Here is a 66,572-nt window from a genome sequence, read left to right as displayed (position 1 = left end):
TACATAATACATTTGAAACATTTTTGCTAAAATAATATAAAGAAATAAAATACGAAAATAATATATTTAAAAAATAAGATACTGAAAAAATACGAAGAAAGTGTCAAAATCAGGGTTATTTATTGAAAAATATAAATAATACTTAAATAATACATTTAAAACATTATGTACTAAAATAATATGAAGAAATAAAATACGAAAATAATATATTTTAAAAATAAGATAAGAAAGAAATACGAAGAAAGTGTCAAAATCAAGGTTATTTATTAAATTAATATAAAAAACACTTACATAATACATTTGAAACATTTTTGCTAAAATAATATAAAAAATAAAATACTGAAAATAATATATTTTAAAATAATATAAGAAAAAATACTGAATAAAGTGCTTGGGTGCCGTCTGTGGGACCGACACAACTGGTGCCGCCTCTGCCAGAGGCAACACTGGTGCCGCCTCTGGCACCCACATGACCCTTTTTTATTATTTTTTTTTTCGTTTTTAGTTTTTTTTTTGTTTTCAGTGTTCTTTTTTTTTACTGTTGATGGTCATGTCAGGTTGGTGCCGCCTATCAGAGTGACGTGACCACCCTGACTATACCATTTCCGTAATTAATTTTTTCGGTGTCTTATTTTGAAATTTTTAAATTTTTTTTATACTAATTTAGTAAAAAACCCCTGCAAGTGGCTTGGTGAAATGTGAGATGCGCAGATGACTGGTCACTAACTTAGTGATTAGACAAGTGATTTGAGGTGGAGCACCATTTGAAGGTTCTTCTCAGGGAATCTCTTGTGGTGTCATGTGTCTAAGTTAGATAGGGGTATAACATGAATTATTACTATTTTTATGAGATATAATTATTTTGACTATGATTATAATTAAAGGTCAATTTAATTGAGAAATGGTTAAAAGTTTATTGTTTTTATAAATTAACAAATTTTAAGATGATATTCTTGTATTTTTAAATTTTTAAATATTTTTATAAAATATTATTTTCGTGATATTTAAATTTTAAAATATTATGAACTATTTGGATGAAGAATTTTAAAATTTTTAAATTTCTAAAATACTAGTATTTTAGTATCCATCGATTCAAAATGCTACCAATTGTTATTGCTTTGTTTGGATAAATAATTGATTTAGAAAAATTAGAAAATTTAAATTTTAAAATTTAAAAGAATTATAAAATTAATATAAAGATATTCAATATCAATATCATTATATTTGTAAAACTTTATAAATAGTTTTAATAAAATAAAATTTAAAAAGTATATATTGTAATTAAAAAATTATTGTTGAAGGTTAAGTTTTTTTTTCTTATAGTGGGACAACGTGTAACAAATCAAATAATTAAGAGGAATTTTGTAAAATGATATATTTAAATGGAATTTAAAAATGAAATCAAGTTATTAAAATTCCGTTTCAAAATTATTCACAAATTTTAAAATTCTTCAATATATTTATCTAAACAAATAAAAAATTTAAAACTTCTCTACAAATAAAATATTTATTACAAATTTCTCTCCTAAAATTTTATCTTTAGCCTTTTATATAATGAATATATCATTATCAGTAAAATGAGAAAAATGATGAGTTGCAAGAGGGAATGCAAATAACACCGGACAGCCTCCGAAATCAGCCATTCCTAGGGGACTTAACCGCCTCTGGTGCACGCACATTTCATGCAGTGGCTTAAAATATTAAAATATGAAGTGCTTGATTTAGACCCTAAAATAAAATATTACTATTTTTATTTTTATTTTAATTTTAAACGCATTGCGGTCTGTATTTCTTCCAATTACGTTTTATCTCACATTTGACGTTTTCTCATAAGATTTCGATGAATACACAGCATAGAATGCGTGGTTGCATAAACCGGATCCTCTCAATGGAATTCTCATCCTATACAACATTTACTTTTTAACACTCGTCAATGGAATATTATTATCGGAAATTTATTTTACAATATTTGATATACATTTAGAATATTGGTTAAAATCTCAATAATATTACATTATCATGTTTAGTTTATTAGGAATATGATAATAATTTATAAATTTATTCTTATTAAATAAAATATAATAGTTTAATACAGACCACAATTAACTTGAATATTCATAAATACTATAATAAAATTAAATTTTCAACTTAATACAAAAGAAAAGAGAAAAATAATAATAATAAATATATTATGTAAATAATATACCATATAGATGATTAAATATGCATATAAAAATTAAAATCAAGGAAAAAAATTGCTTACGAAGAATAAGTTGAAATAATAGATAAAATCAAGTAGTAGGAAGGAGGGAGACAATAGTGTTTTTTAAATTGACAAATGCCTTAAACCAATATAAAATAGGGTTCATTTTGTCTTATTATCTTTTTAACTTTTCAACCTAGGTGAGAAAATAACTTTCCCACTTTATTATGGGAATTACATTAACATGTTTATGGAAAAGTAATACTTAAAAAGAAGTTAGATTCCAAAGAAAGTAGATAAAATTTGACATATTAAACGTTGAAATCACTTTCCAACTAATTAAATTCCTAGGAAAATGACTATTTTCTATCATACCAAACACTACCTTAAATTTGAGCTTCCGAAGGAGCCAGTGGTAAACCTTTATTTAGACATATCCCTTTGGACGTAGTTTGTGTGGTGGGGGTTATGTCTCCACTAGGTGTGTGTGAGTTCTAATCCTCTAATTCTATAGTACCAAAAAAAATCTTATTACAAATATAAAAATAATTAGTTCATTGCACTAGATATCTCTCAAACTATGATCTTCATTTTAAATTGATTCTCAAACTTCAAAATGTTCTAATTACATCCCCAAACTATCGATGTTATATCAATCAAGTCCTATTATTAAAATCATTAAATAGCATGCCAAATCTTATGTGGTATAATTTAAAATGAAAATATTAAAGAAAAGAGTGAGTGAATAATAAAGCTTTTGTAAAAAACTTTGAAACCAAGATTTTTACAACAAGTGATTTCTACAATTTTTTCTTAATTTTTTTTATTTTAGACTATACCACATAAGATTTGACATGTCATTTAATGGTTAAATTAATGATTTTAATAATAGAAGGACTTTATCGATATAAACTTAAAAGTTTGAGGCTATAATTAGAATGCTTTAAAGTTTACGGCCACTTTAGAATGAAGGTTATAGTTTGAGGATGAATGGTGAAATTAACTAAAAAATATTTTTAAGTTGATGCCACAAGTCAATAGATACCGACTTAGTTTAAAAACTACTAAAAACCATTATTTTTATAAAATATATTATTATGAGGGTTATTTTTATCTTTTAAGATATTCTATATAAAATTAATAAAAACTATAAATTATGAGATTTAAATCTAAGACATCTTGATTTTAAACATATAATCTTACCATTTTAATTAAAACTTATAATGAATATACTTCTTACATTTTTCCACTCATATTGTGATTGTATTATAATCTAATATATTTTAAAGATATAAATACATGATTTCTAATATTCATTAATAACTATCGAAATTTCAAATTCATCATTATATATTAAACCCACTAATTTCTTTTTGAGAGGATTGAAATTACAAGTACACTACAAGTATCAATGTATGTCTAACCAACTATAATTTAGAATTAACTCAATACAAAATATAATTAACAAAGAATCGGAAACAACCTAATCAAATAAAAACCAAAAGTACCCACACATGACACATGTGCAAGGTAAATATAAATGCTATATTTATATGTATTCAACTTTTTAATCAATATTTTCTTTGAAATTGCAAACAATCAAATCTCAATTTAAAATATAATAAATAGTTAATTGAGTCTTAACTCGACTGGTATTGATATTGTTGCTAGTGTAGGAGGACATGGATTCGAGTGCGTTAAAACACATTATCCTCCTATTTAAGGATTGAGAAGGGGTTATTTATAGTTCTAAGCATTATATAAAAAAAAACAGATATGATAGAAACCTAAAATGAGATTAATGCTAAAAAAAATAATAAATACTAGGAAAGCTTTGATATTCTACTTGTATTCAATCAAACAAAGAATGAAATTCAAAAAACCCAAATCACGTTTAAGAAAAAACAGAAACGAAACTTTGAAATTTTGTCTTAAAATACAAATAGGACATGAATATTAATCTGATTTATTTTTTTTTATAAAATTCTTACAATTATTCTTAACCTTCTCAACCCTTAAATAAGAGGATAAATGTGTTTTAGCGCGTCGAACACATGTCCTCCTTTTTCTTTAATGGGAAAATTGATTCATTCATTCCATGAATGGACTATACAATTTGGGGGGGGGGGACAACAAACACTGACAATCAACGGTGAAGGACAAGTTTCACCAACACGATAAAGGCTTCAATCTTAGCATCAATAGAACATTATAGCACATTGGCAACTGGCTTTGTCACAACTCAAGTATGACATATCTGGAGTGATTATAAGCACCTATCACCATAAGGAAACCGACCACTGGATGGTCCAAAATGGCAAACAAAATCAACAAAAGAACCGAGCATCTACCAAACTGGAGAGGATGGCGACGAAACTATCCTTAAAATCACTTGCAAAAGCAAGACAACGTGCATAAGCAATACTAAAAAACTTATATAAGACAAGACAAAAACTTCTAAAATGGAAGGCTTATTAAACAATAGAAAACAAGACATATAAAACTTAAGACAATACGAGTCTAAACCGACTTATAAAATAATTTATTATTCTGAAATACTCTCAGAGCAAAAATAGATTAAGAAGTTGACAAATAGCCACCATTCGAGTATCTACAACAATCCACTTTCCAAGAGAAACTGTTAGTGACCAGTGAAGATTCAATAACGTCAGGCACCGTCGTTTGTCCATCACCAATTGTAAATACAATGAATATACCTACAAACTAAATTTACGAGCTGAAAAAAGAGAAAGCACATAGAATAAAAGAAGAGAAACAAATAAAAAAAATGATTAATAGGAGGGAAGAAAAGGCGGATAGTAATCTGATCGAAAGCTAACATCTCAATTTGTAAAACAAAGGAAAAGCAACTGCAAGAAAAGTTTTTAGATTATCGTTAGATTTACTTTTTTTTTAATAATTAAAAATACAGAGTAGACTTAAACGTAAAATACTTTTGAACTATATTTTTACATGTGAATTTTTATTAGGGTTAACTAAGCAAAAAATAAAATATTTAAATACAAAATCTGTATGTGATAGTACTCTTCTTGCATAGTCATATTAGGTTCTTCAATTTGATATTAAACTAAATTAATTTTGAGTATAGTATACTCACATTCTAAAATAAAGACTATTCTATTTGGTCATCTCAAAATTTTTGTAAAAAATCTTTAAATTTTAGCAAAAGGATAACAAAAAATATTACATGTCAAATATTTAATGGATTAATTATTATATCAGTAATCTATTAAAAAATAAAATTTTAACAACAATAATTAATTCACTAATTATTGTATCAATAATCTATTAAAAAACAAAAATTTTAACAACGATAAATAATTCGTATAATCATTTTATTTAAAGTAACTAGATTGAGATATTTATTTTTAAACAAACAATAAGCAGCTTCAAAATAATATTTCACATGAAGTTTGGAAATGAGGGAGAGCCAACGAAGGAGGGGAGGAGAGTGTCAGTGGGGGGCTCGCAGTCCAACCAAAAACAATGACCTCATTCATACTCAGTGATTCACTCAGTGAGTCTGGCAGCAGTTGTCAAAGGAGACGACAGGAGTTAGCAGATAAAAAAGTAAGGAAAAGCACAGGGTTGTCGGGTGGGTGGGGTTTAAAGGCAGCTAAGCTAACCTAAAAGTCAGAGCTGAGAGTTGGATATTTTCAGGGTTCACACCTTCACATTCACTTTCAAAGATTCGTCAACCATTTACCGTACCATTTCATCTTTTGCTTCTTTGGCCCGCGTCCCCACACTCACTGTACCCACATTATGTATCACGCGTTATTTACGTTATTCTAAAGTTTTGCGTAGCTATGTTAGTAATTTAAAATTCATAAATATAGCCCAAGTGAATAATATTACTGTTTAAAATATAATTATATATATTATGTAAATATGTGATTACTTAATGAATATGAAAATAATTATATACTTTGTTACACCCAACTGTTGGGACCGAGCGGTAAGCTCACAAACAGTAAGAATAGATTTTTTAATAGAACTTTTTGTAGAAACTTTCTGAGTCAATAGTTGAGCAGATCCCATTCATTAATGGTTACATTGGGATTTTATTATCATGTCATATCTAAAATGATATGATATACATTATAGTACCACTCTATTTAAATTTATATTGTAATACCCTAAAATCCGATCTAGAAGGACCACCAAAAGTAGCCGAAATAAAAATTTTAATTTATTCAAGAAAATTTTTTTGTTTATTATGTTTGAAATAATATTAAATCAACATCAAACATTCAGAAATAAATCCACAGTTTTTAAAGTTTAGTCCACAGTTTATATAATCGTCTTACAAACCGATTTAAAGTTTACCGTATAAAACTTATGAGATTTTGCTTAAACCGAATCAAACCATATCTGTCTGAGTTCTCCGGTATGCCAAGTCCAACTCTAAACCACGGAAAGTACCTGAAAGGAAAGACACTACAGATATGAGCTACGCAAGCTCAATGTGAATCCGAAACATGAACAGATCGCAAAAGACAGAGTGACACAATAAATACTTCAGACAAGCATAGGTATAAAAATGTCACTTACGAAAATCTCAATCAATATGTCAAATACATTATCAAATCACAGAAATGATGATCCAGTCATACACAATAATCAGAACATATCACATGACATTAACTATATTTTTCATAACCAAAAGATTACATAAACAGATAGAATGTTCTGACAAATAGACGCATATTAAGATGCGAACGGATGCACAATTCAAAATTCCACCCCACCAACCAAACACCACTTCGTCCATCTAACACACCACTTAAGGGCTATGGTAGGCCCGTCTACCATGCACACCATATAGAACCATAATAACTTCATCCACCCTACACACCACAACGTGAAACTATGCCACTTGAGTAATCAGATACAGATTGAGTCGATATATATAGGATAGTCAGTGAAACCGTCAGATACAAAAGTATCGCAGTTAAAACTGCTAAGTCCGTCTTCCTTCTCTTCATAACCAGATCCCAAAATTTTTGTGCTATGCAACAATGCACACATTACGCAGACAACATACAGAAAAGGACATTAACATTTCTAGTTGAACAAATTAAGATTTGATTACACTTGTATTCTAATATTTAGTTATGACAACAATAATGAACTCATACTTATTCATCTCATAAACAAGCAATAAAATTAAAACCCATAAACGCACATATATACACGAACCAAACTAAATCGAGTCCCAAACACACTTACCGATGCTTGACTGAGGGTCGGATTACACAAAGACATAAACCAGATAGTTTATGACTCAAAACAAAAATTCTATGAAATAGGGCTACCTAGCCGTGTGGCTCGGCCATGTGGGGGTCTACACGCCCATGTGAAGGCTACACACGCCAGTGTGGAGGAGACACACGCCCGTGTAAGCAGCTCATGTAACTCACTATCCAAAAATGCCAAAAATAAAGAGTAAAGGAGACACGACCGTGTGGAGATCTCAGACGCCCGTATTGGTACACATGCTCGTGTGAGTAAAATAAAATGTCATCAATAAATACAGCAACAAATCAATCTAGGTACGGTCTGAAAATCCGGTTCATTAAGTCAATAAAGATAGCAGGTGCATTTGTTAATCCGAAGGGCATAACAAGAAATTCGTAGTGTCCTTACCTCGTTCTAAAAGTAGTCTTTGGTACATCAAAGTCTTTAACTCACAACTAGTAAGAACCTGATATCAAATCGATTTTTGAAAACACTGTTTCCCTTTTTAATTGATCAAATAGATCATCAACTCGCGGTAGAGGGTATTTGTTCTTGATTTTCACTTTGTTAAGCTGACGGTAGTCTATACACATTCTCATTGTGGCATATTTCTTTTTCACAAACAACACAGGAGCACCCCAGAGAGAAAAACTCGGTCTAGCAAATCTTCTATCTGTCAATTCTTGCAACTGGGCTTTCAATTCTTTAAACTCTGTTAGTGTCATTCTATACGGAGCTATCGATATTGGCGTAGTACTCGCTACTAACTCAATGCCAAACTCAACCTCTCGGATCGGTGGTAAACTCGGTAATCCTTCAAGAAACACATCTGAATACTCACACACAACTGACACTATTTCGATCTTCTTTTCAGTCACTTTTGCATCAAACACATAAGAAAAATATGCTTCGCAACCTTTTCTCACATATTTTTGAGCTAACATCGATGAAATCACTACTGGTAAACCTTACAAATCATCTGACTCAACCCGGATAATCTTATTATTCTGACATCTCAAAACAACCATTTTTCGTTTATAATTGATTATAGCATCATGTAGCATTAGCCAATCCATACCCAGAATTATATCAAATTCATCAAATGGTAACAACCTTAGATCAGTCAGAAAATAGAAATCCCGAATCATCAATGGACAATTTTGTACACTTTATCAACCAAGACACACTTGCCTAAGGGGTTCAATACTCTAATTACAAATTCAGTAGACTCTACAGGCAAAGTCTTACTGGATACTAAATTCACACATACATATGAATGAGTTGATCCTGGATTGATCAATGCAATCACCATAGTATCATAAAGAGTAAAAGTATCAGTAATAACATTTGGAGATGATGCTTCTTCCTAAGCGCGAATAGCGTAGGCTCGTGCAGGTGCTCTAGCCTCTAACCTCACAATAGAATCTTTAGTCACTCTGTGGCTACCACTCATATTTCCCTTGTTTTTGGAGGGTCTACCTCTAACTGCAGTGTTACTCTGCCTCATGTTTTGTACTGTATCTTGTTCAACCAACTCAGGTCAGTTACGAATAAAATGATCTAATGATCCACATTTAAAATAGGCCCGATCATTCAATCTACAATCACTGATATGTCGTTTTCCACACTGTCTACATTCAGGTCGATTTGGTTTTACACTCCCAACAGTAGCTATTGAGATAGCTGGAGCTTTAAAGCGAGAATGTTGTCTTTCACGATCTCTGTTTGAATGTCCCATAGATACATTTAAACGATTAAATGAGTCTTCAAGTTTCTTTGATGCAGACTGATAAGATTTACTAGTTGATCTCTTTCTTAAATCTCTTGCTTTCAGATTTCCTCTTTTCTTTACTAAGATCTTCAGCTTTACAAGCTCGTTCAACTAAAATGAAAAATTCTTTCAATTCAAGAATCCCAACTAATAGTTTTATATCCTTGTTTAGTCCATCAACAAATCGTTTACACATGATCTCCTCAGTAGACACATATTCTCGAGCATACTTGCTTAAACGTACGAATTCTCTTTCGTATTTAGTGACAGTCGTCTGTCCTTGTTTCAATTCTAAAAACTCTTTATACTTCTGATCTAGAAATCTCTGACTTATGTACTTCTTTCAAAATTCAGATTGAAAAAACTCCAAGTAACTAGTTTTCTTGGAACCATAGATATCAACGTTTTCCACCAATGGTACGCATTATCTATTAGTAAGGATACAACACACTTGATACACTCATCAGGAGTACAAGACAATTCATCAAATACTCGGATCGTTTTCTCGAGCCAGAACTCAGATCTCTCAGCATCATCATCAACATCAACAGTAGCCCAAAACTCCTCAGCCCAATGTTCACGTATCTTATCCACCTGTGACTTGTTCAACTATGTCAAATCTATAACTTAAGGAACACCAGGGGTTTATTGAGGAACATGTGGGGGTAGAGGTTTGAGTAGCTGGATTCGTTCGAAGGAACTCTGTAAACCACTCACTCATCATTTGGAAAAGGGCTTGTTTAGCCTTTCGCTCGTGGCTACTCGAAATTGGCCTAGAATCAGCCGGCACTACCCCTTAAGCGGAAGCGGACGCATTACTTTCCATATCATCAACTAAAGTTCATTCGAGATCCATTTGCTATATGAAAACACACTTTAAACTGTAAAAAATCATCACACTATCGCAGTTTATATATATGGCATGTATAGCTAAACTTTCACACGCTGCGTTAGTCCTAGAATCAAATAAACTGTAGCTCTGATACCAATAAATGTAACAGCACTAACCTGTACCGTCGCCGGAATAGGGCTACGATGCATTACCGATCAAATACAGCATACGACATACATTTCTCATACATGAATCCATTATGACATAAACATTAATCAAACATAATCATAATGTCCCTTGTAAGACTCTACGAGACCGTAAAACATACTTGAAGAGGTTCGGGACAAAACTGATAATAGTTGTCAACTTTAGAAAACTTAGAAAATTTTCAAGCATAAAGGGATCACACGCTCGTGTGAACAGGCCGGGTGCCTCACATGACCACCAGACACGCCCATGTGAAAACAGAGCATACATACTGACTTGCAACACACGGCCTGAGACACGCCCGTGTGCTATGACTGTGGGAAAACTGAAAGGTATACTGACTTGGGTCACACGGTCAACCACACGCCCATGTCCCAGCCCGTGTGTCACACACAGCCAGTAGACACGCCCGTATGTCTAAGCTGTGTAACTCTCTAACTTGTTTTAACTAGGATTCAAGGGTTATACAGTCAAGTCACACACCCATGTGCTCATTTGTGTGGCACAAAAATAGGCTTGATTTAAGCCATTTTCCCCACCTATCTTTCATGTACCTAAAAGCACTCATTTGGCATCATTTTCACATACAATAGACAACCAAAATTAACCATTTCATGCACATTTCATACCATTTTACATCTATTCTTTAATTACTCATTTAATGACCATAAACTAGCTCAAAAATATACCAACTTCACATGATTCATTATTCACTACTTACCTACTAAATCATACACCAATTCATCAATCTTTGCCAAACAAATGACATCCAAACATCAAGCATTTAGCCAACTAAAAACATCATTTCCAATCATGCTATTATGCACCATCAATAACTAGAAATTTGTGCATCTCAAAACCATACCAAGATTACTAAATTCACAAGGCAGACATATATACATCTCATACCATATTGCAATTCATACTATAAACCAAATACCATTCCATCATCAACATTATTTTCAAGTCAACTCATATGGCTAGATCCACAACTCAAAATATACCATAATGACACTAGCCTATACATGTCATATACCATATTTACAAAAATTCAAAAGTACCTATTAATTGATCGATAGTGTGATGACGTTTCTCGACAATCCCTGAGTCCGAGCTAGCTTCAATTATTTATAAAACAGGGAAAGAACACACAAAGTAAGCTTTAAAAGCTTAGTAAGCCATATACAAATAAAACCATTTCATGAATCAACATCATTTCTATCAATTAAACAAATTATGAATAAGCAAATATAAGCTTACAAACTTTCCCAAATGTATACATATTCAATTTCATAACTAAATTTATCAAATACTTCCCTTTTCAATACTCGTATGAATATCATACGTACCTGAGTCGCTTAACTCATTTACACATTCTTTCTAGACTTGACTTTTCCCATTGAACCTTTCAGAATGTTAAGGATACTCGGTAATCACATATAACTTATACAATTTCATATGCCAGATATGGTCTTACATGTTATCACATGTCGATGCCAATATCCCAAACATGGTCTTATATACGAAATCATATAACGATGCCAATATCTCAAACATAGTTTTACATGTAATCATCATACAATATCAATGTCTCAGACATGATCTTACATGTAATCACATCTCGGCAGTCCTAATGTAATGACATTCGTATCTTATACTATTCTCAGGGTTTGTATGGGACTTTCAGTTAACATTTACTTTGTCGATACTTACTTGTATTTACTCGTTCAACATTCATAACAATTCAATGAAAAATAAATATTTAAAGACATTTATTTGCATATGAACTTACCTCGTAGACAAAATAGAGGAACTGGATCGACTATTCAATAATCTTTGATATTCCCTGATCTAAATTTCTTTCGTTCTTAATCTATATACATTAAAAATTAACTCATTTATTCATCAAATCACTCAATTTAGTCCACAAACACATATTTGGGAATTTTTATGCTTTATCCCTTAAAGTTTCACATTTTTATAATTTAGTCCCTATTTCACAAATACACAAAATTCACACAATTCTACAAGACCCATGCTTGGCCGAATTACCATAGTGCCCCTAGTAGCCCATATTTTTTATTTATTTCATATTTCAACCCCTCAATTTACAATGTTCACAATTAATCCCTAAAATGCATTTTTAGCTAAAATCATTTAATAAAACTTTATAATCTATCATCTAGCTTTCATGTTTTATCATCAATCATTCAAAAGCTCAAGCATTCATCAATGGCACTTTACAAAATCATTAACAACTTCAAAAATTAAGGCATGGGCTAGCTAGAATACAAAGCAACGATTTCAAAAACGTAAAAATCATCAAAAACCGAGCTCAAAACACTTACCAATCAAACTTCCAATTGATCGAACCCTAAAATGAACTAAATGTTTTCTTATTCCATAATATCGATCAAAGAAAGATGAAATAAAGCTTAAATTTTGTTTTGTTTTATTAATAATAACCTTATTAACCAAATTACTAAATTAACTTTATTATAAAACATTTAATATCATTCATTTAATGCCCATTTATGTAAAATTCCACTATAAATGGTCTAATAACATCATAAATACCTTTCATTTAATAAAACATAGCAATTAAGCACTTTAAACAAGTAGAATGAAACTTTTACATTTTACATGATTTAGTCCTTTTTCTCAAATCGAGCTATTAAACGATAAAATTAATTCACGAAATTTTCACACATACATTCAATCATGCCTTAAACACCTAAAATAATAATATTAAAATAATTTTTTGACCTCAAATTTGTGGTCTCGAAACCACTATTTTGATTTAAGCTAAAACCAAGTTGTTACACTATCAGCATATGCAATGTGATTTATAAAATCTAGGTAAAAGCTATTGCAAATCAGCTCAGAGGAGTAATTGAGAAATGTATTGATTTAGCATAAAGTGCTTTTGTACCAAGAAGACTGATTTTGGACAATATACTGCTGGCTTATGAAATTCTCCACACACTGAACTTGAAAAGGGTGGAAAAAAAAGGGTTTATGGCAGTGAAGCTTGATATGAGTAAGGTATATGATAGATTTGAATGGAAATTCATAAAGGAAATAATGGCTCGAATGGGTTTTGTTATAAACTGGATTGATACTATTATAAAATGTTTAACTTCTATTTCCTATTCAGTAGTGGTTAATGGATACACAGGAGAAAGTTTTCAACTGAAAAGGGACTTCGCCAAGGAGATCCATTGAGTCCGTTCTTATTTCTCAAATGCGGAGAGGGCTTGTCTAGCTTAATGCGCCTTGCAACTACAGACGGACTATTGAAAGGAGTGAAAGCTAGCAGAAGTGGTCCACAAATATCACACTTACTATTTGCAGATGACTGTATCTTATTTAGTGAGGCGACTAGTAGAGGGGCTACTCTATTGAAAAAAATCCTAAGGGAATACAGAATCTGCTCGGGTCAATGCGTTAATTTTGATAAGTCAACGGTATTCTTTAGTAAAAACACGATAGAAGAAGACAGAAGAGCAGTTATAAGCATTTTGGGGGTGCAGAGTTCAAATGATCAAGAGTGTTATCTCGGATTACCAAATGGTTGGAAGAAAGAAAAATGAGTCGTTTCAGAATTTAAAAGATCAAATTAAGAAGATGGTTGATAGCTGGAGCATTAGATACCTATCTTAAGAGGGGGGAGGGGAAGGAAGTATTTGTTAAGGCTATTCTTCAAGCCATTCCAACCTATTTAATGGCCTATTTTTTACTACCGAAATCGTTATGTACTAAATTAGAAAGCGTTATAACTAAATTTTGGAGGCAAAAAGGACATGGAAAATGGGGAATTCACTAGTATACGTAGAGAAATCTTTACTTGTTAAAGGAAAATAGGGGTCTTGGGTTTCAAAATTTTAGCCAGTTTAATATTGCGTTATTAGCTAAGCAAGGATGGCGACTTCTTAATTATCCAAATTCATTATTAGCGAGGGTTCTTAAAGCTAAATACTATCTGCATTTGGATTTCCTCAATGCCCAATTAGGTAACTTACCTTCACTTACCTGGAAGAATGTATGGGATGCTAAGAGTTTGCTACAGGATGGGCTGTGCTAGAAAGTTGGAAGGGGAACTAAAATATCCGTATGGGATGATTGTTGGATCCCAGGATTTCATACAGGTGAATGGAGTAACAGAAACGACAATGAAGTAAAGTTAGTCTCAGATTTAATTGAAGCCACAAATAGAACATAGAAGACAGATTTAATTAATAGTATCTTTCAATAAGACGTTGCCCAAAAAATTCTACAGATTCCTCTTGCGGAAACACCTCATGATGATTTCCAAGTATGAAAAGGAGAATCATCTGATGAATTTTCAGTGAGTACCTACAAACTATTACAAGATGCTAGCTTGGACCCTTATATTTATTTAATACAGGTCAATCTTAAGGATTTCTATAAAAAGCTCTAGAAAAATTACAATTACAATATGGAGAATATCCTGGAACTATATTCCTACTCTAGCCAATCTAAAGCATAAACGAGTGACTAATACTGCAATATGTCCACATTGCAAAAGAGGGGAAGAAGACAACACTCATATTTTTCGGTAATGTCCTGTAACAGTTAAGGTATGGTAAACGTTAGACCTTTCTTGGGTTATTAATAGTATGATTCAAGGCTTCTGGGAGTGGATTACCTGAGTCTTCAAGACGAGTACTTCTGAACATGTAAAATATTTTGTTGTGGACTGTGGTTCATCTGGAGCTCGAGGAACAAACTCATACATAGCTGAAATCGAAGGTTTAATGGAGAGAAAATGTACCTTGAATACGGGTAGAAGTCACAGTCAACGAGAGGCTATTATTAGGGTGACGATTCAATTCGACGCAACTTTTGATAAAAGAAGCTTTAAATCGGCATCGGGTCTGGTGGTTTATGGCCGGTCAGGGAAACTCCTTGCAACAACGACTGTACTGCACACAAATGTTCCATCCCCATTTGCAGCAGGAGCCTTTGCAGGTCTGCAGGTGTTAAAGCTAGGAATCGCGATGGATCTCCCCTCAGTGACGATTATGGGGATTCCTGGATAGTTATCAAGAAATGCCAATCAATGAAACCAGATAAGTCAGTCATAGGGGTGATTATTAATGACATTCAAAGCAAGAAGACTTGTTTTCAAGAAATAAGATTCCAGTTTATCAACAGAACAGAAAACGCCTTTGCCCACAAAATTGCAGAAAAATTTTTAAAGAAAGAAGAAGAAACATACCTGGTGGGAGAGACTATCGACCTTTTTCATTTGAATCCGGAGGGATGATGGAGAAGAGTCCCAGACTGAAGTTTGTAGTGAGAAGGAAGAAATGAATCGGGTAGCAAGCAAAGCAAGATATGAAACAGCTGTCATCTGAAGAGATGGGACAAGACAATGGAAGGAGGCATCCAGCTGTTCTTGAATCGACTAGCAATAATGACATTAGGTTTCCTTTTTTGAAGCATTAAATGATTTTTTTTTCACGTAGTCATACTTTTTGAATTTTGTTTTTGTTTCTTTAGTAGGTAGGCCAAAAACGTGATAAACTTTTTCAGGCCTAATCCCAATTTTTAAGACCTAGTTTGGTTTTTCCTTTTATTATTATTAAATCACTAGTCGATTTTCATAAAAAAAAATGTCATATTTTGTAATTAAAATTGGAGAAATGAATAAACAAAATAAAAATATTTAGATAAATAATAATGTATAATTCTCTTTTATTTAAAATTTGTTTAGTAAATAAATCATAATTTTCTTCCATAACCTAAAAGGTGTTCATTCTTAAAAGGGTAAATATGTATCTTGCTATTTGAATTTGACTTCAAGATTCAAATTGATACATAAGGTTTTTTGGCTAATTAGGTACCTAAACTTTTTTTAGTCCAATTAAATACCTAAAATTGGCTTTTGGGTTTAAATTAGTATTTAAACTTGGTTTCGTAGTTCCAATAAGTCATTTACTATGAGTACTAATTTGAACTAAAATGGTAAGCTTAGATACCTAATTAGAATTAATAAGTCAAGTTCAAGTACTTAATTGGACCAAACTAAACTTTAAGTACCAAATCTTAAAGCCAAGTTCAATTACTGAACTAAACCAAAAAAACAAAAAAAAAAAACCTTACACTATGTTTCGATTGTATTAAAATTAAGGAAAAGAAAGGAAAGGAAAATAACATCATTTCCCTTGTTTGGATAGTTTCTTTTATTTGAGCAAGGGAAAGTAAAGTGAGTCGAATTTCCCTTGTTTTTTTTCTTGAGTTACTTAGTTTTTAATTATCCCAATTGGAGAGTAAAACTGGAAAAAAGAAAGTGAGATTGTTTTTAAGATGCAGATTTACATTTTTATTTTATTAAATTTTTACACGAGTTATTTAACAAAAGGGCATAATTGGAAAAAAAATCGTTCTAATCAATCATTTCTTTAACTTTCCATAGTTTAACCATACAATATTTCAGCTATTCTTTTACTTTCCTTACTAATTATATTTATCTAAACAAAATAAACATACATAATATCCTTTCTTTTATTTTCCTTTATCTTCTTCTTTTTTTTCTTTATAAATATTTATTTAAGAATAGGCTTAAGTATCAATTTAAATTTTAAACTCAAATTCAAGAATTGAAATATTTATTTATCCTTTTAAAATTATAAAAGATACCAAGGGCTAATTTAAGAGGACTTGCAGTGTTCGCCCCTAAGATGAATTTTTTTATTTTGACCCTTTAAAATATTAAATTAAAAAATAAAATTACACTTTGATTCCCTTAAAAAGAATAAAATTTTAATTTAATCTTTTCAAAATTATATTTTACTATTACAAAAATCATAATTTAATTTCAAACCCCTAAAAAATATTTTGACTTCACGCTTGAAAGATACATGTATTTACATTTATGTACTTTTACATATTATAAGCAAGAGAAAAATACCAACCCTAAAATTTAAACCCTAAATTTTGAGATGCTAACAAGAATTAAAACCACTACACTCTTATGATGTTGGCTTTATGTATTGTATACTAAAATTGAAGGTAAATCTCTTTACTAAAAAAAAAAAACTAATAACAGTTAAATTCTAAACCTTAAACTCTTTCTATAATCCAATCTCACAATAACATTTATTTACTTGTTAATTTTCTTTATATTGTATTACTGTGAATTTTAAAAAATAATAATTTAGGATAGGCTTTTATTAAGTTAGAAGAAATGAGTATGCTGTCATAATTTTTGGTATTTTCTAATTTATATAATTTTATAATTTTGGTATCTTTAAAAACTTTGGTATTCCATAAGTTTTTAATATTTCCTCATAATTTTCAAAATTAAAATTAGATACAAGAAATAATTTTGATATAAAAAATAAATACTAAGAACTTTCAAGTAGAATTTGTGATTTTAAATTTTAAATAAATAAAACATAATTCCTAATGCGAACATCTCTTGGTTTATATATATATTCACATTTTTGTTATTCCTTCATAGGTAATCAGTCACATTTTCTGATATTTTCTCATGTTTTTGGTAAATACTCTTACATTTTTTGATAACCACTCATCTTTTTTGTTTGCCCTCACATATTTTGGCATCCTATCAAACTTTTTGGTATTCTCTCATTTTATTATTATTTATAAATCCTCATATTTTGTGAGGGATAAATTAAATTTAATGATAATTTTTAGAAAATGAAATTTAAATAATTTAACAAATTTTCTAATATATGAACCAAAATTGATAAATATATATATTTGTATATCCTCACACTTTTTGTAATCCCCTCGTGTTTTCTTGTAATCCATCACATGTGTTGGTATTGCCTCAGATTTTTTGGTAACCCCTCACATCTTTTTGGTTTCCGCTTATCTTCTTTTGGTTTGTCCTCATGTATTTTGTAATCCTCTAAGATTTTTTGGTACTTTCTAATGTTTTTAGTAATACGTCACGTTTTTTTCTGTATTTCCTTACTTTTTTTTTGGTAGACCATCATTTTTTTTAGTATATTCTCATGTTTTTTGGTTTGTCTTCATATTTATTGGCATGGTTTCAAATTTCTGGTGTGCCTTTGTATTTTTGGTTGGTATGGTTTCACATTTGGAATTTGGTAAGTGATATAAATTTGGGTTAAAATTTTGTGAGGGACAAATTAAATCTAATGATAATTTAAAAAATGACATTTAAATAATTTAACAAATTTTCTAATACGAAGCAAAATTAGCACATTTCATTTTCTTTTTATAATCCCTCATATTTTTTGGTATCTCCTCATGTTTATTTGTTTGTCCTATTTTTTTTTTTGGTATACTCACATTCTTTTTTGTATATCCTCATACTCACATTTTTTGTATATCCTCATATTTTCGGGTAAACTATCACATCTTTTTATATTCCTCTTTTTTCAGTAAATCCTCACATTTTTGGTATCTTCTCAATTTTTTATTTTTTATTTTTATATTTTCTCAAATTTTTGGTACTTGCTCAAAAATATATTTTCAATCATTTAAGATTTATAATTACCAAAAAGTCATTAAGATTTTTCAATTGTATTTATGTTGGTAAAATTTGGTAATTTTATATTTATATGTTAAAATTTGTAAGGGAGACATTACGTAATTTCAACATCCATGTGAGACTTAATGGTTTTGAGTGTAGGAATATTGTAGTTGATACTTGATATTTATACATTCATAAAGTTGAAATTTTGGACAAGTGTATATCAAACAAATTTCTCAACATCTATTTGCCATCTAGATGGCTAATTGGATATTATGAACAATGGGGAAATCAAACAACTTCATCGCCATCTTGATGGTATTTTTTACCATCTAGACGGCTTTTTATATTTTAGAAATCATATTTTCATGCAAATAAAAATAAGATTATACATAAATATAATTTGATTTTATTAACATAATTTTTAAAGAAAAATAAACATCAACTATAAATATTCAAATATGGTTTAAGTTAAATCTTATTGAACATGTAGAACTCACGTATGATTAGAACCAACATTGTCATCCTCCTCATGCTTAGATACATCATGTGATGGAAACTCCTCCGTTGGGTCCAAATGGAAAAAGTATGAGAACTGGATAATTTGCAAGATCGTAGCCCGAATTTTTGACCAGAAATCATGGAGTATCTTCTCATTCGCAATGTAGTGCGCATCAGATATCTCAATTCTTGTTCTCAAATTTTGCATTGCTTCCATAAGAGATGCCAAGTTCATGTTGTTTGAGCTACTTGACGGTATTGAAGAAGACGAAGGAGCTTGTTTTGACGACGATGGTGTAATGTCAATTCTCATGCAAATTATCAATGCGCTCAACTCTTTGCTGTAACAGAATCATTTGAATATGTTTCAATGCTTGTGTCATGTTAGGTTTTAGATTTATTTCTTGTAGTTGTTTGAAAGTCAAATTTGAAGTTCCCAACCTACACACTCAATTGAAGTCTTTGAATATAAAAGAAAACCAAGATTAGTCAATAGAAATACAAATTTATGCACAATATATTTGTTCTCCGTGTCATGTGAAGCATAAAACCTACAGTTGTATATTGTACTGAAATCATCAATTGCTTGTTTCTGAGGACAGTGTTCTCTGCTGATTCTGGAAAATGAAAATAATGCATGACTCAAACAAAGCACATTAGCACATTGAAAATAATAGTCACTGGACTACTATATAACATTCATTACTTTTCAAAACAACGTTCCAAGCTATGCCATTCGCGATCCTTTGAACGGCTTCCAAAACGACCTACTTCTGCCGAAAGATTACCCACTATCAAAAGAGGGCGGCGACATCGAGAGGAGTAAGATCGTCCCTCGGTGAAGAAGAGGAGCTACCAAAATGCACCAATTGGAACCTACGGCACTGACGAGGCAATGAACTTCGTTATTCGTCGGAAAGCGATAGACACGGCGACGATGTCCAGTGGGATCGGTCAGAACCGCGGTGAAGAAGAGGAAAGCATGGGATGGCATAAAATGTTGCATTAAATGGAACCTACGGCATTGATGATGCAGGAGGCATTGATCGGCGTCGGAGAGCGGCAAACATGGCGGTGGCGTTGACCGGAATGGGTTGGAAGGAAGGCCAATAAAAATGGGTCGGGAGGAGGAACGAAGAATGGCGGTTTGGGGAAGAAATTTTTTTTTTTAAACCTACAATTGTTTTTCTTTGACCTTTAGTGAATTTCTTTGAGTAACTATAACCGATGATTCCTGATTTTGCTTTTAATTTTGGCTTATCCCTTTTTCAACGATTACGATTAATTTTTATTCAATTTATAAACTCATGTTTTTTGAATCTTATGATAAGCTTTTTTTAACTCTTTTGTAAGAGCTTTCGGTAGAATTTTCCTGACTTTTCGTAACCCACTGTGGAAAGATATAAGGTTGAAGGATGAAGCGGGGAGAAGCCATGAATACGAACATAGGTGGCTTTTTGCAGGCGTTACCGGTTGTTTGCGCCAACTCATTGGGAAGTAATTAGTGGATGCCATTAATTACCTGGAGTATTAAAAGCTTCATACCCTTCACCGATTGTCCAATTGTCAGCTCGCTTATCCAATAATCATCTGCTCCATTATACATATGTGGACACCAAAAACAAAAAACAATAAGTCTACAGACAAAAATAAATAAATAAATGAATGACCACTCATCAGCCACCAGCCCACCACACCAATTGACAATCGATGGAGATATGCAGTGCCTGCCATTTGTTTTTAAGTTAAAAAATTGACAGTAATTTAATTTAATTTAATTTAGTTTTGTATTTTTATTTTTAAGAATTTTGTATTTTTATTTTTAAAATTTTAAAATTTAGATTTAAGTGACCTTATTTCTTCGGTCCAACTTGGGAAATCTCTTATATATGATGCAAAATAGATATTATTTTAGTGTTGATAAGAGAAATTTCTATGAAAAATATGAATTGGAGTTTGAGGAAGGAGGAGTACTCAACTTACATAAGATAGAGGAAGATTTATTCAATTATATAATTTGGGCTCATAGGATATGGCGTCCTTGGGGCTTTCTATTTGATTGCATCAAAAGGCCCAATGAATTGGGATTTTCCTATTAGCCAGGGTCATTTTGACGGTTAAAATTATTTTATTAAATAAAAGTTCATTACAATATGATTTTTAATAAATGAATTTTTAAAAATTTTAAAATGTTACACTAATAAATTTAATAAAAAAATTTAACAGTTTAACAAATTTGAAAAGTAAAGGACCTGAATTTCTAAAAATAAAAGTACAAAAATAATTTTATATTTAGAAGATATAGGGACCCATAACACATTTTAACTATGTTTTTAACATTTATTGCTCAAACTAAACCTTTTCATAGCTCGAGTTACTTGTCGCTTGAAGACTTGCCCGAAATTTGGGAAAAATAATAGACTCGAAAAATAAGTTTGGGTAAAAAATTAGGCTTGCTTAAAAGTGGATTGGGCTCAAGCTTAAACATTTAAGGCCCAAGCTTGGCTCGATTGACCTTTTTTTAAGTTTATAATGTTTTATATTGTGTTGTTTTTATATGATGTATAATTTATAACACAAAAATGAAATCCATAGTAATATATAATAATATTATAATGTAAACATCTAAAAATATTAACATGATTGACTATATGTAAAATATTAATAAATAAAAAATAAAATTATTAAATATTAAAATAAAATAAAATAAATATCTATTTTTAATATTAAAAAATAATATGGGCAGGCCTAAAATGAATTTGAGTTAGCTATTTACAAATATTGGCAAGCTTGGACAAAATTTTAAATCCATATTTCAGATTGTGTTAGACTTGGGCAAGCAAAAAAAATATGTTAATATCATGCTTAGAGTTGAACCGAACCTTACCTAAGTCCTCTCATGATCATCTCTAACTTAAACTAGTAAAATTTCACAACTTATTTATTATTGCATTTAAAAAGATAATCGTCCATGGAGAAAAAAATAGAGGAGTCGAGTGGTAAGTGAGCACTGAAAAATGTGCGTCGTCGAGAGGAGGATCCACTAGATGTAGGGGACTATGGATTGATGGAGGGTGGTGGTCTACCATTATTTAAGTCAATGCTTATGAATGGAATGTTGGCTGTAGAGAATGAAGAGGTATGAAAGTGATGAGTTTGATCTGAATGAGGGTGATGTTATTATGTCTATTGTTGATGGGATGTCAAACATTCATTTTTTTTTAGAGAGTACATATTTTGGTCCAGAGAAGTATGTCAAAATTGGTGATAATTAAAATGTTGGGAAGAAAAATCAGGTTTAATACGTTATGTAGTAAACTTCATGCGATTTAGAGACCAACTTGTACATTTCAGTTGATGGATCTCAATAATGACTACTTTATAATGAAGTTTCAAACCAAGGCAGACTTTGAGAAAGCTCTGACAGAGGGACCCTGTGTGATCTATGGTCAATACTTGACAATGCAACATTTGCCCCCATTATTTAGTATGTAGGAAGAGTATACTATGCAACCTTGATATATGGTCAATACTTAATTGGACAAGTAGTGAGAATGGATGATAACACTGAAAATAGTTATTAAGGAAAGTTTGCACGACTAATTGTAACATCTTGAATTAGGGCATAGTCGGAATAGTGGTTTCGAGACCAAAAATTCAAATATAGAAATAATCATTTTATGATTCTTATGAGGTTTATGTTATGAATGCATGCTTGTGTGAAAGTTTCATGAAGAAATTCTATGCATAAAATGTCTAATTGCATTTTAGGGACCAAATTAAATAAAGTGCAAATTGCATTCTAGAAGCTTTAAGCATGAAATTGCATTAGATATTGAATTAGAGGGTCCTAATTAGCAATTTGACCAATTTTTATAATTTTGGACAAAAATGGACATGCATAAGAAAAAAAGTGAAAGAGAAACCCTAAGGGTATTTTGGTCATTTGCTAATTAAAAGAATAAAAAGGGAAAAATAAGTGAAAATTGGTGTCCATCTTTTTCCTTCATTGCCGAAAATTACAAGACACCATAGCTAGGGTTTGTTCAACATTTTCAAGCTTGATTGTAAGTGCATCCTAGCCCCGTTTTTAACGTTCTTTGCATTTTTGAAGTCCTTGAAGTATGATCTACCCATTTCTAGCTATATTTTAAGCTAGGGTTTATGTATAAAATTTGACCCATGTGTGACATACATGTATTTTGATGATTAATGGAGGAATATGAATGTTTGATGCAGGATTAACATCTTTTACTAGGTGATTTTTAGTGAAAACACCTAAGCAAGGGACTTGTTTGTAAAAGTGTAAAAGAGAATAGTAATAATGTGAAATAAAAGAAAATATGGGCTGAAATGAGCATAGTAAAGGTTCGGCTAGGCTTGGGTAACCAAGAAAATGCATGCATTTCATTTTACGACCCTAGGGACTAAATCGTAAATATGTAAAAGTTTAGAGGTCAAAATGTAAATTTTCAAAATTATGAATTATGGACCCATTTGAACAATTTGAATAATAAATAAGTTAAATTTGACACTATAGATCAAGAAAAACTTGAATCGGGACTTGATTGAGGAAAGAATAAAGTACATTACGATTAAGCTCGATTATCATCATTTTGAACTGAGGTAAGTACATATGCAAATAATGTGGTGTTGTAGTATGTTATAATGTTTTAATGTATACTGTAATAAATGTTTTATTGTAATGATGAACTATATGCTTGTTGATTGTTATGAAAGATGAATGTTATTATGGTCGTTATCCACGACGTTACGAGCAAGTACGATGGAGATGCTATGTGCAATGAGAAAAACCCCGTTTGAACCTTATGAATAGTTTAGGATACAACTGACATGTCACTAGGAACTAAGACGTCTGAGCTCGTTGAGTGGTCCGGGTTCGTGAGATATGTGGCATCCGAGCCCATTGAGAGGTCAGAGTTCATTATGGATGCGAGCATCCGAGCTTGTTGAGAGGTCTGAGTTCATAATAGATGCGATTCATGTAACATTCGAGCTTGTTGAGAGGTCCGAGTTCATTATGGATGTATTACATATTATGTGGTAGCTTCGACTACGTTGAATATGTGGCATTTATGTGCAAGGTTTCTGCGTATCCAATAGTATTCCGAGTATTCAACGGGTAATGTAATGAATGTAATGAGAGTCCCGAGGAGGACATATGAAAGAGGTATGGTTATGGATACTTTATGATGAGTATAGGAATGTATACTAAACTTATGAGTAATGCCTTAATAAAGATCGATTTACGATGAGCACGTATATATATATGATCACGATTTTTGTGTGACAGGTTTTAAATACTTATAATTAATCATTCTTGAAACTAACTATTATCACGACGTAGGCAAGTGTACCTATCGAACTGTAGTATAGTTTTAGGAAGACCGGATTGTCAAACCCAAAGGAACTAAAAGTACTAGTAATGACTGTCTTTTTATTATCTAGCCTAAAAATAGGGAGGTTTTGTTTTAACTAACTAATTATCTAAACTAAGAATTCACAGAAAGTAGAATTAAGGGATTACTTTTGGAAAACGATTGAATTAAGACAATACCTAAGGAAAAATCCACCTAGACTTTACTTGTTATTCTGGTTCCGAATCGGACGATTTATTCATTTAACTTGTTCCGTAGAGATCCCTAAGTTATGTTATTATCCCTATTGAAGACTAATAACGTCGAATCCCTAGATTGAATAATTGAGACTTTTCTCTAATTAACAGCCTAGGGTTGCATTAAACTCGATCTATGGATTTTCTTATTAGGTTTCACCCTAATCCGACAAAATCTTGTCACCCTATCTCTAGGCGCACAATCAACTCCGCTTAATTATGACAAATATACTCTTAGACAGGGTCTATTCCTTCTCTAAATAAGAGCTTATCTTGAATCAGTATCCTAGGATATCAAAACAAGAATCAAGAACACATAATTAAGAACAAGTTAAATATTTATCATACAATTCAGAAAATAATAAGAAGATTCGTCTTAGGTTTCATCCCCCTTAGGTATTTAGGGGATTTAGTTCATAACTAAAAAGGAAAACATCTCAGAAGAATAACAAATACAAAACATAAAGAAAACCCAAAACTCTTGAAGGGAAATTGATGGGAGATCTTCATTCTTGATGATGAATGTGGCTTCTGAGATGGAACAATCAGCTTTCTTTGAGTAATTCCTTCCTCCCTCTCTGTGTCTCCCTCTTCCTCCCTCTATGGTGTATTTATAGGCTTTGGAATGCCTTAAAACCCTCAAAATTGGCCTTTTTCGAATTTGACTAAACTTGGGCTCGGTAGGGACACGCCCGTGTGACATGCCCGTGTGAGTCGTGCTTCGTTTCTGGCAAATTGACACGACCGTGTGGTATGCCCATGTGAGGAAGTCTAGGCCGTGTTGATTTCGTACTTTGGCCCATTTCTCGTTTTTTTCACTCTCCTATGCTTGCCTAAGTATAAAACGTGAAATTAAAACATTAGGAGCATTGAATTCACTAATTCTAAGGAAAAATCATCCATAAAATGCGTTAAGCATGGGGTAAAAATGTGTATAAATTACGGTTTATCAAATACCCCCACACTTAAGCATTTACTTGTCCTCAAGCAAAATCCTCAACTCATAATCAAAATAAATTCTTCTCAAATTATAATTTCTATCGATAATATCTCAAAATAATCCACAAGTAATCATACATTGAGAATTCAACTAAAAGAACATCAAAGTTTCAAACATTCCAAGTTGAGCATTTTATCCTGAAAACATAGGTGTCTCTTCTCATCTAAGTAATTACCTTTGATTCAGAATATCACAGAGTTTCACATCCTCACTAAAGATTCACTCAAATCACTCGAGGTGTTTAAGGACAATAAATGGCGCACTCAATAGTCAATAATGAAAAGTCATTACCATAGGCTTGCATGAAAATCAAATCTCCACCACTTATAAATTGAGATGAAACATCAATCAAAAGGTCTTTAGAGGGTTATAACGCGGCTTGGTTAGGGGGTGCAGTCACAAGCTAAAAGAAAAGGTTAGAATCGAGATTCAATTGAAAAATTACCTAACTAGAAAAATAGCTAGTCATCAATTGCGTACAACAGAGCTTTTCTTAGAAGATTACTACTACTAAGATGTATACATTTTTTTTTCAAAACAAGTTAAATTACAAAGTAGAATAAAACATAGCTAAGCAACTATTTCAATTCCAATCTCGACCAAAATGGGGATCAAATCAATTTAGGGGATTTCAATAATAATGGGTTAAGGTTTAATAATAAGGGTAATACAAGAAATGACTTGTTAGCTCAACGGGGTTTACTAAGGGTTAATCGTGAAGGTAGGCTTTTCATGGCATAGGTGGGTTAATCCTAAGTGCCTTTCTCATTTTCACATGTCAAATCAAATAGTATAGTCTTGACATGCATAATCAAGCAAATAGTATAGTCTAGAATAACAGTTTCAATTACTGACGCACTCAAAGCAATAACAAAATTGAGCATTAAAGAATTAATAGATGCTCAAAAGGCTCAAAAATCTCACAAAAATTATGGCTTTTTGATGTTTAAAACTTGTGAATTCCAACTCAAAGTAATAACTAAACTTTGAGGAAAACAACCTAAAATTTTAAATTCTTAAAAATCAACTTAGCATGCTTGATTCTCTAATGTCTTAAAGTTTAAATAATCAATGCATAAATGCCTATGTTTTAATTCAAGATATATCAATCAAAATCATAAATCAATCAAAATTTATCCAAAAACGATATGAGAGCTTTTCAAGAGAACAAGGCAGTCATTCAGGGATTTTTCTGATAGTGAAATAAATACCCCCCCACACTTAGAATGTACATTACCCTCAATGTACAAAGATAGATATAAGAATATAGAAATAAGATAGGGATAAAAGTGAAACTTCCTAAGTTAAAAATGGATGAAATTCCTGGATTAGCGAGAGTGAGTTGTTGGAAATAAAGCTGGAGGACAAACATGATTTTGACAGACAAAATGAGGATTGGGGGAATAATTTGATAGTAATCATAAAGACAAGTCGTGTTTAAAAACAAAAGAATTTTCAAAAATTAATAAAAGAAAAATAAAATAAGATAGATAATCTAATTTTCAAGTGGCACGGCCGGTTAGCACGCCCGTGTGGATCGTGTCCAGCCCGTGTTTGTCGCGAAGTGAGATGTCATCACACGGCCTTCGGGCACTCCTGTGTGTTTAGGCCGTGTGGCTATATGATCATGTTACACGATCGTGTGTGATGTGGTTCGCTTCTCCCATGGTCGTGTAGCTCTGCGCATGCCCATGTTATTTTGACAATGTTGTCTACGGGTGGTAGACACGGACGTGTCGCACACCCATATGTATTTGGCAGATTTGACCACGGTCAGGTCGCACGCCCGTGGCCACTTATCGCATCTCGTGTTTGGGAAAGATAACTTTTACCCTATTTTTGCACGGTCGTGTTTCCATCCGTGTTGGTCACACGGCCTTAGGCACGGCTTATTTAAATAATTTAAAACCGTAGTACTCGGGTTGCCTCTCGAAAAGTACTTATTTATAGTCTAAGCTCGACTTACCTCTCCATTGAATGGTCATAGGGGTTCGAGGAGTTTATACTCCTCGTTCCTGTTATGCATCTTATTAAAATAAGGTTTTAGACGGGTATTGTTTACCTTAAAAGTGCCAAACTTGGGATGACTTACCTCGACTGTACCGAATGGGAAAATACTAAGTACCGTAAGAGGGACGTCTTCATTTGGTTTGGTAGTGACAATGTGAGGATCAGCAGTATCTAATAAAACTCTATCTCCAACCTTAAGTTGATTTGGAAAGGTATTGAGCTCGTTTTGGCGTAGTTTTGGTTTATCGTGTGTTTTCGATTTATGCGTCTGCCATTCATCTAGCTCCTCGACTTGTAGCCTTCGATCTTCATGAATAGGTCATCTACTATTGCTTGAGAATAGCTCATGTGCTTCCTTCAAACTCAATTCCTGCAAAGTAGGTTGCACCATATTGCCAATTTTAGTAGAATGGTCTAAACAATCACCTTTAATTTTTGATGTGTTGCCAGAATTGCGAGCTTGAAGGGTGATTGTTTCTTCCCTCACACGAAGTGTGAGTTCACTTGTGCCAACATCAATAATCGTTTTAGCAGTTGCCAAAAAAGGCCTTCCTAAAATCAAAGAAGTGTTGCTATCCTCCTCTATGAAGTTAAAGGGAAATATAAATTTATCGATTTTAACTAGCACATCTTTAATAATACCCCTAGAAAATCTTATAGTTTTATCTACTAATTAAATGCTCATCCTAGTCTGTTTGGGTTTCCCAAGACCTAATTGTTTGAACATTTTGTAGGGCATGACGTTAATATTAGCCCCTAAATCAGCTAATCCATTATTAACATCTAAACTACCAATTAAGGAAGGAATCGTAAAACTCCCTGGATCTTTTAGTTTGTTGGGTAGTTTATTCTGTAGAATAGCTGAGCAAACTGCGTTTAGCTCCACATGTGATGCCTCGTCCAACTTCCTTTTATTTGCTAAAAGCTCCTTTAAAAATTTCATTACGTTTGGCATCTGAGATAGAACTTCAATAAACAGTAAGTTAATGTGTAATTTTTTTAAGAGTTTAAGGAATTTACCAAATTGTTCATCTGAACGGTCTTTTCTTGTCGCGTTGGGGCATGTCGCACGAGGTTTATATTCGACATTCACTAATTTGTTTTTATTATGACCTACCTCATCTTGATCTCTGCTCACCACAGTTTCTTGCTTCGGTTTTGGCTCAGGCTCAACGAATTCTTCTTTATCTCGAACATTAATCACGTTGAGCTGTTCCCTTGGGTTGGGTTCAGTATTACTTGGCAACCTATCTTGTGGCCGTTTGGAGATTATTTTGGACAGCTGGCCTATCTGCGTTTCGAGCCCTTGGATCGATGCTTGTTGATTCTTAAGTGCTGTCTCGGTATTCTGGAAACGAGTTTCTGGCACTGATATAAACTTTGAGAGCATCTCTTCAAGGTTCGGCTTCTTTTCCTATTGGTAGGGGGTTGTTGGTAGCCTGGAGGTGGTCTCTGATTTCTTTGGCCTTCTCATGAGAAATTTAGATGGTTCCTCCAACCTGCAATATAAGCGTTACTATATGGATTATTTTGAGATCAAGAATTATTACCCATGTAATTTAACTGCTCGTTATCCATGTTGTGGCCATAAGGTTGGTATTCTGAATTGCTTGATTCACCTCCACTTGCTTCGCACTGCATTACTGGGTGAACCTGCGAAGAACTAAGAAAACCATCAATTTTTTTATTCAAGAGTTCTACCTGATTAGAGAGCATGGTGACCGAATCGACGTTATAAACACTGGCTATTTTTGTTGGCTTTGTTCTCATGACTTGCCACTGATAGTTATTCATTGACATCTCCTCTATAAACTCATAAGCATCTTCAAGTGTTTTATTATTGATGGTTCCGCCAGCAGCTGCGTCAACCATTTGTCGAGTCGAAGGATTCAGGCTATTATGGAATGTTTGAACCTAAACCCAAAGCGGTAACCCATGATGAGGGCACCTTCTCAATAAGTCCTTGTATCTCTCTCATGTATTGTAAAGAGTTTCTAAGTCCATCTGCACAAACGAAGAGATATCATTACGTAATTTAGCTGTTTTAGTCGGCGAAAAATATTTTAATAAGAATTTTTCGGTCATTTATTCCCAAGTAGTAATTGACTCTCGTGGTAACGAGTTCAACCACTGTTTAGCTTTATTCCTCAATGAAAAAGGGAATAACCGAAGACAAATTGACCCTCGTGGTAACGAGTTCTAAAAAGTTTGCTAATTGAGGGTTGGGATCCTCATCCTGCAAACCATTGAACTGAACAAATTGTTGTATTATTTGAATAGTGTTAGGTTTTAGTTCAAAAGTATTTGCAGCTACAGCAGGTCTAACTATGCTCGATTTAGTTCCTGTTAAAGAAGGTTTAGCATAACCGTACATAGTGCGTGGAGCAGGATTTTGATTAACCGCAATTGTAGGAAGTAGCTAATTGTCTTGGTTTTCAGCCATCTCTTCGGTTGGGGGTTGAGTATCGTCCTCTTGCTCGGTCCCTGCATATCTTAAGCTTCGCCTTATTTCTCTTTGGTTTCTGCGAACTGTGCGATCAATTTCTTCGTCAAAGAGTAGTGGTCCTGACGGGTTTCTTCTAGTCATAAACTATAAAAACCTGCCAAGAGAAATAAAAAGTAAATTAATAAATAATAAAAAATTAAAATAAATTAAATTGAAAGAGAAATAAATGACTAAAGTAATAAAAATTGAGCGTTCCTAATATCTTAGTTCCACGGCAACGGCGCCAAAAACTTGATCGCGATTTTCGTGTAACAGGTTTTAAATACTTATAATTAATCATTCTTGAAACTAACTATTATCACAATGTAGGTAAGTGTAACTATCAAACTGTAGTATAGTTTTAGCAAGACTAGTAATGACTGTCTTTTTATTATCTAGCCTAAAAATAGGGGGATTTTGTTTTAACTAACTAATTATCTAAACTAAGAATTCACAGAAAGTAGAATTGGGGGATTACTTTTGGAAAACGATTGAATTAAGACAATACCTGAGGAAAAATCCACCTAGACTTTACTTGTTATTCTGGTTCCGAATCTGCCGATTTATTCCTTTAACTTTTTCCGTAGAGATCTCTAAGTTATGTTATTATCCCTATTCAAGACTAATAACGTCTAATCTTTAGATTGAATAATTGAGACTTTTCTCTAATTAACACCCTAAGGTTGCATTAAACTCGATCTATGAATCCCCTTATTAGGTTTCACCCTAATCTGGCAAAATCTTGTCACCCTATCTCTAGGCGCGCAATCAACTCCGCTTAATTATGAGAAATGTACTCTTAGACAAGGTCTATTCCTCCTCTGAAAAAAAGCTTATCTTGAATCCGTATCCTGGGATATCAAAACAAGAATTAATAACACATAATTAAGAACAAGTTAAATATTTATCATACAATTCAGAAAATAATAAAAAGATTCGTCTTAGGTTTCATCCCCCTTAAGTATTTAGGGGATTTAATTTATAACTAAAAAGGAAAACAACTCAGAAGAATAACGAATACAAAACATAAAGAAAACCCAAAACTCCTAAAGGGAAATTGATGGGAGATCTTCAGTCTTGATGATGAATCCGACTTCTGAGATGGAACAATCGATTTTCTTCGAGTAATTCCTTCCTACCTCTCTGTATCTCCCTCTTCCTCCCGCTATGGTGTATTTATAGGCTTTGGAATGCCTAAAAACCCTCAAAATTGGCCTTTTCTGAATTAGACTAAACTTGGGCTCGGCAGGGACACGTCCGTGTGACACGCCCGTGAGAGTCGTGCTTTGATTCTGCCAAATTGACACGGCCGTGTGGTATGCCCGTGTGAGGAAGTCCAGGCTATGTTGATTTCGTACTTTGACCCATTTTCTCTTTTTTTGACCCGTTTTTCGTTTCTTTCGCTCTTTTATGCTTGCTTAAGTATAAAACATGAAATTAAAGCATTAGGAGCATCGAATTCACCAATTCTAAGGAAAATTCATCCATAAAATGCGTTAAGCGTGGGGTAAAAATGTGTATAAATTATGGTTTATCAATATATGTCTATATGATGAGTAAGGAAGAAGGTTTGAATGATGAATAATCTTTATGTATATGTTGCTATGTTTCTGCATGTTGATTCTTTACTGCCATTTCATATTATTTGCATGTGAACTTACTAAGCTTTAACGCTTACTCCCCTCTCTTTCTATTCTTTGTAGTTCTGTTAAGCTAGCTCGTGGATTGGAAGCTGTCGAAGTATTTGATCACACTATCGAAAGACTATTGGGTATAGTGAAATTATTGTTTTGAGTATGGCATGTATAAGAAACTTGGTCATTTTATGGTATGTGTCATGCTATTTGGCCAAGTTGTGAATGCCTATGATAATGATGATTCATTTTGTAATGGCCATGTGATATGGCTCATATTTGATCATTTGGGTTATAATCTAATTACCCATATATGCATGTGCTAGTGTCTTGATGGTAGGATATGTTATTACTTGGTGAGTGCAAGATAATGATGTGATATGTTGCTGATCGATGGATGTATGGCAAAGTATGAATTGGGTGCTAAAGGATATGGGATGATCTATTGGCTTAAAATGACTATAAGTATGAATGCATAATTTGAAGTCATGATAATAAGTTTAATAATGCATGAAATTGGTGTAGAATGCCTCTAAATATTGTAACAAATGAATGTCCAATAGGATGACTTTATGAAGATGTGAGAGTGCCATGGTGTGGAATATTTGGGTGCTTGAATATGTTATGTTGCAAGTTATAAAGTATGTTTGAATTTATGAGTGACTATGGGTGACTATTGGCTTCGAAAATAGCCTTTAAATGGTCTACACGGGTAGATATACGGGCGTGTGTCTAGACCTTGTGTGACACACGGTCTGCCCCATGGGCGTGTTGAATGACCGTGTGTCTCCTGCACCTAAAATTCCCAAGTCAGTATGCATAGTAGTAAACACACGGGTAGAGATACGGCCGTGTGTCTCAACAGTGTGGAGGACACGACCTAGCATATGGGCATGTACCATGGCCGTGTGCCCCTAAATGAGTGATGACGTCATAAACAGAATGTCCAGGTTTTTGGACACGGGCAATGACACGAACGTGCCCAGGCAGTGTGAAGGACATGGGCCAAGGACACGGGCATGTACTTGGCCGTGTGAAAACCCTTGTAGGTTTGAAATGAAAAATAAATTTTAATAATTCCACACGGGTTTGGGACGCGAGTGTGTCCCAATACATACAAGCGTGTCTCAATGCACACGGGTGTGTGCATTGCCTCCACACGGGCGTGTGAGGCTTAAACTTAGAAGCTTTCTTAGAATTTTCTTAAGTTCTCGGTTTAGTTTCAAATTTCTTTTAATGTATGTTTTGGACATCGTAGGTCTATAATAAGGATAATAGGATCTTGTTTGATCAATTTTAATTTGGAATGAAATTTTATTACCTGTATTTTTGGTAATGACTCGTACTTTATTCCAATCTCGGGTATGGGTAAGGGTTGTTACATTTAGTGGTATCAGAGCTATGGTTTAGTCGATTCTCAGACTAACCTAGAGTATTTGAGTCTAGCTATACATGCCATACATATATATACATAAGTAATGATAGTGTGACGACTCCGGACAATATTAAAATGTGTTTTCATATAGCAAATGGATTCCAACAGAACAGTGGCGGACGACGTAGAAAGTGACGCGCCTACTCCAACTAAAAGAGCAGTGCCATCTGAAAGTAGACCCGAAACAGTCAGTAGAAGAGAAAGAGGCAGAAAGGCCTTTCCTCACATGATGAATGCATGGATATAGGGTTCGTTCGAACGAAACTGAATGCTCAACCTCCTCCACCTCCCTCAAATCCACAACCCGCACCTGTGATGCCTTAATATATGGATTTCATGAGATTTACTAGAACACCTATTTATAGAATTCAAAAATAAGGTACCGAAGAATTTAGGGCAAATGCCAATGATGACCTTAAAAGAGCTGAGTTCTGGTTAGAGAACTCGATATGGTATTCAAGGAATTATTATGTACATCTGAGGAGTGTTTGAAATGTTCCATATCCCTATTGAGAGATGCGGCGTATCACTGGTGGAGAACGTTGATATCCGTAGTACCACTAGAGAGGGTTACTTGGGAATTCTTTCAAGAGGAATTTAAAAAAAATACATTAGTGAAAGATTCATCGAACAGAAGCGTAAGGAATTCCTGGAATTGGAACAAGATCGTATGACAGTTAGTGAATATGAGAGAGAATTCGTCATATTCAACAAATATGCTCTAGAGTACGTACCCTTCGAGGCTAAGATGTGCAAAAGATTTGAATATGGACTCAATGAGGATATTAAGACATTAATGGGTATTCTTGAGTTGACAGAATTTGCGGTACTTGTTGAACGGGCTTGTAAAGCCGAAGACTTGGTTAAAAAAAGGAAGAAAGCCGAGTCTGATGCAAGAGATACAAGAAAGAGGTACATGAGTAAGTCATTGCCATCTCAGTCTAAGAAATGTAAAAATATGTATTCTCGTTCATATGTGTCAGCTGGACATTCATACAGGAATCGTCAAAAGTAAAATTCGGGTTTTAGGTCTCAGACTACGTCTGTAGCAAGCGTGGGTAACGCTAAACCTTCCAAAGCTGAATGTCCTCAATGTGGTAGACGTCATTCTGGCAACTGTAGAGTGAATGATCTTATTTTAAATGTGGTTCTCTAGACCACTTTATTAAGGACTGTCTTGAGATGATGAAAAAAGAAAGATTTTAGAGTTCAAGACCGAGTGGCACAGTTTCTAGGGGAAGACCCTCGAGAAATGCTGGGAATGAATCTGGCAGTAAGAATGTGACGCGAGACACAACAGTAAGGTTCGAAGCTAGGGCTCTGGCTAGAGCCTATGCCATACGTGCACGTGAAGACACAACTTCTCCTAATGTGATCACTGGTAAATTTTCTCTCTATAGTACTAATGTTATTGCTCTGATAGACCCTAGCTCCACTCATTCGTATGTGTGTATGAAATTGACATCTAGTCTAACTATTCCTGTCGAGTCTACAGAATTTGTAATTAAGGTGTCTAACCCGTTAGGAAAGCATGTGATAGTTGATAAAGTATGTAAGAAATGTTCGTTAATGGTTAAAGGTCATTATTTTCCAGCCTACTTGATATTGTTGCCGTTTGACGAATTTGATGTCATACTGGGTATGGATTGGTTGACACTACATGAGGCTACAGTGAATTGTAGATAGAAATTTATGGAATTGAAATGTGAAAATGGTGAAATTCTTCGAGTTGAATCAGACAATGCAAAGAAGTCGTCAATGATGGTTTATTCGATGGTTACTCAAAGATATATGAGAAAAGTGTATGAAGCTTATTTGGCATATATATTGAATACAAAGGAATCCGAATGAAAAATCGAATCAATACTGGTTGTTTACGAGTATACGGACGTATTTTCGAAGGAATTACCAGGTTTACCCCTAATTAGAGAAGTTAAATTCAGTATTGAACTAATGCCAGGGACGATACCCATCTCTACTGCCCCATATAGAATGGCCCCGGCTGAACTAAAAGAATTGAAGTCACAGTTGCAAGAGCTGACCAAAAAAGGTTTCGCGAGACCAAGTTTTTACTGTGGGGTGCTCCCGTACTGTTCGTGAAAAAAAAGGATAGCTCTATGATATTATGCATTGATTATTGACAACTCAATAAGGTGACAATATAAAATAAGTATCCTCTTCCAAGGATTAATGACTTTTTTGATCAGCTGAAGGGAGCGACGTTGTTCTCTAAGACTTGAGGTATGGATACTACCAGTTACGAGTGAAAGAGTCTGATGTGCTTAAAACTGCCTTTAGAACGAGGTATGGCCACTATGAGTTTCTTGTTATGCCATTTGGACTAACAAATGCTCCTGCTGTGTTTATGGATTTAATGAACCGGATTTTCCAGCCACATTTAGATAAGTTTGTTGTGGTGTTTATCGATGATATTCTGATTTATTCTAGAGATGAGGCAGAGCATGCCGAGCATTTGAGAATTGTTTTACAGACTCTAAGGGATAAACAGTTATATGCCAAGTTTAGTAAAAGCGAGTTTTGGCTTCGAGAGGTTGGATTTTTGGGCCACATTATTTCAGGAGATGATATACGAGTTGATCCCAGTAAGATTTCTGCTATTGTTGAATGGAAGTCGCCGAGGAATGTAACCGAAGTTAGGAGCTTTTTGGGTTTAGCCGATTATTACAGATGGTTTGTAAAAGGATTTTCGATGATAGCCACCCTAATAACGAGTTTATTACAAGAAGATGTTAAGTTCGAATGGACGGAGAAGTGCCAACAGAGTTTTGAGAATTTGAAAGTGTTGTTAACCGAGGCACCAGTGTTAGAACAATTGAAATCAGGGAAAAAATTCGTGATTTATAGTGATGCATCTTTGAATGGACTAGGTTGTGTCCTTTTGCAAGAAGGTATGGTAGTAGCTTATGCTTCGAGGCAACTGAAGCCCTATGAGAAGAACTATCCTATGCATGATTTAGAATTAGCCGCTATTGTATTTGTTTTGAAGATTTGGCAACATTACCTATTCGGGGAGAAATGCCATGTCTATTCAGACCATAAAAGTCTTAAATATCTCTTGAATCAAAAAGACTTAACTTGAGGCAACGAAGGTGGCTTGAATTGTTAAAAGATTATGAGCTTGTGATAGATTATCACCCCAGTAAGGCAAATATGGTTGCCGACGCCTTGAGTAGAAAGTCTTTATTTGCTTTGAGAGCTATGAATTCACGGCTAGCCTTATCTCATGACGGCGCTATTTTAACAGAGTGAAAAGCTAGACCAAGTTTTCTTCGATAAATTTGTGGTGCTTAAGAAGCTGATAAGGAGTTACAAGCTAAGAAAGATCAGTGTGAGTTGAACAGTGAATCAGATTTCCAGAGAGGTCCTAAAGTTGTCTAAGGTTCCGTAGATGGATTTGTGTCCCGAAGACTGTTGAGTTGGTTCAGGATATTTTGTATGAGGCTCATAACGAAGGTATGTCAGTTCACCCGGGTAGCACAAAGATGTACAATGATTTAAAGAAAATGTATTGATGGAATGACATGAAAAAAGATATATCCTTATTTGTATTGAAATGCTTAATTTGCCAACAAGTAAAGGCCGAACACCAGGTACCTTCCGGTTTACTTCAGCCTATCTTAGTTCTCGAATGGAAATAGGACAGCATTACTATGGACTTTGTGACAGGCTTGCCATTAACACCAAGAAAGAAATGTGCCGTATTGGTAGTGGTTGATAGATTAACTAAGTCAGCTCATTTTTTACCGGTACACATTGATTATTCACATGATAAGTTAGCCAAGCTGTACATTTCTGAGATTGTGAGACTTCATGGAGTACCTTTATGGATTATTTCAGATAGGGATCAAAGGTTCACTTCACGATTTTGGAAGAAGTTACAAGAAGCTTTAGGTACAAAGCTAAATTTTAGTACAGCTTTTCATCCAAATACTGGTGGACAATTTGAGAGAATAATTTAGACACTTAAGGATATGCTTAGATGTTGTGTTCTTGAAATTCAAGGTAGTTGGGAAAAGTACCTACCTTTGGTTGAATTTGCCTATAACACTAGCTATCAGACGAGTTTGAAGATGGCACCTTATGAAGTATTATATGGACATAAATGTCGTACATTGTTGTATTAGACTGAGCTTAAGGAGAACAAGAATCATGGGATAGATTTGACTAAGAAAACCAAGGAAAAAGTGAAAGTAATTCGTGATTGTTTGAAAGCGGCGCCGGATAGACAAAAGCCGTATGCAGATTTGAAAAGGAAAGAAATTGAGTATCAAGTTGGTGATAAGGTATTCTTGAAAGTATCTCCATGGAAGAAGGTTTTGAGATTCGGTAGAGAAGGCAAGTTGAGTCATTGTTTTATAGGACCGTATAATGTTACCGAGAGGATAAGACCTATTGCTTATCGATTGGCTTTGCCGACTGAATTAGAAAAGATTCACGATGTGTTTCATGTGTCCATATTGCGCCCATATAGATTCGACCCTTCACATGTGATTATACCGAAAGAGGTTGAAATCAGACCTGATATGACTTATGGTGAGGAACCTATTAAGATCTTGGCTCGGGAAGTCAAGTAATCGAAAAACAAAAGTGTTACTCTTATGAAAGTTTTATGGCAAGGACATGGGGTTGAAGAGGCTACGTGGGAGCCCGAGGAGGCCATGAGGAAACAATATCCAAACCTTTTCACCAGTAAGATTTTCGGGGATGAAAATCCTTAATGGGGGGAGAGTTGTAACATCCCAAATTAGGGCCTAGTTAGAACAGTAATTTTAAGACCACAAATTCGAAGATAGAAATAATCATTTTATGATTCTTATGAGGTTTATGTTATGAATGCATGCTTGTGTGAAAGTTTCATGAATAAATTCTATGCATAAAATGTCTAATTGCATTTTAGGGACCAAATTGAATAAAGTGCAAATCTTGCATTCTAGAAGCTTTAAGCATGAAATTGCATTAGATATTGAATGAGAGGGTCCTAATTAACAATTTTACCAATTTCTATAATTTTGGACAGAAATGGACATGCATAGGAAAATGTGAAAGAGAAACTCTAAGAACATTTTGGTCATTTGGTAATTAAAAGAATAAAAAGGGAAAAATAAGTCAAAATTAGTGTCCATCTTCTTCCTTCATTGCCGATAATTGCAAGACACCATAACTAGTGTTTGTTTAATATTTTTAAGCTTGATTGTAAGTGCATCCTAGCCCCGTTTTTAATGTTCTTTGCATTTTTGAAGTCCTTGAAGAATGATCTACCCATTTCTATCTATATTTTAAGCTAGGGTTCATGTGTAAAATTTGACCCATGTGTGACATGCATGTATTTTTATGATTAATGGAGGAATATGAATGTTTGAGGCATGATTAACAACTTTTACTAAGTGATTTTTAGTGAAAACACCTAAACAAGGGACTTGTTTGTAAAAGTGTAAAAGAGAATAGTAATAATGTGAAATAAAAGAAAATATGGGCTGATATGAGCATAGTAAAGGTTCAGCTAGGCTTGGGTAACCAAGAAAATACATGCATTTCATTTTACGAGCCAATGGACTAAATTGTAAATATGTGAAAGTTTAAGGGTCAAAATGTAAATTTGAAAAAGTATGAATTATGGACCCATTTGAACAATGTGAATAATAAATAAGTTAAATTTGGCATTATAGATCAAGAAAAATGTGAACCAGGACTTGATCGAGGAAAGAATAAAGTACACGATAATTAAGCTCGATTATCATCATTTTGTACCAAGGAAAGTGCATATGCAAATAATGTGGTGTTATAGTATGTTATAATGTTTTAATATATACTGTAATAAATGTTTTATTGTAATGATAAACCATAAGCTTGCTGAGTGTTATGAAAGTATGAATGTTATTATGGTCGTTATCCACGACGTTACGAGCAAGTACGATGGTGATGCTATGTGCAATGAGAAAAACCCCGTTTGAACCTTAGGAATAGTTTAGGGTACAAATGACATGTCATTAGGAACTAAGACGTCCAAAGTCGTTGAGTGGTTTGGGTGCATGAGATATGTGGCATCCGAGCTCGTTGAGAATTCCAAGTTCATTATGGATGTGTTACATGGTATGTGGTAGCTTCGGCTACATTGAATATGTGGAACTTATATGCAAGGTTTTCGCATATCCAATAGTATTTCGAGCGTTCAATAGGAAATGTAATGAATGTAATGAAAGTCCCGAGGAGGACATATGAAAGAGGTATGGTTATGGATACTTTACGATGAGTACAAGTATGTATGCTAAACTTATGAGTAATGCCTTAATAAAGATCTATTTACGATGAGCACGTATATATATATGTCCGTATGATGAGTAAGCAAGAAGGTTTAAATGATGAGTAATCTTTATGTATATGTTGCTATGTTTCTGTATGTTAATCCCTTACTACCATTTCATATTATTTGTATGTGGACTTACTAAACTTTAACACTTACTCCATTCTCTTTCCATTCTTTGCAGTTTCGCCAAGCTAGCTCGGGGATCGAAAGCCGTCCAAGTATTCAATCACACTATCGAAAGACTATTGGGTATAGTGAAATTATTATTTTGAGTATGGCATGTATAGGAAACTTGGTCATTTTGTGGTATGTGTCATGCTATTTGGCCAAATTGTGAAGGCCTATGATAATGATGATTCATTTTGTAATGGCCATGTGATATGGCTCATATTTGATCATTTGGGTTGTAATCTAATTACCCATATATGCATGTGCTTGTGTCTTGATGGTAGGATATGTTATTGCTTAGTGAGTGCAGGATAATGATGTGATATGTTGTTGATCGATAAATGTATGGTAAAGTAAGAATTGGATGCTAAAGGATAAGAGATGACCTAATGGCTTAAAATGACTATAAGTATGAATGCATAATTTGAAGTCATGATAATAAGTTTAATAATGCATGAAATTGGTGTGGAATGCCTCTAAATAGTGTAACAAATGAATGTGCAATAGGATGACTTTATGAAGATGTGAGAGTACCATGGTGTGGAATATTTGAGTGCTTGAATATGTCATATAGCAAGTTATAAAGTATGTTTGAATTTCTGAGTGATTATGGGTGACTATTGGCTTGGAAAATAGCCTTTAAATGGTCCACACGGGCATATGTCTAGACCGTGTGTGACACACAGTCTGCCTTATGGGCGTGTTGAATGACCATGTGTCCCCTGCACCTAAAATTCTTAAGTCAGTAAGCATGGTAGTAAACACACGGGCAGGGACATGGCCATGTGTCTTAACTGTGTGGAGGACATGGCCTAGTGCACAAGTGTGTGCCATGGCCGTGTACCCCTAAATGAGTGATGACGTCATAAACAGAATGTCCAGGTTTTTGGACATGGGCGATGACACGGGCATGTCCAGGCCGTGTGAGGGACATGGGCCAAGGACATGGGCGTGTACTCGGCCGTGTGAAAACCCTTGTAGGTTTGAAATGAAAATAAGTTTTAGTAATTCCACACGGGTATGGGACACAGGTGTGTCCTAATGCACACGGGCGTGTAAAGCTTAAATCTGAAAAGTTTCTTAGAATTTTTTTAAGTTCTCGGTTTATTTTCGAGTTTCTTTTAATGTATATTTCAAACCTCATAGGTTCAGAATAAGGATAATATGATCTTGTTTGATCGGTTTTACTTTGGAATGAAATTTTATTACCCGTATTTTTTGGTAATGCCTCATACTTTATCCCGGTCTCGAGTATGGGTAAGGGGTGTTACGCTAATGGTTAGTGTCTATCTTCGCTGACCATTGATACCGAAACTAAGAATAGAGGGTAAAGTACAAAGGGTTGAGTATGAAAGCCTACTTAATGTTTGTTATGAATGCGGCTAGTTTGGTCATGTTAAAGAGGGATGCCCGAAAATCATAACAGAGAGAGGATCAGACTCTGATGGGGAAGTTGACGAGGGCATATGAAACCACCAACGGTAAAGCCACCATTGAAGGAGAAACTTGACAGAAAAGCTAAAATGAAGGCCTTCGGGGCGTGGACGACAGTATCCAGGAATTATAGGCAGAAATTAATGAGGAAATTAATAGAGGATGAGGAGCATAAACCAACAATAATAGGATCAAGATTTGATGTGATTGCTAATTCTATTTAAGAGGAGGAGGAATCACCGAAACTATCAATGATAAGAATTATAGAGGGAAGAAATAAGAATAATGTGGTGGATGGAATAAAGAACCATAAAAATGACTTAGTGAGTTGGTAAAAGTAACCCAATTAGCAAAGATAATGAGGTGATGGCAAAGCTGGACTTAAATAAAAATTGGGCTTCTAAAGGGGTGGTGATAATGGATGGTAGCAAGAGCCGTGATAAGGGCACGTGAATTCTACAATCGGTAGTTTTACAGTTGGCTTCTAAAAAGGGAAAAAAGTGCTAGATGAATCCAAACAATTGTGATTTTGGTAGAGTCTTGGCTGATGCGGATCAAAGTAGGATTGTCAGGGTTAAAGGGCTTAATGAAGAATCGTTTAATGCTAAACAAGTTTTCAACCTTGATACCAAGGGTGTCTTAGTGGAAAGTATGATTCCAATGAATGACATAGTGTCTACAATGGTGTCTGCCATTGTTATGGCAGTAGATGAGCATATTGGGGAAGGCAGATGGTTTTGTTAAGGGAGGGCCCATGTAGCTGCACATATGGAGGTGAGTGGTTTGCTACTGGGTTTTTTTCTAATTTTTTTATTTTGAATAAAGCTTTTTTTGTTTGTAGAATTGCCAATGATATGTACATCCGAGGTTTTACCGTTGTTTAGTGGAATTCATATGGGCATATAATTTGGATTTAGTTGTGCTTTTGGAAACCCAAATGAGTGGTGGGAGGCGGGTTTGATAATTGAAAAAAATTATGTTTAATTTCTCCCATCGGATTGAGGCTCAAGGATATTATGGTGGTATTTGGCTACTGTGGAATAAGTTGTATGTGGTGGATGTTGTGGTCAACCATTCTCAGTTCTTACATGTGGAAATAATGAGCTAGGGTATATCAAATTTGTTTTTCCTGATTATAGTGTATGGTAGTCTGTGTAAAAGGTTAATGCATGGATTGTGGGAGCAATTATGCATGTTTGGCTAGTAATATGGTAAAACCATAGATTTTTGTTTGTGATTGGATTGTAATTCTTTTGGATGATGAATATGAAGGTCCTAAGAGGCATGTGAGTCATAGTTGTGGTAGTTTTCAAAAATTTCTGTTTGATTTTCTTTTGAAGGATATTGGGTTCGTCGGTCAAGGTTTAATTGAAAGCGTGGAGTTACGTTGGAGAGGCTGGATAGGATGGCATGTAATATAGAACGGAGTGACAAATTTTCGAGTGCTCAGGTCAAACATTTACACTGACTGAAGTTAGATCACAGACCACTGTTGATTGAACTTGAAGAGAATGACTAGTATAAGAAGCCAAAACATTTTTTATTCTTTAAAGGTTAGCTAATTTATGGATGTTTTAAACATATAGTGAAGAATCCATGGAAAGATAATGACCCTATTGAAGATAATATTGAATGTTTTTCTTTGGAGGATAAGGTATGGGATAGGAAAGTATTTGGGAACATTTTGACAAGAAAATTGAGGTTGATTAGTCAATTTAAAGAGGTTCAGACAGCAATGGAAAGTAAAGCTACAAAGAATCTTTAGAAATTGGAAGAGAAACTCAGCACAAAATTAGAGTAAATGTAACACCCTCTAATCCCAAACCGTCGCCGGAATAGAGTTACGAGGCTTTACCAAACATATTGGTTAATTTACAAACAATTTCATGAATAAACAACAAATATATTAAAATTAAATCATTAAGTCTCTTTTATGAACCCTCGAGGCCTAAATCACGTATTATAAATTAATAGGGACTTATTCAAGTACTCCGAAAATTTTTCGTAATATAATAATAATTATTTTTTTTTTAAAAAATTCAATATAACCCCTTTAGAAACATCTAACCTTCCCTGCAATTTCAAATTTGCAACTAACTCAACTCAACTCAACAACAACTCAACAAATACAATCTTCATCCAAATCACATTCGTCTTATAACAAATCACTAATCCTTATTTTATCTAACATTATATCCATTCATACTTTCAAGTAGTATTTAAACATCTTAATTAATTTCCATTCATATCATATATCAACTTATATTAACTTAACTAATATATTCATGAGTTGATACAAAACATAGTCACATCAGCTCCTATACATGCCATACAAACCATTTAAAGTATTTATAACAAAATCTACCGGAAAATCGAGATAGTGTGACTTGAGCGTGATGATCCGATCCTCTAACCCTCCCGTTAATCTACAAAGAGCAATAAACATTACAGGTAAGCCAACTATAGCTTAGTAAGTTCGTCGGCTTAAACCATAAACCTTACCAATATTAGTTTCAAAAATTCAAATCATATGGACATTTCAAGTAAGTCACTTTTATCCTGTAAATCATAATCTCATTTTAAAAATAATTTACTTAATTGAGCTCAAAAATAATGATAACATTATTTACATTTCTTTTTCCACACGTTACAATTACGACTTACTAACTTGTCAATTTAAGGAATGACTTACGGATTTGAGTACATCGTGATCTGAAACCCGAAATCTAACTGAAGCACAAAAGTGCTAAACGGAAGCCCGAAGGCTAACTGAAGCACATAAGTGCTAAACAAGCTTAGAAGGCTAAACTAAGCTCATCGAGTGAATCGAAACCCAAAAGGGTTAACTGAAACTCATATGAGTTAACGGAAGCTCGTAAGAGCTAAACAGAAAGCAAACACGAGAGTTCGCAACAAATGCTGAATCTCTGTTTACTCGGGCAATTTACCGTCAATTCATTTTTTTCACCGAACGATGGTACTCATTTCCTGCGTTCCGTTCCTCCGAAATACTCAGTTCAATTTCGTAACTTTTGTACATGATTTAATTATTTTCAACAATTAACATACATAAATATTAATCACCATTCATAAAATAACATTGAAATTTAATAATTTAACTGCATTTAACTTACCCGGAACAATTTGCGTGAGTTGTAGAGATTTCTTGAACTATTCCTAATTTTCTTTTACTCGCTTATCCTCAATTTCTTGATCTATAATATAAAATTTTCACTTATCAGTATTGACTTCACATTCATTCTATTTCACATCCTTAATGTTTATAACCCGCTTACAAGTAACACTATCTGCAATTTTACTATTTACCTATGTATATTCAATGCTGTCCATCCATGTCATAGTCACTAAATTATTTTTATATTGAGCTAAAGAACTACAAATTAGGATCAGCTAATTTTCACTGAAACTAGACTCACATATCTTCTTATCATAAAATTTTTATAATTTTTGGTTTAGCCAATAATTACAGTTTATTCTTTAAAGTCACCCATGTTCTGCTGTCTGACAGTTCTAACCCTTCTTCACTAAAAATTAATTATCTCTTCATACAGAATTCAGATGATATTCTTATTTCTTTATTTTGAAAATAGACTCATTCAGGATTCTGTACATATAAATTTAAGCCCATAATTATTTTTATTCAATTTTTTATGATTTTTCAAAACCAGAACAGGGGAACTCGAATTCATTCTGACCTTATCTCACACAATTCATTATATCTCATGATTTACAAATCCTTTTCTTACATTGTTTCTTCTATGAGAAACTAGACTCAATAAACTTTAATTTCATATTTTGTTCATCTTATAATTTGATTCCTACAATTTATGGTGATTTTTTAAAGTTAGTCTACTGCTGCTGTCCAAACTGTTTTAGTGCAAGCTATTTATTACCATTTTTCACCTAAGCTTTTAATAAATAACAATTTCGTCCCTACTCAATTAGCCTCTCAATTGAGTTTATTTTTCTCAATTAACACTTTATTCTATCACCTTTAACTAGTTTACAACCTTTAAGAATCAAAATTTCAGAAATAGACTTTAATTCCAAACATTTTCACAACTAGGTCCTAAAAATAAATTTCTATTGAAATTACCTAATAGAATCATCTCATAAACAAATTAATGCTTTAATTTCATTCTATTTCATCATAAACTTACAGCACTCAACCATGGTAACTTTCAATTTCATCCATGAAATCAAAAACTGATGAATTTAAAAGTATGACCTAGTTGTAAAAGTCTTAGAAACACAAAAATTACAAGAAAAAGGCAAGGATTAACTCACTTGGTGCAAAAATTATGAAATACCAGCTTAGATAACCCTCCTATTGCATTTTTAGCTGCTGGAATTAAAGAGAAATGAAGAGAAATCTAGATATTTCCTATTTAGTCCTAGCTTTATTTAGTTAATTTTGCAATATTCTAATTTTGCCCTTAATTCATCAATTTTCCTACTGATTTCAAACCCCTTGCCATCCAGCCCAAATAGACCTTGGGTCTATTTGCCTTTTAAACCCTCTTTCTTTTATCATTTAAGCTATTTAATCATTCTTCATAATTTTATATTTGTTACAATTTAGTCCTTTTTATTCAATTAACCATCGAAACTTTAAAATTTCTTGACGAAACTTTAATACTAACTTATTAACACTCCATAAATATTTATAAAAATATTTATGGCTCGTTTTAAAATTTTCAAACTCTCGATACCTCATTTTCAATTCTAATTTTTTTTTAATATTTATTTCTAGTACACTATTCGCTGTTTCAAAAATTTTCCTAACTTCACATTTAACTTATATTCACTAAATTATTAATATTTTTCTACTCATTTGTCAGATTTAGTGATCTCGAATCACTGTTCCGACACCACTAAAAATTTAGGCTATTACAATTCTCCCCCTCTTAAGAAATTTCGTCCTCGAAATTTGTTACCTGAAAATAGGTTCGGATATTGTGCTTTCATTGATTCCTCTGTTTCCCAGGTTGCTTCCTCCACACCATGTCGATGCCACAACACTTTAATTAATGGTACCTTTTTGTTCCGCAGTTCTTTAATTTCTCAAGCTAAAATCTTTACTGGTTCTTCTGAATAAGTCATATCTGACTAAAGCTGAATTTCTGTATGCGGAATCATATGTGAAGGGTCTGATCTATAACGTCTCAGCATAGACACATGGAACACATTATGAATCTTTTCAAGCTCTGGTGGTAAAGCTAACCGATATGCTACAGGGCTGACTCTTTCAATAATCTCGTATGGTCCAATAAATCTTGGACTTAGTTTTCCTTTTCTACCAAATCGTAATACTTTTTTCCACGGCGACACCTTTAAGAACACTTGATCACCCACATTAAACTCTATTTCTCTTCTTTTCAAGTCAGCATATGATTTCGGACGATCCGAAGTAGCTTTCAGACAATCTCGGATAATCCGAACATTTTCTTCAGTTTCCCGAATTAAATCGACCCCCACTAACTTGGATTCACTCAATTCTAACCAATACAATGGAGTCTTACATTTTCTTCCATATAAAGCTTCAAATGGCGCCATCTTTATACTGGATTGATAACTATTGTTGTAAGCAAATGAAGCCAGTGGTAAATACTTTTCCCAACTGCCACCAAACTCAAGTATACAACATCTCAACATGTCTTCCGAAATCTGAATTACCTGCTCTGATTGCCCATCAGTCTGAGGATGAAAAGCGGTACTAAAATTTAGCTTTGTGCCTAAAGCTTCCTGTAGTTTGCTCCAAAACCTCGATGTAAACCTTGGATCTCGATTTGAAATAATGGATGTTGGAACCCCATGTAACCTCACAATCTCAGAGATATACAATTCTGCTAACTTCTCCAGTGGAAAATCTGTTCTGACTGGAATAAAATGTGCTGATTTTGTCAATCTATCGACAATTACCCAGATTGAATCTTTCTTCTTCAGGGTCACAGGTAACCCGGATACAAAATCCATCGTAACATGTTCCCACTTCCACTCTGGAATCATAATAGGTAGTAATAAACCCATTGGTACCTGATGTTCTGCTTTCACCTGTTGACATATTAAACACTTTGCTACAAACTCACAAATTTCCCTTTTCATACCAGGCCACCAATACATCTGTTTCAAATCACAATACATTTTTGTACTTCCAGGGTGAATAGAATACCTACTACTGTGAGCTTCAGAAAGAATATCATTTTTCAAGTCTGAATTATTGGAACGCAAATTCTTTTACGATAGTATAATATACCATTCTCATCAATGTTATACTCTGAATCCTGCTTGTCTCGAGCTATTTGTTTCTTTAATACCAACTTTGAATCTTCATCTTGCAACTCTCGAATTCGTTGGAGAAACACAGGTTTGGCTTTCAATTCCGCTATTACAGATCCATCTTCACTAACAGACAAATGAGTATTCATTGACCGGAGTGTAAACAAAGATGATTTCCGACTGAGTGCGTCAGCAACTATATTAGCCTTTCCCGGATGATAATCGATAACAAGGTCATAATCTTTTAATAACTCAAGTCATCTTCTCTGTCTCAAATTCAACTCTTTCTGCGTCATCAAATAATTCAAACTTTTATGATCTGTATACACATAATATTTTTCACCATATAAATAATGTCTCCAAATTTTCAAAGCAAAAACAATTGCAGTCAACTTCAAATCATGCGTAGGATAATTCTTCTCGTGTGATTTTAGCTGCCGAAAAGCATAGGCCACCACTTTTCCCAACCGCATCAGCACATAACCTAAACCATTTAAAGATGCATCACTGTATACAATATATGGCACACCTGATTCTGGTTGAGTCAACACTGGAGCTTTTGTTAACATATTCTTCAACTGATCAAAACTTTGCTGGCATTCGTCAGACCACACAAACTCAATATTCTTCTGTAGCAATCGTGTCATAGGCGAAGCAATCATTGAAAATTTTTTAATAAAACGGCGATAATATCCAGCTAAACCCAGAAAAATTCGTATTTCCGTTACATTCCTTGGAGTTTTCCAATTTACCACTGTAGATACTTTATTCGGATCTACTCGAATCCCTTCGGCTGAAACAATGTGACCCAGAAATCCCACCTCATGAAGCCAAAACTCACATTTGCTGAATTTTGCATATAATTGTTTTTCTCGCAAAGTTTGTAACACTATCCTTAAATGTTGAGCATGCTCAGGTTCTGTCTTTGAATAGATCAATATATCATCAATAAACACAACTACAAATCTATCCAAATAAGGCTGAAAAATCCGATTCATTAAGTCCATCAATGTAGCAGGGGCATTAGTTAAACTAAAAGGCATTACCAAAAACTCATAATAACCCTACCGAGTTCTGAAGGCAGTTTTTGGCACATCACATTCTTTAACTTTCAGTTGATAATATCCGGATCGAAGATCTATCTTTGAAAACAAGACAGCACCTTTCAACTGATCAAACAAATCATCAATACGAGGCAAAGGATATTTATTTTTAATTGTAACCCTGTTTAGCTGCCTGTAGTCTATGCACCGTCTTAGAGATCCGTCTTTCTTTTTCACGAACAAAACTGGTGCACCCTAAGGTGACATACTCGGTCTAATAAACCCTTTGTCTAGTAATTCCTACAACTGTGTCTTCAGCCCTTTTAACTCAGCTGGTGCCATACGGTATGGTGTTATTGATATAGGAGCTGTCCCCGGTACTACATCAATCACAAATTCAACTTCCCGATCTGGTGGTAAACCTGGTAATTCTTTAGGAAATACGTCAAGAAATTCATTAACAACCGACAACTATTCTAGTTTTGGTTCAGATCCTTGAGTATCAAGGATGTAAGCTAAAAATACTTCATTACCCTTCCGCATTAACCTCTGAGCCGAAAAAGCTGAAATAATTTTAACATCATTTGAATTCTCAGGCTCAATAGAAAGTATATCACCTGTCCGACATTTCAAACTGATCTGCTTCTCATGACAATTTACCACAGCATCATATTTTGTCAACCAATCCATTCCCAATATAACATCAAATTCCCGAAAGGGTAGCAACATTAAATCAGCAGGGAACTCACAGCCTTTTATTTTCAGTGGACAATTTTGACACACTAAGTTTACTATCAACTTTTGTCCTAACGGATTAGTAACTTGAATATCATATTCAGTTGGTTCAACAGACAATTTCTTTTCTAATGCTAATACTGTGCAAATATAAGAATGTGTAGACCTTGGGTCAATTAATGCATATACAATAACATCAAAGAGATAGAAAGTACAAGCAATAACGTCTGGAGCCGTGGCTTCTTCTTTAGCTCTGAGTGCGTATGTACGTGCTGGTGGTCTAACCTCTGACCGAGCAACAGAATCTTTTGCACTCGAGCGAGTAGCTCTTGCAGCACTGCTTTGACTCGCACGTTTACTTCTCTGAGAAGTAGTCATCTGTTTCTCCTTCTGTTCTTCTTCATGTTTTTGCAACAGAGGACAATTCCGGATAAAATGATCAGTGGCTCCACATTTGTAGCAAGCTCCTGTTTTACCTCTGCATTCACCCAAGTGGTATTTTCCGCAGTGTTGACATTTAGACCTGGGAGTATTTTGTACACTGGCTTCACTAGCAATTGATCTGATTGATATTCCACGATCAGATTGAGTTACTCTAGTCTTCGATCGTTCAGGTACCGATATAGCTCTAATGGAATCCTCCTTAAACTTTTTAATCGGAAATGCTGAAAATGTTTTGAAGGAGCTTCTTTTATCAGATTCTTTATTTTTTCTTTCTCGTTGTATCTTTCTGTTGTACACTTTTTCCATTTTTTGAGCTCGATCGGATAAAACCACAAATTCTCGAATTTCCGTACTGCCTATCATCATTTTGATTTCATCATTCAGACCTTCTTCAAATCGAACATACATGTCTTCTTCTGTAGGAACAATCTCTTGAGCATATCTGCTAAGGTATACAAATTCCCTCTCATATTCAGCTACTGTCCGATTTCCCTGTCGAAGATCAAGAAATTCTCTCCTTTTCTTTTCTAAATATCTTTTACCAACATATTTCTTTTTAAACTCAGCTTGGAAAAATTCCTAAGTAAGTTTATCGGCTGGTACCATAGCTTTTATTGTCTCCCACCAGTGATATGCTTCTTCTTTTAACAAGGAAACAGCACACCTTAAATAGTCATCTGGAGAACAAGCCATTTCTTTAAAAACTCTTATCGTGCTATGCAACCAATACTCAGCTTTTACTGGATCATTATCTGACCTGCCCCGAAATTCTTCAGCCCCAAATTTTTTGAGTTTTTCTACCAGAATTCTCTTACTTGATTCAATTGCCGGAGGAGGAGGTGGAGGAGCAACCGAGGATACTACTGGTAGTACTGTAGGAGGAGGAGGTTGCTGGGTCTGATTCCTTTCCTGCATCCTCTCATTATACCACTGATTCATTACTCCAATAATCATGTTTCTAAGTTCTTGTTCTCGCATCAAGGAAATTGGAACATCGCTACTTGTCCCTTGTTCAGATGTCTATACTTTACTATTTACTTTTTCCTGTTCAGTATGTTCAGGTCTACCGACATCTTTACAATCTATTAAAAAAAAAACAAGGGTTAAATTGGATCATACACATCACACTATCACAAATTTATATGGCATGTATTTCTAAACATTTTACGTATCATGTCTATTCCAAGAATCGGCTAAACCGGGCTCTGATACCAATAAATGTAACACCCTCTAATCCCAAACCGTCGCCGGAATAGAGTTACGAGGTGTTACCAAACATATTGGTTAATTTACAAACAATTTCATGAATAAACAACAAATATATTAAAATTAAATCATTAAGTCTCTTTTATGAACCCTCGAGACCTAAATCACGTATTATAAATGAATAGGGACTTATTCAAGTACTCCGAAAATTTTTCGTAATATAATAATAATAATTTTTTTTTTTAAAATTCAATATAACCCCTTTAGAAACATCTAACCTTCCCTGCAATTTCAAATTTGCAACTAACTCAACACAACAACAACTCAACAAATACAGTCTTCATCCAAATCACATTCGTCTTATAACAAATCACTAATCCTTATTTTATCTAACATTATATCCATTCATACTTTCAAGTAGTATTTAAACATCTTAATTAATTTCCATTCATATCATATATCAACTTATATTAACTTAACTAATATATTCATGAGTTGATACAAAACATAGTCACATCAGCTCCTATACATGCCATACAAACCATTTAAAGTATTTATAACAAAATCTACCGGAAAATCGAGATAGTGTGACTTGAGCGTGATGATCCGATCCTCTAACCCTCCCGTTAATCTACAAAGAGCAATAAACATTACAGGTAAGCCAACTATAACTTAGTAAGTTCGTCGGCTTAAACCATAAACTTTACCAATATTAGTTTCAAAAATTCAAATCATATGGACATTTCAAGTAAGTCACTTTCATCCTGTAAATCATAATCTCATTTTAAAAATAATTTACTTAATTGAGCTAAAAACTAATGATAACATTATTTACATTTCTTTTTCCACACGTTACAATTACGACTTACTAACTTGTCAATTTAAGGAACGACTTACGGATTTGAGTACATCGTGATCCAAACCCGAATCTAATCAAGCACAAAAGTGCTAAACAGGAAGTAGAAAATATACATGAAGCACATAAGTGCTAAACTAAGTCTTAGAAGGCTAATGAAGCTCATCGAGTGAATCGAAACCCCAAAAGGGTTAATCAAACTCATATGAGTTAACGAAAGCTCGTAAGAGCTAAACAGAAAGCAAACACGAGAGTTCGCAACAAATGCTGAATCTCTGTTTACTTGGGTAATTTACCGTCAATTCATCTTTTTCACCGAACGATGGTACTCATTTCCTGCATTCTGTTCCTCCGAAATACTCAGTTCAATTTCGAACTTTTGTACATGATTTAATTATTTTCAACAATTAACATACATAAATATTAATCACCATTCATAAAATAACATTGAAATTTAATAATTTAACCGCATTTAACTTACCCTAACAATTTGCGTGAGTTGTAGAGATTTCTTGAACTATTCCTAATTTTTCTTTCCTCGCTTATCCTCAATTTCTTGATCTATAATATAAAATTTTCACTTATCAGTATTGACTTCAAATTCATTCTATTTCACATCCTTAATGTTTATAACCCGCTTACAAGTAACACTATCTGCAATTTTACTATTTACCATGTATATTCAATGCTGTCCATCCATATCATAGTCACTAAATTATTTTTATCTTGAGCTAAAGAACTCCAAATTAGGATCAGCTAATTTTCACTGAAACTAGACTCACATATCTTCTTATCATAAAATTTTTATAATTTTTGGTTTATCTAATAATTACAGTTTATTCTTTAAAGTCACCCATGTTCTGCTGTCTGACAGTTCTAACCCTTCTTCACTAAAAATTAATTATCTCTTTATACAGAATTCGGATGATATTCCCGTTTCTTTATTTTGAAAATAGACTCATTAAAGATTCTGTACATATAAATTTAAGCCTCTAATTATTTTTATTCAATTTGTTTATGATTTTTCAAAGCCAGAATAGGGGAACTCGAATTCATTCTGACCTTGTCTCACAAAATTCATTATATCTCATGATTTACAAATCCTTTGCTTACACTGTTTCTTCTATGAGAAATTAGACTCAATAAGCTTTAATTTCATATTTTTTTCATCTTCTAATTCAATTCCTAAAATTTATGGTGAATTTTCAAAGTTAGTCTACTGCTGCTGTCCAAACTGTTTTAGTGCAAGCTGTTTATTACCATTTTTCCCCTAAGCTTTTAATAAATAACAATTTCGTCCCTACTCAATTAGCCTCTCAATTGAGCTGATTTTTCTCAATTAACACTTTATTCTATCACCTTTACTAGTTTACAACCTTTAGGAGTCACAATTTTAGAAATAGACTTTAATTCCAAACATTTTCACAATTAGGTCCTAAAAATAAATTTCTATTGAAATTACCTAATAAAATCATCTCATAAACAAATTAATGCTTTAATTTCATTCTATTTCATCATAAACTTACAGCACTCAACCATGGTGACTTTCAATTTCATCCATGAAATCAAAAACTAATGAATTTAATAGTAGGACCTAGTTGTAAAAGTCTTAGAAACACAAAAATTACAAGAAAAAGGCAAGGATTAACTCACTTGGTGCAAAAATTATGAAATACCAGCTTATAGAACCCTCCTATGGCATTTTTACCTGCTGGAATTGAAGAGAAATGAAGAGAAATCTAGATATTTCCTATTTAGTCCTAGCTTTATTTAGTTAATTTTGTAATATTCCAATTTTGCCCTTAATTCATCAATTTTCCTGCTGATTTCAAACCCCTTGCCGTCCAGCCCAAATAGACCTTGGGTCTATTTGCCTTTTAAACCCTCTTTCTTTTATCATTTAAGCAATTTAATCATTTTTCATAATTTTACATTTGTTACAATTTAGTCCTTTTTATTCAATTAACCATCGAAACTTTAAAATTTCTTGATGAAACTTTAATACTAACTTATTAACACTCCATAAATATTTATAAAAATATTTATGGCTCGTTTTAAAATTTCAAACTCCCGATACCTCATTTTCGATTCTAATTTTTTTTAATATTTATTTCTAGTACACTATTCGCTATTTCAAAAATTTTCCTAACTTCACATTTAACTTATATTCACTAAATTATTAATATTTTTCTACTCATTTGTCGGATTTAATGATCTCAAATCACTGTTCCGACACCACTGAAAATTTAGGCTATTACAGTAAATCCTCGATTTGGGGGAATTATTATAGAAACAAATATCGAGGAGTGATTAGGTTAAGGATGGAGATGAAAACACCAAATGTTTTTATTATCGTGCAATTTCGAGGAAAAAGTGGATCACAATTAGGGGTTTGAAGTTAAATAATGGAGAATGATGTTTTGATGAGGATAGGTTAAAAGATGAATTCTTTCGATTCTTTCAGAAGTTATATTCAAATGACGATTTTGATAGGGATTAAATACCAAACTCTGGTTTCTTTGAAGAATTGCCCATGGTTGTCAAAGAAGCTTTGAGTTTCAAAGTCGCTAAAGAGGAGATTAAAGTGACACTGACTTGATGGTTCATTCATGATAGATTTTATCAAAGTTAGTCGGATATTGTTGAAGAATTGGTGTTTCAAATGGTGGTTAAAGCTTTTGAAGGCAGGTCAGTAGATCTGGTAATCACTTAAACTGTGTTGGTTTTTACTTCTGAAGGTGGAGAGACCGAAATCATGGAACCAGTAGACTAATAAGTTTTGTGATCTGTGGCGTACAAGATTATAACAAAAACTATTTTGAGGAGGCTAAAGTTCATCATGCCTTTACTGGTGGCACCAAATCAGGTGAGTGTTGTGATGGGTCATTCTATTATAGATAATGTTATGGTGATGCAAGAGGAGTTTCATTCAATGTGAACGAATAGGAGAAGACCAAAGTGGATGGCAATTAAAATTGATCCCGAAAAAGCATACGATCGGATTAGATGGGATTTTCTTGAGGAAACTTTGAGGTAGGCATAACTCTCAACCCATTTAATCTTTGTGATCATGAACTGCATTACGAGCTCAACCATACAGATCTCATGAAATTGGGAATATACAAGCGAGTACAGTCCTTCAAGAGGGGTTTGACAGGGTGATCCTCTATCATCGTATCTATTTGTACTCTGAATGGAAAGATTAGGTCATTGCATTAGACATGCTATTGATGAAGGAAAATAGGAGTCGATACGGTTATCTAATGATGGGCTCAGTATTTTACATTTATTTTTTGCAAACAATCTAGTTCTATTTTGTAAGGCAAATATACAATATACCATCATGGTGATTAACATCCTTCAAAAATTTGGAAGATGTTCAGGGCATAGAGTAAATAGATCTAAATCCCAATTTTTCTTTTCGGATACAATGGGAAATAACTTAGTAGACTAAATCATAGGTACAATTGGGGTGGAACGGATTGAAGATTTAAGCAGATATCTTGGTGTCCTGGTGTTGCATAAACGTGTCCTAATGCCACGTACTCGTTCATAATTGAAAAGTTTCGGAAAAGGTTTAGTGGGTGGAATGCTAAGCTACATTCTCTTATTGGAAGGGTAACACTTGCTAAAACGGTGTTATTTACAATTCCAAACTACTTTTTTCAAACAACACTTTTTTCTAAAAAGGCTATGCTTGGAGATTGAGAAGATTATAAAGAGATTTGTTTGGGGTGCTTCGAGTAATAACAGTAAGATTTTTTTGATAGGCTAAGACAAATGTTGTATGCCAGTTAATAAAGGGGGACCTTGGGTTTTGACATATTCATAGCCAAAATAAAGCTTTTATACTCAAGTTGGGTATTAACTTCGTTAACAATATCGAGGCTTTTTGGGTGAAAATGTTACTATAACAATTCGTTTTTCAGTGGTGTAAAAAATAGTGGTTTTGGGACCACAATTTCAACCAATGGACCACTAAATATCATTTATTTAATATTTACAATGTTATTAGAGTGTCATATTAAAATTTGGTTTGGTAATTTTATCGTTTGGATAGTTAATTAAGGAAAGAGGACTAAATCGTAAAAGCTTCAAAAGTTAATCATTATTAGTTTATATGTGCTTAAAGGTTATAAAAACTTGATTGGAGGGTTTTATGATGCAATTTGATCATGTTGGATTATTTTGGCCGGTCACTTTGCATGCTAGGTGTAAAATTTTGTAATAAAATAATGCTTAATAATTTAATCATGAATTAAAACTTAAACCAAAAGACAACTATTTTATTTTTCACTTTCTTCAACCTTCTTCATGAAAATTCCATAGCTAGAAGAACACTAAAGTTCAACCAAGCCATTTTTTCTTGCATGGTATGAAATTCAAGTCCATTTTTAGTGACTTTTATGTTTTTGAGGTCGTTGTAGCTTAATCTAGCTAACCTAGAGATTAATTTGTAAAACTGTTAAAGGTTTTAAAATGTGCCATGAATTATTTCAATTTTCTTGAAGTTAGATGATAGGATTATAAGCTTGGTTGTTAAATAGGAATATTTTGTATAGTGAATTTGGTTAGTTTTAAGTTTAGGGACTAAAATGATAAAATAATAAATTTAACATTAAATTATTTTTAAATTTAAATAATTATGGGCTGTAAATGTATAGGATAGAATTCGAATAGCATGGTTTTAGTTTAATTGTGATAAATGTGTAAGTTTTGGTTTTAGGGACTAAATTGAATAAAAGGTAAAAGTTTAAAGTTATAATGTAAAATGTCATTGAAGGATCAAATACATGAATTTAGATATTTTAAGGTACTGAATTGGTTAATTGAGCTAAATTATTATATATATATATATATATATATATATATATATATTAGGAAACAGATCAATCGGTCGATAATTGCAGGAAATAGTCCTCGTTGTGGTGTTGGTAGCTGCTTCGTTCAGGTAATTTTGTATTAGAGTTATTATGCTTATTATTGGTTTGAATTAAAATTTCATATGTGTTTAATTAGCATGGTTAATTAAAGTAAGTCTTGAAAGTGGAAATAAGGGACTGAATTGTAAAGTATGAAAATTGTACATGTTTGAATTGAACTATGTTATCCTCTGGAATGTATGTAATCAAGTCAATCATGGTATAATGTTATAAACATGAAAAGATTATGGAATATGAGTTAAAGCTCGTGTGAGCTTAGTGAATGATTATAATACAAATGACATGTCATTAGGGTGTTTCAAGTACTATGTGCTGATGGCTACAGTTATCTAATACTTTGTACTGGTGTTACAAATTTTAGGCATTTTGTGCCGGTGATATATTATCAGGTACTATGTACCGGTGGTGGATACCATACTGATGGCTAGAATCTAGCATTTGTTGCATATTCTCGTCAGCTTGTGTGAGCAGCATCGTGTATTAGTTAATGTCCCGATTGTCAACTTGCATGAGGATTATTTCCCATGTATCCAAAGTTAATTTATTATAGTTCTCAAGGAAAAACAATTAATTAAATGTATAAAAATGAAATCTTATGGCATGAAAGGTATGTACTTATTGATTGTGATTTGGTATGTGAGTTATGTTAGCTTGAAATCTTAATGATGTTATATGTTCATACCTAACCATTTGGTATGGTAGGAAAATGTGAAACTTGGCAAGGAATTCTACCTATATGTAAATTTTGAATTGTATGCTTTAAAAAACAGGTATGCGATGTTTAATTATATGAACTTACTAAGCTTTAAGTAAGCTTACCTTGTTTCATTTTCTTCCTTATAGATTGTCGGATTCGATCTGTTGATTGGATCATCTTTGGAGATCACACTATCTGTTAACTCTTTTGGTAGTTATTTACTTATTTTGGCTTGGTTATAAGTGGCATGTAAATAGGGCTTGACAATATATGTTTATGAGCACTTTGGTTATGTTTTGTGCCATGTGGGATATGAATCATGTATTTGGATATAAGATATAATAACTACTTATTTGTTTTGGTGGCTTGTGTTGGTATAAGCCTTTTTGGTATCTTTCATGTTATCTTAGTTAGGAGTGTTGTTTATGTATTTAGTTAATTGGTGAATTTGGTTTGGTCAATGTAGTCATGAGAAAATGAAGTATATTTGATGATTGCATGGACATGAAATCTTAGGTTTTTATGCTTGAACGATTAATGTTTAATGTGTGAATCGTGGTGCCAATGATGGCATGTTTGTTAGACACTTAGGTTGAATGGTATATGGTGAATTTAGGTAGGTATTTGATGTATTTTGAATAGGTTAAATGGTTGGTATGGCATGACTTATGACCTAAGTCATCATTGGTGTGATTGCTTGGTTTAGAAGGCGTGTTTAGGTACACATGACCATATGGTTTGTTGAATTTAGGTACAAGTTGGTTCACATGGCATTAGTTTGTTACACGGCCTGGTGACACTGTCGTGTGACCGAGGATTACATGGCATCAGTCTGTTACACAGTTAGGCAACACGGCCATGTCATTTGACTTCACTTGACATTAGCATATCACTTTTTACCTATCTTTTCATAAAAGTTTCAGATTAGTCTTGATTTGTTCCTGAGTTATTTTAAGAGCTTCGTAAGCTCGATTGAGGTTTTTTTTTTATTGAATATCATTGAATAATTGTATTTATATTACTTTATAGATTGGTTGATTATTTATATTGAAGTGTTGAATGATAATGATGTTTAATAGTTGTAATACCTTATAGCTCAGGTCAAGTGACCGGACCGGGTATGGGGTGTAACATTTACATTCTAAATGTAATGTGGCTAACTGTATTCCAAATAATGCATCATCAGACCAATGCAGTTACACTTGGAAATTGATGGTATGCATTTGGAAGGATATACAAGAAAATATGTCTTGGAAGGTTGTTAATGGTCGGGATGTGAAGTTTTGGATGGATACATGATTTAAGGACTGGGGACCACTAACTGATTATTGCACTTTGTCAATACCAACCTTTATAGAAGCTATGCTTTTTGCATTGGTGACCCTAGAAGGAGATTGTAATTGGCAGTGTCTCATAGGTGAGTTACCACATCAGAAAATTCAGTTGCTTGTTGAATCAAGTCCAAATTTAGAAGATTAAGGTAGGGATATATGTTTTTGGAAAACAGCTGAGTCTGGTACGTATACAGTGACAAGGAGTTATAAGTCTCTTAATCAGGTTTCTTGGTTGGAGGTGAATAAGAAATGGAGAATGATTTGGAGAATCAAGGCGCCACAAGGGATAAGACAATTTATGTGGCTATACATGCATGGTAAAGTGCTAACCAATAAAGAAAAATGCAAAAAGGGATTAACGGATGATGCGTCGTGCTACATGACCATATGTTGGAAAGTATTGATCATGTTCTAAGAGCATGCTCATCAGCACATGTTATTTGGAAAAAGGTTAGTTCGTGATTTTTTTTTAATGATTTCTTTACACTCGATTTTGAGAATTGGTTGATGTTTAATATTAAGAATGCGGCAAACCTGCTGGTTAAGAGGATAAGATGGGAAATTATGTTTATGAATGTTGTATGGAGATTGTTGAAAGGCAGAAACTTGACTATTTTTACTGATCAACATCTAATTACGGATGATGTAGTTATGGCCAGTTGGTATTGGACTTAGGTGTCAATGAATTTGGTAACTAACGCACAACGACATGATTCTAAGTGTTGGGAAAGTCCTTAAAATGGATAGTTTAAACTAAATACTTATGTTAGAGTTGATGTTAATTCTGGGAATGCAACAGCAGAGGGATTTAGTGAGAGGATTAGAAGGAGAGTGGGTAGTTGTTTATGGGCGAAATATAGGTGTGAGTTCAGTCTTAGATGTTGAGCTTCAAGCGATTGCTGATGGTCTAAAAACGGTTGGGAATAAAAGGGTGCGGTTGTTGCTGATTGAGTGTGATTGCAAAATAAAAACGGTTGTTGCTGATTTAAAACTTGGGCTGTAGAGGTGGGGTTATCAAAATTGAGCTTGGAAATTCGAAATTGAAAGGTAGAAATAAGACAAGTTCCAAGAATGAGGAATATGGTTGCTGATGCGATGATTAAATGGGTTCGATGTTGCGCGATTTAATTCATGTTTTTGATAACCCGCCCCAAGTGGTTCTAGTTGGTTTGGCGCAAGATAAAGGGTAAAGAAGCTGAAGTCGACGATCTGGTTAAGCATTGAGTTTCAACTTCCTATATTGTAAATATATATATACAAAATTTGTATAGAAATTGGGTAAAAAGACTACAAATTTTTTTTAAAGTCATTGATTAGTTGTAGGTTTTGGAAAAATATGTTTATTTCTTACCTATTCTTGATCATATTCGCGTGATTAAAAAGAAAAATCACAGAATTTGACTTTTCTATTTGGTATTAGGGTTTAGGATTAACCTGATATAATGACGGAATTTACTTTATGACTCATTTGTTTTTTTTTGGTTTGTTTAAGCATGAAAATTATGTAAACCCTCAAATGGAAAAATGAAGATCAAAAATAAAAATAATTGATAAAAGAAAATAACTACACTCATATTTAATTTTATTTAAATCAAAATATTTAACAATCAATATAGTCAATCTAATCTAATCTTAAACTGAGAAGAGAAACAACCATCATTAATTTTGAGCATAATCAATCATTTATTACTAGACTTTAATTTAGATTTAAAATGTATCGAAGAATCATCGGATGAAATGGTAGTAAATTTTTTTGGATGCAATCATTGTAGTAATTCAACTTGTCCTCTAACCGCATTACTAATTTTAGGTAAAGCCCAACTTTGCATATATATATATATATATATGGTACTCTACATGTCCCAACAATATGGTCGGCCTCCATTGTACTTTACAGATTGGAAGATTTTATTGAAAAAAATAGTGCAAATGGTGTGAGAAAATATAAAAAATATATAGACGACCCCAGTTTTAACCCCTAGAATCGTGGTCTTTGTTTCTATTTATTTTATGCAAAAATCCAATACGCCCCACGTTTTCCTTTATTTTTTCAGGCAATTATGCTGTGGGCAAAAACGTCGGTGGACGACAGCCATAGACCAATTAAAAGCATACGTGCATCCATGAACGCATTTGACTCTAATTTGTTTGACGACCGACTGTCCATAAGTCCACCCATTCTAGTTATCAAATATTTGTGTTAATGCAAGTTAAATTACAACTTACGTAATTATTAAAAGAATAAAAAACAGAAATTTGTAGTTTTAAATCTTTTGATAATCTTAGAGAATAATTTACAGTTAATTAATTGTATAAGTCATTATTTAAATTCAAATTAAGTTGTAATTTCACTTTTATACTAAGATCATTCTTTCGCTAACACAACTCCACTTTCATATATTCACATAAGATTACTCTTTTCACTAAAATTTAAGGAAAGACTTTTCCCATCAAAAGCTTAGACATTAATACTCTTCAAGTAGTATATACACAAGTAATTTGCACTAATAAAAGCTCCCTACACAAATTGGAATGTGCTCTCTTAATCTCTTATCAAAGTTAAAATACTAAAATTTAAATAGACATTGTAGTCATTCGTAAATGAACTGGTACAAACATAAATAATCTTTGAAGTTTCTTCCCAATTAAAACTCTTTAATATGGTATGTGATAAAAAGAGACCTTCATCAATTAAATTTCTTCTAATCTTAAATATGTATAAACAAAGTAAATGAATCATACTAGAACCCTTCAAAATATCATTGCTTGACCAAATATATTTACCAATTTAATACCACAAAAATTGCCAACTCCTTAAAAAGATGCACAAAAATAGTTAAAGCAATCTAATTATTAAAACATGCCGATAGGCAAGTTGCATTGCATCTAGTTGCGAAGAGAGTTGCAATATATATATAATGAATTGTCAATGCATGAGTTTTATGCACCATCAATGAATCATAATTTATCACATTATTAATGAATAAAATAAAAAAATATCGCAAGACAAATAAATATCTTAAATTAATTTAAACATAATTAAAATATAAATTTTCATAATTAATTAAGTTACGGATTATAATTCATTAATGATATATGAGATCCATGCACTTATAGTAAAATAAAATTTGATATTGAATAAAATTGTTATTATTCCACTTAACCAATAAAGCTAAAACTCCCTAACTGTGCCCTACGTGCACTAGGAGGACATCAAATCTATAGTATTATAATATAAAAATTGCAGGGATACAGGAAATATATGCAAAGTGAGGAGATCCACTCCATTCCTAAATTAAGAGATTAAATCTAATAGGTTGTAGGTTCAATGTAAGGTTGGATAAACAGACATAAGATTTTCGATCCATTTTGTCGAGTACAATACATGCATTTACTCTGTGTTTATATTGAGATGTGTGCTCGCATTGTTTGTGAACTTTTATTTAATTATTTGTAAGTATATTATTTATGTTATTATATAGAGAGATATTAACAAGTACATTGCACCATGGAACCGGACTATAATTCTTTTTCTCTCTTTTTTTTTTTTTAAAATAATGCAACCTAAAACAGTTCAATGTTACGTGGGATTAGATCTAGGCATCTAATAATAGGATAATGGGTTCTACTCAAAATGAGATATTTGTCATGAATACATTTAACCTAGAAAAAACAAAAAGCTCATTATATTTTAGAGGATCAAAAAAATTTTGGGACAAATGTAGGGCTCAAGAATTAAAATTTGGACTAAGCTTAAACAGAAGTTGAAAGAGTCTGGGCTAAGGCCCCCATATAGATCCATCTCTGATGGACCTAAGCTAAAATGTAGAAAAGGTTAAAGCCATGGGCAAAAAGGGAAAATGTTAAACCCAAACCAATGCAAACCATATAATTTATTAGTTCAAATTTTATTATTAGTCCTTGTACTATATGCAAGTTGTGGATTCACTTCATGTACTATAATTTAGTCAATTTTAATCTCTATATTTTTCGAATTTTAAAATTTCAGCCTTGATACAAACAATAACAATTAAATATGTTTGGTTAAATTCTATTAGTCATGTACTATGCGTAAAGTTGTATAGATTTAGTCCATGTTCTTCAATTTTAGCATTCTTAGTCTCTATCCTTTTCAAAATTTGAAATTTTAGTCTTGATGTAAATGATAGCCATTAAGTCTATTTTTAAATTTTTTTTGTAAGTAATATGTGGAAATCGAAAGCTAAAATTTAATGAATTTAAAAGCTACCATTTGATCAAGGCTTATATTGTAAAATTTGAAAAGTAAAAAAAATTAACGTTGACCAAATTAAAGTACATGGACTAAGTTTGTAACTTACGCATAGTATAAAGACAAAGGCTCCTTTTGGATGGGCGGTGCGGTTAGCTTGGTGAGATTAAAAATACCTAAGGCAATGAGATTGAGTACTATAGAGATGAGATTAAATCATCAATGAATAAGTGTTTGGATTCAAATGCAGTTGCAGAAGTGAGGTGAAAATTGAAAATGACAATTAAGGAAATTAGGCTAAAAATTATATATAATAAAAAATTGTACCAAAAAATTTTAGTCTTTGAGAAAGGATAAATATTTTAAAGGTGAATTAAGTATTTGGAGAGAAAGTATGAATGATGAAATTTAGTAAGAATTAAATTGCAAAATTTTGAAAATTGAAGGACTAAAAGTGCAAATTTACCATTTTTGAAAAGGGGAAAAGTTTGAAGAAATATTTTTTATGAATGTGATATGGAGATGTATTGAAACGAGGAGTTGAAAAATCAAGATAATGGCTAAATTAAATAAAGTGGAAAGTGTAGGGTGTAACACCCCCTAACCCTTATCCGTTGTCAGAACTGGTTTACAGAGCATTACTAGACATTTCAGACCAAATACGAACATAAAAAAATTTCAAATAATACACCTTATAAATTAATCATGTTGTCCCTTATTTGGGTCCTCAATGCCCTAAATATGTATTAGAAACAAATCGAGACTTATTCGGGTTCTCTGAAAATTTTTCGTAAAACCTCAAAATTTTTCCTAGGTGCAAGGCTCACACGCCCGTGTGGTCAATGGACACGCTCGTGTGACCCTATGACATGCCCGTATTTCAGGCTGTGTCCTACCCCGTGTAACTCTCTAACCTACATTACATGGCTAACCGACACGTCCGTGTGCTAGGCTGTGTGGTCAATTTATTTTTCAAAAATTAGGTGTAAATTTCACACGGCTGGAGCACATGCCCATGTGCTAGCCGTGTGTCTGGCCATGTGGACTCAAAATGAACCTTAAACATCAAGTATACCAACCCTGCAACTTAAACAACAAGTACCTCAAAAACCAATCATTCAATCACTTTAAAACACGATCAAACATCTTTAAAACATGTCAAAAACATTAACCTAATGACCTATCCAATTTATACTCATAGGTACTTCACATATATTGTCCAAACAAACCATTAAAACATAATTCAAGCTAACTCAAATTTTCATACCATTTCAACCCTAATTGTTTTTGCCTATTTCATAGCCATTTAGTTATCAACTTAAATATACCACATATTTAACTCAACATAACATATAAATTTGTATATAACCAACCAATAACATCTTATAATATCATTTACAAACATTTTTCAAAATAACCAACATAAAACATCCTAGGTACATGCCATTATCGGTGTGGATGCTAATTCGATGAGCAACTTTAAATACCTAACATGCACACGAAAAACACACCGTACGCCGAGTATAAACTCAGTGGTATTTCTATAATTCGAATACTTTTTAAGCAAGAATTTATAATATTTATATATCTAATCACACATAACAAAGATCATTCAAACAAATAATCAATTTCATAAACACATCATTCATAACACTTTCAATTCTCATCTATTACTATTTCAATATCATAATTACTATTCAAATAGCTTTTCTCAATAGGATACAGAATTCATTTTCAATATCAATATCCATTCCATATCCCATTCTAATTTCATATTCAAAATCATTCATATTGCCAATTCATTTATTTACCCCTATTAACACTACTCGGACTCGGATGGATACACAGATCCAACCAAAACACATAAGTTTGGCACACAGTGCCTCATCGGATAATTCAAATTTTGTCCAGCCTTTACGCACCGGATTTTGGGGGAGAACAGGAGGGTTGGCCAAGTTAAAAATTTTGAATTTATTGCTAAGGATCTACGCTTTTTCCCACACAACCATAGCCGCATCAGCCTTACCCTGAAAGACTATCTGTTCCTATCATTCCAGCAGTTCCAGAAGAGAGTAAAAAAGTCTGCAGCAGCTTTGGTGTCAAGCTCACGAAGGACGTCTTCCAACTAGTCAATGCAGCGCTCATATTTACCATCAAGCAGCCTATTGTTTAGACCACCTATCGTGAGGATCTCACATACCTTTGGGCATTCCTTCATGGCATGGATAAGAGTTTCATCACCATTTTTGCATCTAGGACAGGTTGTCGAGAAATTTTGATGGATGCGGGCTATATTGTCGTAGGTAGGCAAAATATTCTGGCTAATTCTCCAGCTGAAGGCTCTGATCTTTGGGAGCATTTTTAACTTCCAAATAATTCTCTAGAATAATCGGTGAGGACCGAAACCAACTTTCCTAAAGGATAACCACGACAAAGTAGATTTTGACGTATAGAATCCATGAGGGTATTAAGTCCACGTTTTGCTATAATTTATCCCATTATAAATAATGGGTAAATTGCAAATATGATCCCCCATCATTTTTCCATATAATTCAATAACCTTGACCTTCTTCCACCGTCTATGATTTTGGTCCCACAAATTTTTGAATTTTTTTTCTTCATTTGTTAACAACGACTGACAAACAGAATCCCCATTAAGACCCTCAATACCCTAGTGATCCCTTCGAATGTCTATTGTGTTTCCATCTTCAATCTGCCACAGAAAACCATCCTTGAGAGCTTCGACCGCTTTAGCAATACTAGACCAAGTAAAAGACGGTTTATCATAGTGTTTCGACCTAAACACATCACCCTCCGGGAAATATTTCGCACTCAGCACCTTAAAACATAAAGTGTCCTTGAATTTCAAAAACCTCCAGACTTGTCTACCAAGGAGGGCAATATTAAACAAATGCATGTCTCGAAAACTGATGCCTTTATCCTAAGCCATCATAGCCCAACCCCAAGTTTTCTTATTGCTCGTCCACCACATCTGGCACATTTTCTAGTGTTAGTTCTCAATGATTCCTTTTGGGGCAAGAAAGACAGAAAAAGCGTAGGTTGGGATAACCTGAATAATTTCTTTTATGAAGATCTCTTTTCCTCCATAAGAAAGAAGCTGCTTTGACCAACTATTGATCCTGCACTCACAACGATTCATGATATTAGTAAAAGCACATGATTTCTTTCTACTTATAGGCAAATGTAACCTAAGATAATTATCAAGATGGTCAACCATACGCATCCCTAGCATGGAGCAAAAAAGATGCCTTTGAGTCAAATGAGTTTTCGGGCTAAGCATAACCATGGATTTATTATTATTAATTTTTTGGCCAGACACACAAGTAAACTTTGTTATAATATTGACAATTTCTTCTATATCCTTTT

At 33.3% G+C, this 66,572-nt stretch overlaps 1 protein-coding gene, 1 long non-coding RNA gene and 1 other non-coding gene across 5 annotated transcripts; 1 reads left to right on the top strand and 2 right to left on the bottom strand.

Annotated features, from left to right (window-relative positions):
* Positions 1–6,420: 6,420 nt before the first annotated feature.
* LOC108466853 (uncharacterized) lies at positions 6,421–15,698 on the bottom strand. 3 transcript variants are annotated; one of them, XR_001868707.2, is made up of 4 exons: positions 15,518–15,693; positions 15,071–15,330; positions 11,337–11,393; positions 6,421–6,649 (listed from the first exon to the last, which is right to left on the bottom strand). It is a non-coding gene; the product is annotated as an uncharacterized LOC108466853 (long non-coding RNA). The 3 variants fall into 3 exon arrangements; XR_008279089.1 differs by lacking the exons at positions 6,421–6,649; positions 11,337–11,393 and adding an exon at positions 14,512–14,862 and having other exon boundaries at positions 14,945–15,330; XR_008279088.1 differs by lacking the exons at positions 6,421–6,649; positions 11,337–11,393 and having other exon boundaries at positions 14,926–15,330; positions 15,518–15,698.
* Positions 15,699–19,265: 3,567 nt separating this feature from the next.
* LOC128284192 (uncharacterized) lies at positions 19,266–50,857 on the bottom strand. Its single transcript, XM_053022003.1, is given in 9 exon segments — positions 19,266–19,611; positions 19,822–19,887; positions 19,977–20,122; positions 20,793–20,860; positions 46,355–47,632; positions 47,635–48,646; positions 49,265–49,378; positions 49,532–50,410; positions 50,522–50,857. Coding segments are annotated over 9 exon segments (4,245 nt in total).
* Positions 29,846–29,952, top strand: LOC128289476 (small nucleolar RNA R71). The gene has a single exon (XR_008279125.1). It is a non-coding gene; the product is annotated as a small nucleolar RNA R71 (small nucleolar RNA).
* Positions 50,858–66,572: the final 15,715 nt, after the last annotated feature.

The sequence above is a fragment of the Gossypium arboreum genome, chromosome 2, assembly GCF_025698485.1.
Source record: "Gossypium arboreum isolate Shixiya-1 chromosome 2, ASM2569848v2, whole genome shotgun sequence".
In the NCBI taxonomy this organism is placed as follows: Eukaryota; Viridiplantae; Streptophyta; class Magnoliopsida; order Malvales; family Malvaceae; genus Gossypium; species Gossypium arboreum.
Note: the sequence above shows the minus strand (reverse complement) of the source record. Positions and strands in the feature narration are given on the sequence as shown.